At 47.7% G+C, this 71,005-nt stretch overlaps 2 protein-coding genes across 5 annotated transcripts; one reads left to right on the top strand and one right to left on the bottom strand.

Moving 5' to 3' along the window:
• Nucleotides 1–11,003: 11,003 nt before the first annotated feature.
• LOC120841785 (60S ribosomal protein L11) lies at nucleotides 11,004–32,908 on the bottom strand. Its single transcript, XM_042291671.1, has 6 exons — nucleotides 32,798–32,908; nucleotides 16,918–16,950; nucleotides 16,248–16,370; nucleotides 15,433–15,582; nucleotides 13,281–13,523; nucleotides 11,004–11,099 (listed from the first exon to the last, which is right to left on the bottom strand). Exons 1-6 carry the CDS (start codon nucleotides 32,798–32,800, stop codon nucleotides 11,064–11,066), a joined length of 588 nt encoding a protein of 195 aa, XP_042147605.1. The 5' UTR covers nucleotides 32,801–32,908; the 3' UTR covers nucleotides 11,004–11,063.
• On the top strand, nucleotides 32,903–69,494 carry LOC120841783 (organic cation transporter protein). Of its 4 annotated transcripts, none has more exons than XM_040212752.3 (11): nucleotides 32,903–32,985; nucleotides 49,266–49,641; nucleotides 53,364–53,467; nucleotides 55,517–55,671; nucleotides 55,739–55,907; nucleotides 55,962–56,109; nucleotides 56,163–56,257; nucleotides 59,671–59,885; nucleotides 60,981–61,162; nucleotides 61,783–61,922; nucleotides 69,270–69,494. In XM_040212752.3, the coding sequence occupies exons 1-11, from the start codon at nucleotides 32,975–32,977 to the stop codon at nucleotides 69,325–69,327; spliced, it is 1,653 nt and encodes a 550-aa protein (XP_040068686.1). In that variant the 5' UTR covers nucleotides 32,903–32,974; the 3' UTR covers nucleotides 69,328–69,494. The 4 variants fall into 4 exon arrangements, with proteins under 4 accessions (XP_040068686.1, XP_040068687.1, XP_040068688.1 ...); XM_040212753.3 differs by lacking the exon at nucleotides 32,903–32,985 and adding an exon at nucleotides 33,741–34,072; XM_040212754.2 differs by lacking the exon at nucleotides 32,903–32,985 and adding an exon at nucleotides 47,219–47,299.
• The last annotated feature ends 1,511 nt before the right edge of the window (nucleotides 69,495–71,005 follow it).

The following is a 71,005-nucleotide window of genomic DNA, read 5'->3' as shown; positions in this document are numbered from 1 at the left end:
GGCTAGCTGGTGGAAGTCAACCATTTCGTCGTTTACCCTGAGACTGGGGTTTTTTTTAGAAGAGCAGAATTAACAGAAAAAACAGACAGGTCTCAAAACCTGTCTGTTTTTTCTGTTACTTCTGCTCTTCTAAAAAAAAAACAGTCTCAGGGCAAACGACGAAATGGTTGGCTTAAAAGCCTTTTTTGGAGCGGAAAGAAAAAAAAATGCCCTCAACATCACCCGGCGCGTCGTCTGCTCCGTCGAGTGGGCTGTACCTAACATCCGGCTGGCGTTCAAACTCGGTTTAAAATCGCGTCATTTTGGAAATTTCAAGCGCGGATGCGCGGATTTCGATATGCAAGTTATCGTCTAATGCTATGCTCGATAAAAATTGGGAGCCATTCCACTCCGTGAAGGTAGATGACCAGCGAATCTGTTCAGCACACGACACAGACTTGACACAGACTTTTGAGCAAAGGTACGAACACATTTATTGTCTCGATCGGTTGTCATGGTGACGAAAGGTAGGCACACATACGTGCCGCCTGCCGCTGACATTCTCGTTGCCGTTCCCGCCGTTGCTCTTTAGGAGTCCGTACTATACGCGGCCTCCCCATAACGGCGATAGAAGAGAAGTGAAATTGAAAATGGAGAACGGCACCTTGTCTTTCTCTATATACATTCACGTGGACGACTATCAGCACCCCGAGGAGCCGGAGGAAACTAGACACGCGCGACGGGACCGCCACCCGGCGGGAAGTAGAGACGCGCGACGGGAGGGCGGAAGGAAACGAAACTAGGCACGCAAGCGCTTGAAACGACGACAAAAAGAGGGCGGAGCGAGCGTAGAGTTTTTGGTCACGCGCAAGAAAATTGCTAAATTACCCAAGCTTCAAGGGGAATGCAGGGAATGGGGTTCCACGTGCTCTTCCCCGTATAAAAGGCTCGAAGCAAATAACCAAAATAAATCGTTGACGAACGCGCGTGCAAGATACAATTTGTTTTAGACTTTTGCTTAGAGGCTGAACTCCATGGGATACCGCGAAATATCGACGAATTTCGCCCAGCGGCTTGTGCGCTGCGCGTGAAATCAGCCCAGTGGGTGCTACGTCGCGCGCAAAGCGAGCGCGCCGTCGGACGACATTCGTTACTTTTTCACCGTATAATTCGCTTCATGGAGAACAGTTACTGCTGCCATAGCCTCCTCTATTAGCCCCAAGAAGTTCGCGTGGCGCCCACCGGGGTGACGTCACGGCGAGGAGAGAATTTTTTCCCGACTCGCCCCGCTCGCCCTGTGGAGGCTGTGACGACGCTAGCTGTCGGCGCGCTCGTTTCTATTTAATTTTTTTGCATATTTTTTGTAGGAAGTGTAAAGTTTTATATGTGCCTTTATTGAGGTATGGCCCTGTAGCTACAGGGAAAACTTCAACCAACATTTCAAGCATAGTTGACAGGGCAGGCAACGCATGAATCGCAGCTGGTATATGAAAATAAAGAAATATGGCCACAATTGCAGGAGCATCACTATAGATTTACATCTCGCACAATAAATGCTGCTGATGGTCTGAATGAATTGGCAGGTTATGTATACTATTTTTTTTTTTGTATCTCCGTTTTTAAACAAGATCGCCGAAGCAGAAAAGCTGCATGCTGCTCGAGCAACATGCTAAATACAGTCTGAGCCATGGGGAGAGAATCACAAGTAAGACTGCCCAAGTGCAGGGGCAAAGTAAAGAAAAAAAGCAAGGAACATTTCTTATATACATTGCTCGCATTTGACCTTTGCTGGATTCGGATAGTATTTCAACTTGTTTATATCAACCCTCCGGTAATGTATAACAAACGTAAGCGAAGGTGTCTAGCTCGTTATTAGTCCCTAAAAATGAGATTTCACTTAAATCGAATTGTCCTGACGCTAAAATACCAGAAGTTTTTCTCACGCAGACTGTCGCCCTTCACGGGTTCCACATTTTCTGCTACTAGTGCTGCATCTACCACTGGATAGACGCTCGAATTCTTTCTTGTACTTCTGTTTTCCGCTGTTGTCAGGGTGTCCAGCTGTAGGGAGTTTGGAGGCTGAGGAAGCTTTTGGAGACCTGCAGCAGTGTCTCTTTTAATTGGAAATGACAATTCAGACTAAACGGTGTATTTTCCGAATACCCAAGGCTGGAATAAAAATGTCAGGAAAAAGTATAAACATTCCAAATTACGGCACTATTGCTGTGCATATTTTGGGCAATTTAAATACATATCATACAGGCAACTAAAGGCAATTCGGCCGTTTTTGCTGCTACCATACAAACTAATTTCCAGTAATTGTGCATCTTCTAAGAAATATGCCTGCATACGTGTATAAACTATATAATTAATTCACGAAAAAGCTACATTTATGTAAAACAACCCTGTTCCATGAGCACTTCAAAGATAATCAGACACAGGGCCTTTAAAACATCTGCGAACCAGCGCATGCATAGTGGCAGCGCAAAGTCGGGGTCGCGAGCTAATTTGCCGACCGCCCAAAGGCCCATGATATAAATGCCACTTCAAATGCTTTAAAAGCGGGATGTAATATCGTCCTAAATCATGAACATGCAAGGAACAGAATTCCAGCGTCTGAAACACTTGCGCCACCGCTTCACCGATCCTTGTGTCGTGTGGACGGACGGGGGGTTATTGCCTCCGCCGATAGCTTTCGGGATTCGTAACCCAATATTAAAGGTAAAAGGGACAAGCAGGCTTATAAAATGTACGGAAGCACGTCAATATCGGCCTAAATCAACGTCTTGTACACCGGGTAAACGAAGTTCAGCTCCTCAAAGAGCTTGCGGCACACAACGCCAAACCAGGAAACCGCTGCTGGAAAGCGAGCCGATGCGAGATCGCGGAGCGGAGTCCTCCCCCTGACGTCACGGTACACCTCACCCAATCAGGGCGCGGCGACCGCAGCAACGCTTGTGTTCGCTCTCGGGGCTAATACTGAGAAAGCCCGGCAGATCGCCACGAGAAGCGGCCGCCGAAATTGAAAAGGTAGTGGCAGACAATGGATGAGACGAGAGCCACGTGACGGGCGCCCCGCTACGGCGAGACGCCGAAACACACTTCTCCCGAGCCATGAATGCCCGCTCGTGCTCCTCGCGCCACCGATTCTTCTCTCGTCAAGTTTGAAAACCATGTTTTGGCTCCTCCGCGTTCTCGCGCGTGCGCAGGCGTGTGCCCAATCTTTGTCGAAGTTTCCTTCAAAAGTTTGGTATGTGCCAAATCTGAAGTACGGCAGATTCGGTTCATCATTAATTAAAAACTTTAAAAGTTAGATTGGGGCGAATATTCATTAAGCTTTGAATCATTCTGTATTTGCATAATAACTCGAGTGTGATCAGTTCCGATTACCTTCGCTGTCCGGAGGGGTCGGATGTGTGCATCCGATTTCAGAATTTGGCGATTCTAGTGCTGAGCCTACAATCGACGCGTGCGACTGTTCGCGCTCGACGGCAGCAGCTTGCTGCATCTTTTATTTTGCGGAGATCTGCCGCAGCAAAGTTGCCCAGTCAATTGCAAAGTATTACAGCACTTCAAGAAGAAAGTGAATGCGGTAAACACAAAAGACCGCTTTAATTGTGGAACACACGAAACAAAGCGGTGATATGATACTTCAAAAGCATGCGAACAAAACTTGAACCGAAAATGTTCTCGGCTCCGTCGAGGCGGCCGGAAGTGGCCCGAATACCACGTATTAGTGATGGGACGAATCTTTATGCGAATCGAGATTCGGAAAAGTAGCAGAATCTCAAGTGAATCGGAAAAGTCCGGAAAGATTCGCAGCGTTGCCATGGTCGCCAGATCATATTGACGAGTGTTTCAACTTTTCGTGATATTAAATTCACTAAATTCTACAAAGCGCACAAAATAATGTTGTAATATAAAATCATAGTAATAAATAAAAATGTCCGCTTTGTTTATATTATTTTGGATGTTTGTCGAGAACGGTATCGCGGGAAAATTGGTTTCGGTTCCGGATTACGATCAAAATAGGCATGCTTGGTGCACGTGGAAAATGGAAATACAAGCGCATGTTTTCATCGCTGCAAGAGATCGATGCCATACGTGCTGTTCGGTACAGACACATTTCGTGCCCATAATTAGGGTCATTGTGACACACACCATAAAAGTGAGTATGTTCGATTCGATTATCTCCAACGTGTGTCCACTGAGGTATTAGGGAGTTTTAACGAGTCGTTTTTCAAGCACACGGTTCCGAAATCACGAACGGTACAGCTGGTCCGTTCTGTGAAACCGTACGTCAAATTTGACATACTTTAGCGAATCGTGAAAGTGACGCGACCGTGTAAACGATGATGATGATCGTGTTTAACGGTGGCGCCATCGTCTAGTAAACATATGAAACATTCTGCAACGTGTAAATTAGTGATGGACCGAATCTGCCGAACTTTAGATTCGGCAAAGTTCGGAAAATGCCGAACTTTTGAAGGAAAGTTCGGCAAAGATTCGGCAAATGTCTGCGCACGCGACGGGGCCATGGATTGCAAATGGACGCCGTGCAGTCGTGCGGTTGCCATCGTGCATTGTAGTACAACCAGCGGTTACGGCGAACTATGGAGTAGGCAACACGGTAACTGTGCGTTTGTGAGCGAGTGTGGTTCTCTTCAATATTTTCTGCCTCAAGAATAGAAGATCGACCAGTAATTACGCAGTCCACTTCGCACGTGACAAATGATGCGGTACATTCTGGATAACGTGATTTTCATTTGACCTTCACAGTGATGAAACGAGGTAGTTGAAACATCGGCCGACACTCCTCGCAGTTATAACAATCCTGTTTTCGGCTCACAAGTAGTGTGTGCAACAACAAAATAATAATGCTTTTTCAGTTAGTTATTTCGCGATTTTCATGTATCTGCGTAAGCTAAACGCACGACTGTAATGCTGGACGTTGCGCATCCGACATTCCCCATCTTCCTAAACGTCCGTGTGTGTCTTAACATCCGAAACCGGCATTTTAAGGGTTAAAAACGAGATGTTGCTAATATGGGACGCACACTTCCATGCGAAGCTTTACCATAATAATTAAAGACTTGAGCGTGTTGCTGATCTCTTTAAAAAAAAAACAAAAAAAACACACACACACACACAAGAGGACGAAAGCTGTGTCGTCTGTTTCGTCCTCTTGTGTTTCTTTCGTTTTAAGTCAATTACAATAATATTGTTATCTCTTCTTGTAAAGGCTGAGCAACCGTTGCATTCGTTTTCGCGCACGAAATGGTGACTCCCAGAGAAAGCAAGAACGTAGTGGTATTGCCTTCATTTTAACAACGTACACACACTTGCAGGCCTCCACTGATGATGCATCAGAACCGAAACTCTATAACTGCACCACGCTCGCTACTATCCAACCTCGTTGTCACGCCACTTCTGCAAGAAGTCACTGTAAAATTGCTAGTAAACGCACAAAAACCACACTGATACAATTAGCTTGTAGAATATCACCTTATTTAGTAATAACTGTGCCAATATGCATTACATGTTGCATTTAAGTAAAAACAAAATCATAAAAACTTTTTTCGCCAGAAAAAAAACTAAATATCAACGGTAAGTCTGGTAACAATGCATTTTTGGCGGATCTTTGGCGAATCTGTAGAAAAGTTCAGCAAGAGGTCGGCCTTCTGGCCTTGCCGAATCCCAAGATTCGGCACCGAACTTTCGATTCGGCAGAAGTTCGGCCCATCACTAGTGTAAATCCGTGGCGGTTAGTGTTTCCGGCGTACGACTGATGTAAACGATGTAAACAAGACGGCCGACGTAACATTTGCCGGTCGGAATTTCAAGAACTGCGAAGCTAGATAGAGTAAAAAGTTTCCGAACGACCGTAAGGTATGTGGTGTGTCTCCGTCATCTTGAACTCGAACGATTGTTCACGTTGTGTGACGTCGAACGAAATCATTTCGTCTGCTCGCGCTCGCCACGGCAGCTAGTCTGCCCGCAGATCGCAAAAATTTACTAGAATGCGCACTTTACAGCATTCACGATCGCTTGCCATTGTGAGCAGTCCACGAAATGATTTGGTTCAACCTCTCAAATGAAAATAACAGGACGGCGTATCGCTTTCCGCTGTCCTAAGCCGTAGCCGAATCGACCGCCATCTTTTTTTTTTACCCGAGTCGTGAACGGTAGGAGAAATCAGCGGAGAAATGAACGACTCGCGCGCGCTTGCGCAGTGGCGTCGCCGGTGCGTTCGAGGGCGAACCGTTCGTGTGGAAACGACCTGCTAATACTCCCTATAGTTATCGGAACACGGGAAATGATCTGAAACTCCTTGCGCCGTACACCTTTCTGGTTAATGATATCCGATTTAGTTAGTGTTTTTTTTTTTTTTTTCCAAACAATAAAGTTACGTTACCCCTGTGTTGTGTATCTTTTTCATCACATGCAACGCGTAACGTTCCACGGCCGACTTGCTGCCGAGAACGGAGACACACCACCGGCGCCAGTACGCGGCCGAAGTTGGGACGAGCAGCATTCACCTCGCTCGCGCGCCTTACAGGTACAGACATACGCAGCTCTAGAGAAGGAGACGAATTTCTTGCCTGTATATATTTATTGTGCGTTGCGCCACATTATGTATAGTACACAGCATTTCGCTACATTTTATCGATCACCGCGAAAACGCACAGAAACAGAGACCGTGGATTGGTTAGGCCTACGTCAATCACACCGATCAGCTCGGCTGGACCCGGGCGCGTGCCAGGGTTTCGAATCACAGTACAGTGCATACCATACGTTGAACTAAACAAGACGAAATCTGGTTGTATGCAGTAACAGTACCTAAATAAACACAACTTACCCTACTTGCAAGGTTTCAGCACCAGCGACGAATCTCGCGAATATTCGTCGCAGGAAGTTTGGAAATTTCCGAATCTGTCCGAATCCGAATCTCCGGTGATTCACCTTTCGATGCACCCCAACAGACGCCAGGAGTTGCAGGAGCCAATTCATAGCTCGGCGGGCGTCACGTGTCCTTCTGGCTGGGCGGAGCCACGCGGGGAGCGCGAAGTCACGAGACAAACTAGGGATTCGCTCGTGTGGCTTGTAGCGTCCATGATGGTACATCGTAAGGTGAAACGGACGTTGCTTGGTGCCAGGAAAGTGAGGGAGAGGAGGAGACGTCAGGACGCGGAGCTCTGACTGGAATGATTAGTGGTAGACCTTATGGCCCGTTCACACCCTTGCAACCGAGTACGACCGAGAGAGACCTGGTTTTTAAGCCTCTTGCGACGTTTTAGGACCCGCTCCACTGCAGCGCATCCGACCCCAAGAAGTCGCAAGAGGCTTAAAAACTGGTCTGGTCTCTCTGTTGCATATATGTGAACGGCGCTTAAAGGGCCCATGAAACGATTTTTGGGTTGGGATAAATCATTTTAGATTGGGATTTTACTAATAGAACATCGTTCAGTGGGCCAAATGAAAAAAGGTAGAAAGTCAAAAGCCTGACATTCAGTGCGAAAATTTGAAAACACAGCGGACTATTTCGTTCCTTCTCCCCTTCGTAACCGCTCTGCCTTTTCACTGGGATACATCCGAGGTCCCAAAAGCGTGTCATCGGGTCCAAACTGACGTCACACAAAACCGGACCTCATTTAGTCCCTTCACCCCTAAGCTGACATTGTGGTGGAAGCTACACGTTTGCCGGACCAATCAGCCACCTCCGTTTCATCACCTGACTTCATTCTCTGCAGCCACATTTGCCACGCTTACGTGGCAAAAGTGTGGCTAGCCCAAGGAGCACGTAGCTTCCACAGCACTGTCAGCTTAGGGGTGAACAGGCTAGGGAAAGAAACTTTTGTCTGAGTTTTGAGCGACGGGCTAATCTTCTAGGGGGAGAATGGATGTGTCCGGGGATTACACAAACCAGGTTCCGAGCGAGAGGGGCCTCCCTTCTTTTCGTCTTCTTGACCTGTTTGGTGGAATGCGCGATTTATGAGTGGAGGAGGAAAGCGAAACAGGAAAAAGTTGGAAAAGCGTTTCATGACCCCTTTAAAGGGATACTTCAACGAAATTTGAAGTATTCCCGTCGTGTTCAAAAATAGGTTGAATATGGCTACGTTTACATGGATGCGACAGCAGCGCATCGGATCCAGTTAGCGAATCGGATTCACTTCAACCACTAAGTTTACATGGATTCGGATCGACCAGAAGCGGCACCTCGTGTCTAAGGATCACAACGCAAACCTCGTGACCTTCAGATTGGGCGCGTTCAGTAGCGCCTCCCTTGCCTCCGAACGGAGTGCGGGAGTGCCTCGAGTCGGAGTCATCGGAGCGCCTACTGAACGGCAAAAAAAACCGCGGCTCCAAACCTGCTTCTACGCAACTTCCGCTTCCTCCCTTGTGCCAGACGGTCTCCGAATAAACTGGAAGCAGACGATGGCGAGCACGATCGCTTTTATTTGACGCCGGTATTGAAGAAGTCTTTACAAGGTCATTGAAGAAAAAGCGGGTGATTGTACACATCAGCGCTGCTGTTCGAAGCGATGCAACGCGATCGAGCCCTTCGCTTGGCTGTGCAAAGGCAGCTACTGTTATAAAAGCCGACAAAAATCGTCGTCAGTACACGCAAAATACAGAGCTCGGCGAATCTACCCCGCCGGTTGCGATACTTTTATACGCCCATAAGTTTGTTCTGCCCTTCGTAACGAACTTCCTATAAAATGTATTTGTATACACACGGGAAGTTCGGCCGCGCTCGGCGATCAAGGTTTTGTCGGCCGAAGCGAGCCTCAGCCAACGTGCACCCCGATTTAGCTACGCAAACAAAACATTAATCGGTATCATGCTCTGCGTGAGTGTCCAACGGGCTTCCAAAGTCGCGTTCATACCCTGTTTTTCTCTGTTGCGCGCGGACAGGACTATCGTCAATATTACCGAGTTTCCGTGCAACGGCGATCAAGACACGGCGCGTCAAATGAACGTTTGCGTTGTTTATTAGCATATTAAAACCAAACAAAATACGGTCCAGTGCATTTTCCGAAAGAGCCTTACCTCAAAAAGATATTCGAACGCGTTATTCGTCTTACCTTGAGCACTTTTCATTAACAAAAGCGAGCAAACCGCGCACCCGCGACAGAACCGAAGCAGCTTATTCCGCCATATTGTTTGTTTTTTCCTCTTTTAGCGCCGGAAATCGTCACCAGTCAGGAAATGACGTCATTTTAGCTCCTTTGACTCTACGTGCACCGTCTCCGGACTCGGTGCTTCGGAGCTTGACTCCGAAGCCCCGGAGTTACGTGCACCGGAAGTGACTTTTGGCCGTCCAGTGGAAGGAGTCAGTGACTCCTTGACTCCGGGGCCGCTACTGAACGCGCCCATTGTTTTCAAGGTCTCCGGTTTGCCTGGCGGCAGGCGAACCAAAGCTCCCGTAATCCCTCGCTCGAGCACTCGATTTCCGCCTTTTCCACAAGGGCGCCGCCATCTTGAATTGACGTCACTTCCAGTATGGGCGAAAACGTAACTTTGCCGTTGCCACGCCAATAGAAGACATTTAGGATATAAGCCTAACCGTCACACATTCTCGTTTTGGCTCGCCTCTATTTTTTTACTAGTTACAGGTTGAAACGTTTTACTTTTTTTTCGTCGCCCATACTGGAAGTGACGACAATTCAAAATGGCGGCGCCCTTGTGGAAAAGGTCTATACATGGAGAATCTCGATTCGGATTGACCATCTCAAACCACCCCGTCCCAGCGGATCGGATCGGATCGGATCGGATAGGATCGGATCAGAGTTGTTTACATGGACCGATTCGTTAACTGGATCCGATGCGCTGCAGTCGCATCCATGTAAACGTAGCCTATGATCCACAATATCCGTAAATGACAATCGCACGTCTGTGTTTTGAGCCTGGTGGCCTTCTCCGAGCAAGCGCTCGGAGAAGGCCCAGCGGAGACCACGTGACACCCAACGCAATCGTGACGTAGGTCGTCTCAAGACGACCAAAGCTACGGCGAGGCTGACGTCGAGAGGATGGCCTAGTCGTTCCAGCCACGGAAGCGGCTGCTTTTGTACGAATTTTGAGGGACGGGTTAATCTTCTGTAATCTTGTAGAGGGACAATAGCGACTTCTGCGACACACAAAAGGCATTCTCGGGAAGAGGGGAGTTCCTCCTGCACCTCTTCTCTCGTCGTGGCCGGAGGCGAGACATGTGTCGTCACTAGCTGTCAAGGTTAGACGGGCATTACAAGCGAGGCGTTAGCGACATCCACCAGGGGCTCTTTGCTGATCGTTTTAAAATTCCTTTTCGCGACTTTTTTTAACAAGATATTGGTATGTTCGATGTGATGCTGCTCATTTGAACACATATAGACCAAAAAATTAGCGCCGAAATTTCGTTCTACAACGAAATTTTGCCGCTCATTTTTTGCAGAGCCGATTGGCACGCTACCAGAAATGGACGATGAAACTTTGGCATCTGGTTTGGACCGCTAGGGCAACATTCGGGTGGAGATTGAGCATTTCACGACGCAGTTTATTTTTGCAGCAAAGAACAAAAAAAGACATGTAACATCTTTGCGGGGCATGTTGTAGCCGAGAATGTAGTAAAAATGTACCCCTCGAAGAATGGAATAGCTCCCAGTTTCAGTGTGCTTTACAAACGGCCCCCTCGAACCTGTTGTTGCAACTCGAGGGGTCACAACTCGTGACGTCCCGGGTGGAAACAAGGAGGTTGCCACCGAAAAATCCCGCTGCTATGACACTGACAAGATGGAAATGGGAAAGTGCCTCCCTCCGATGCAACCAGCATGTGCTCATTGTCCTTCGTCGAGGCTCACGAGACGCCAGAGCGAAGGTAGGCAGCCTGAGCTGGACCTCCCTGCTGGAGACCAGTCTTGGAAATACCTGATGCGTGTCATGGTTTCCGGCGGCTCGCCAGAGTACCTGGTTGGGACACCCAGCAGGAGGCACACAGTGATACGGGAAAGTATTTCTGTCCGAATATGAAGAGATTTACGAGGCAGTGTGGGTGACGTTGGTTTAATCGGCTTCTCCTCGACAGTGTCCTAATGGTGCGTGTTGGCTCACTTGCTTTTGCCCGGGAGGATGATGCCGTCGTACTGGAAAACACAAGAAACTGCCGTGAGGACACGTCCCAACCCCCGTGGGTGCACGACGCAGACTGCCACAACCGACGCTAGACCCATACGAAGTTCGGCCGTTCCTTGCGCGGAGGGTACAGTGTCATCGGGGTACTCAACTATGACCGGAGAATATAGTATGGAGGCGCCGAGGCGGAGGTTCGTCCGCTCCATGTGCAGACGACCAAGTAACATCGCAGCACCGAGCTTTGGCACCGCCGGCTCGTCAAGCAACGGCTGCAATGCCTTTCCTACGACAGTTGTTGGTGTTTTAGAGACAAGAATTCCACCTTCGAGGAAGGGGACAGGAACCGCTACGAAAGGTACGTCGTTCTTGCAGACTAAACACTACCGGACATGCAACAGTGAACAAAGATAGCAAACCGTGCTCCCAACGTCCGTGGAGCTCCGTTGAGGTCAGTCCCCCTTACCCCATTTCGCCTCCTCTCTCTCGCGCACAAAGAGACGAGCCTTGGTCGATTTGCCCGCTGTGCAGTGACCTTGCCGAGGTGGCAAGTGTTAGAATAGCCCCCGGGAATTTAATATTTAGATCCTCTTACGACGGCTAAATATTCGTGGGCCTCAAGCCCCAGCAGCCTTTTATTTGGGATAATGAAAACGGAGCTTCCCAGAAAAGACTGGGTACTTGAGCACAAAAAAGTGTAATGGGGAGCAGAAGCTGTACACCCTCCCCGTCAGGGAAAGGGCTCGGCAGACCGCCATCTGAGCGACAAGAGTGTACCCCACACAGAAGTGCACCCGCAATGCAAGATGGTGAGGAGACGAAGGCGAGATGGGATCATTTCTCTCCTTGTCCCTCTATTACGTCCCTAAACTTCCCAGACTAAATCTGGGGCAGATTATTTGTGAACCTGTCGATATCGCGGAAGACAAACATTCGACTAAAGATAAGCTGTCGTCAATCCATCTGTCTCGCAATACCTAGAGCCAGGAAATAAGCTACACTTGAAGCACTGGCTCTCCATTCCAGCAACATCCTCTAGAAGCTGCCGTTCGGGTGATTAGTGCGCAGGAGACAAATCTCGCCAGCCAGTTTTGTCGCACGGCCGCCGTTGTCGGCGGAACTGTAGTCTTTCTGCATGCACCACAACTCTGGAGCAGGTCTGCGCAAGGAGAGCCCAGAGCCGCCTTCTGTGGACTGGTTATGGCACGCACGACTGGTCTGTTGGTGATACAGCCCCCCAGATACGGTGTCAGCAACCTGAGGCAATATCCTCTGTTGGGGACTGTTCACCAGAATGTTTGAACAGTCCCCAACAGAGGATATTGCCTCCGGTTGCTGACACCGTATCTGGGGGGCTGTATCACCAACAGACCAGTAGCTCGTGTGTCATCACTCTCAAGATTGCCCGTGGTCATGACTCATGTTTATTTTGTGGCTTTAGATACCCAAGCGGCATTACCAGCGATTGAGAAATGCTTGTTTAACTGCTCGGTTCACGAGCTCGGCTCATTGGGGGATTGTTGGGCACGTTGCAGTCGAGCATTAGCTTTTCTCATCCCTCGAGTGTTTTACTTCCCCATGCACTTTGAATACAGTACCCTAGAATAATATTAAATGACTACCCAAACTCTGGGAATATTCCAGCCCCGTTTTAATGACCAATTTTCCGCCACCCGGTCAGATTCGATGTGAGGGAGTGTCCACTCTCACAAACGAGCAGTTGCCTTCTGCACTTATGCAGGGGGCCCCAACCAAGTTTTTATCAGCCACGACCAGGGCAAGGTTGACGGTGATTTCTGCCCCAGTAGTCCAGGCTCTCGCAGCCTCAATGTCCCACCCTTCGGGTGCAACCAAGCGACAGTAACGGTATAAAAAAAAAGCAGAAAAAGACCCCCCCAACAGCAAAAGAAAGCACGATGCAACTGACAATCCTGTGTAGGCACTACTTTTCCATCTTATGTTACAAAAGAAGCAGGCTTTTGCTCCCGGCTATAGACCTTTGAAACTCAAGAAAATAGGGCGAGGGTAAGACGGGCTGAGGAGAAGGAAGCAGAGAGGACAGGGGGAAACCTCCGCCTCTCTTTATCCTTCCGTATGCTTCCTCCTCCACGGCCTACCTTCCTCAGCTTCGAAGGACTACAGGGACAAACCTAAAACCTGGAAATGCTCCCAAACAAGTGTGAGATCAGAACTACCTTCTGCTGGAACCACTTGATGGCCTCCTCCTTGCAAAGCCGGTGCTTGCAGCCAATGGTGCCCTTCTTGTGGCGCCTGTGGGCCACGTTGAAGCCCGGCCGGCCCAGCACCACGTAGAAGTCCAGGCCGTAGATCCCAATGGTCGGGTCGTACTTGATGCCCAGGTCAATGTGCTCCTGGATGCCGAAGCCAAAGTTGCCCGTGTCCGAGAAGTTGTCCTTGCGGAGCTCGTACTCCCGCACCTGCGCTCGTCAAACAGCGAGACCTTCCGAGTCACTTACCGTACTTACTCCATTCTACCAAGGTTTGCACCATGCTCCGTGGAAAAAAAAAAATCACCATTGTAATGCGAGACTGACAAAGGAATAAAAATGAGCTGGTGTATCCCTCGTTATAATGAAGTCAATGGTATGGCAAGAAAATTCAATAGAAGCGGCACTTTGATAAAAGTGATAAAGCCAAAAAACAGTGCCAGCACCCTTGAAAAAGGACGGGAACACTGCGGAACACTCTGACCGTATATTTAATCCAACAAACCTCCGTTATGAACATCCCGCGGCAGCTTTAAAGAGATCATCAAGTGGAGTTTGCCCACAAACGCAAAACGATCGGGACAGCGGCATGCCTCAGGTGACGGAGGTGTTGACGTTGTTAGGAAAACGAGCATGTTCATTTTTAAAAGGCGCAGAAACCTCAGTTTCACTTTAAATTTTAAAAGTTGCAACACACTTTTTCGGTGTCAGCCACATTTCGGTCTGTGGCAAAACACTCTCGAGTGTGATGAACCTATCGTGGTGTTTGTGCCCCCAGCAACCTGAAAATTTTCAGATGTCCACATCTAAAAATTTGCTGGGGAGAACCCTGCAGGGGTACCAGCCAGTTGTACCGGGAGTTACAATTCAAGCAAATTAGGTTTATACTACAGGTGTTGAAAAGTATTGACTAGAAGTTTACCGCAAAATATCTGAAATTGCACACATAATGACATTTTATTTTAGGAACAAATTTAGATTAAAACCGAAGGGGCACAACTGGAAACATTAATGCTACAAGCCGTATTGCATTAAAGACGCTGAGCACATGTGGCAGATTACAGTCACCGTCGCTGACCTTCTCTCTGAGATACCGAGCCACTGAAGCGGGCTTTGACGAGCCTTCACAAAGGTAAATGCTGGAGAGTAGGCCACAGTCGGGTCTAAAATGGCAATAACCTTTCCTGTTTTGGCAATGATGAAGCGAAGTGATAAAAATAATAGTAGACAAAAATTGAAGGTCGATGATGGCGGCACTTATGCACAGCTGCTGCAAAGCGTCTATACAAAACAGCACGTACGATGTAGGGTGCAATGGTGTAATGGCTAGGATGTGTGGATGCATACATCAAATCTATTGGGTGAATCCATGAATGGACAGCGCCAGCTAAACCAAGGAATCGGATAGGACGGCGGCTTGCGCCACCTGGCAATGAAATGTTGTCGACCGAGCTTACACTTTCTGCTAAATCCAGCGTCAGTGATCTTTGGCAAAGCGTGGCGCAATTTTGGTCAAGTTAACGCTTCTTCGGTGGCAAAGAAAATTGTGAATGTAAGCGCATTTGCAAGTATGGCCTCTGGGCGCCGCCACACTGCTTGCTTGGTGGCAGTCATAATCGGATTATGGCCGTACCCATACTTGCAAACCTGTATAAAAATGGCGCAATTGGTGCAGCTGTCCCACCTCTATTCACTTTTGCTCATGAGAGTTGAAACATGGTAGTGCCAGTGTGCAGTTTCGCAGCATTTGCAAAGTCAAATATGTACGCTATATTTAGGGTTGTTCGTTTTCGGGTAAAACCGGAAGCTGGAGGTGGGATAAGGAAGGTTTTTTTGGAGAAGGAAATAGAATGCGCCACCTTTCCCAGATACAAGGGCTCTACGTGGCATTACGGAGTATGTTGCCAAACAATAAAGGGGGAATATCGGCATTAAAAATTGTGGTTCAATGCTAAACTGCACGAGTGAAATGCTAAAATGGGGGCACGTCGTGTTTACGTCGACACTGTCTAAAACGCGGAAACTCCCTAATTTATTAGAGCCGAATAGGGCAGGCACATTGCGTTACGTGACGCAGTCAGCGTCGTGCAAAGTGAGCCTTGCTAAAGAGAGCGGTCACCTTGAGCCCTTTCTCGAGGATCTCCTCAGCCTTGGGGCCACGGACAGTGCAGTGGACGGCAATCTTCTCGTTCCTGCGGATGCCAAATGACCGGACCGTGTAGCGGGCCTTGGAGAACACTGGCTGCTGCCCCGTCAGCTGTTCCAGCACCTGGGAGGCAATGCGCACTGTTTGCGGACAGCCAGACAAGACAGCCTCCAGCTCTACCACGAAGCAAGCCACCCAGCTGCCCAGAGCCACCACAGCCGCACTATTAGAGATGCTTCATAGAACACTATTCATGCTTTTTAAATATATCAGTCACCTAACTCTTTCCCGCAACCTATAACTCCATATCACACTAGATTTCCAAAAAACCTTGGTTTTCTTTACCGCCAGTGGCTCTTCTGGACACTCGCAGCTAACGAAAAGCTGGCTGACCAGTGATGAAAGCTCTCCTACACTTCACTGGCTTCAAAGGCCCCTACGCATGGTTACAGTTTGTGCACAACTCACAACACATTCTATTAAATTTTTTTTTTTGCCCGTTTTGGGTTTTAGTATATAGACTAAGAGCCGCAAGTCGAAACATTATTAGGTGTCCTGATTTTGGCCGAGGTTCGGAAATCTTTTGAACTCGTGTTTCAGCCGTAATAGCTAACTTGAAGGACATGGCATGTCCTAGTAGCATCCATTTTCTTCTGCCTCTAGGCGTTTTACTTCAAAAATGTGCAATCAACTAGCTCAACTTGTTGTCCTGGAAATAGCTAAACTGGAACAGAAAGGGTTTCTCGGGAGCCAGTCGAGTGGTTCGGCACGCCATTGTGATCCCTTACCTTGGCCGCCCGCGTCAGTCTGTCGCCCGACTCCCCGACACAGATGTTGAGGCAGAGTTTGCGGATCCGAACCTCGCGCATCGGGTTCTTCTCCTTGTCCTTCCTGCCGTCCTTGGGAAGCTTCTGCAACGAGGTCCGCGGACAATGACAGAGCGTCACCTACGAGCGGGGACGTCCCCATCGTCGCTGTACCTCTCGTTTAGTACCGCGCTTCAATCCAGAAGCACGAGTTGCAAAGAGAGGATTTGATCTGGCACTTGTTGAAAACTCAACACAGGACTTGGCGCAGAACCGGCGTCAAGAACCCGACGATGAGTGCGACATGTCTGATCATGCAGTGACAACAAACAAGCAGCGACGCGACAATAAGCGGCAACGTTTTTTGTTTTTTTTTCTTTCTTTTTATAAGCGTTTCAGCACTTTGTAAGTAGAGATGCGTTCACACGGGTGTAGTTTCAGGCAAAAGATGCGCTTGCAGAGCTGTGCACCGAACACTTCGCTGCGATTCCATACCAACCAGAAGTAACTCACTATATCTAAGGTAAAAATAAGTACAACATCAAACAGAGTTCACAGTAGAGAGTATACACACTGAATATTAGTTTGCTGTTATAAAAGTCACATACGGATGAAATTAGATTTAAAAGCACAGCGAAAATTGAGAGCATACCTTCGCCGTCATGGTGCCAACCGGAAAGGGGCTCTGAAAAGACCGGAAGCGTTAGAGAATCATGGGATGGAAAGCTTACAAATCAAGCAGATGTGCAGCACTACTAGGCCTTGGGATTGGACGGCAACTAGCGCTACCTACAGAGAAGTCTCAGAAGGTCACCGTGATAAAGGGACGTCGCGATTCGCAAAGCGGTCGTAGCCATTAGGGATGCCGCGAACTTTTTTCCGAACCGAGGTTTCGATGACCAATTCAAGCGGTTCGAAAGATTTCGAATTTTCGAACTTTCTATTTCAAGAAATTTGACGGAAGTCGAATTTTCGAACTTACTAAACAAAAGAAGTTCGACACTTTTCGAAATTTCAAACTTATAACGCTGCAAAATTAGATGCTTGTTGAACTTGGTAAATTAAAAAATTCTATGATTTCCAAATTTTCGAACTTCCTACGTTAAGAAATTCAAGAGTTTTGGAACTTTCAAATAGAGGTGTCGCGAACCGGCCGAGGTTCGAGTTCGACCAGGTTCAACTTTTTCGAACTTCTAGTGAAAAATTCGACGAACCTTGTATTGAGGTTCGACTCGTGTGCGCATGCGCGACAGGCTGGCCAAATGGCTTCGGATTGGATGGTAATGGCTAAGGAATAAATTAAGGGCAGCGCTGATTGGTTATTTCTAGGGGTGTCGCGAACCGGCCGCGGTTCGAGTTCGACCAGGTTCGACTTTTTCGAACTTTTAGTGGAAAGTTCGTCGAACCTTGTATTGAGGTTCGACTTGTGTGCGCATGTGCGACAGGCTAGCCAGTTGGCTTCGGATTAGATGGTAATGGCTAAAAGATGAATTAAGTGCAGCGCTGATCCGCTATTTTAGTCAATACAGTACTGAAATTTAAGTTATTAGCTTCTTCAGTGAATAGAATTAGTTTCTTTCAATTGCAGCTGTTCACAAAATAAAATAACCCTTTGCATAAAAAAAAATTCTCCAAACCTAGACATGCTTGTATTAAGGTCTGGCCACACTGTCCACAAAGTCGAACCGGTCGAATCTGGTGAAAAGTTTCGAAGGTTTGTCGAACCGATTCGACCCAGTTGAACCCCGAAAGTTCGACCAAAAAATCTGGTTCGACAAAAGTTCGCGACACCCCTAGTTATTTCACTTAAAACAGTACAAAAAAATTAAGCTATTAACCTCTTCAGTGATTAGAATTAGTTTATTTTAATTGCAACTGTTTATAAAATAAAAAAAACCTTTCCTTAAAAAAACCTTTTCCAAACCTAGACATGCTTGTATCAAGGTCTGGCCACACTGTCCACAAAGTCGAACCGGTCGAATCTGGGGAAAAGTTCGAAGGTTCGTCGAACCGGTTCGACCCAGTCGAACCCCGAAAGTTCGACTTAAAAATCTGGTTCGACAAAAGTTCGCGACACCCCTACTTTCGACCTTATTAAATTAAAGAATTCGAAAATTGTCGAACTTTGAATTCCTGAGAAGTCAAAAGTTCGACAAACTTCGAACTTTTACGATAAAAGTTCGAAGTTCGTCGAACTTCGCAAGTCCGGCGGGCGGTTTCATTTGGATTCAAACAGTGAAGTACATTCGTAATTTTTTTTTTTTCACATTTTTACATGCGGTGCCGCATTCCTTGTGAAAGGCAATGCCGTTTATTTCAATCATCTGGCATGCTTGGTTTTAAAGAAATAGATTCCCCAAGGAGCGAGGAAGGACGACGGGTTTTTGATGATTATCGTTTGGGCCAGATTTGAAGCGCGCTGTAGCCCAAGCTATTTATGGTAGAGATGTTAAACATTTTAAGAATGATCTATGTATAGCCTAGGTAAGTGTTGTCTTAAGATAAGATTATTGTTATTTAAGACGAGTTTCGAAGAAATATTTAAAGATGTATCTACGGGCAATTATGCCCTAAACTTGGTAATTTTTTTCGCCTAAACTGTTTGAGGTATCGCATTTAAATTAACACCACAGACAGTACATATCATTGCCATCTGCAGAATACAAAATAATGTACAGTACACATCATTACCATCTGCAGAATACAAAATAATTGTTCAAATTCAGCACGTTATAAAAAAAAATATATATGCTTAATTTTTTAATTTTTTTTATTTTACGTTTCTCGGACGTGTTTCTTTTGGCCTGTACACATTTTGGTAGGAGGAACTTGTTTCATAGTTCTGGGGCTCTGAATACGCAAGAATACAACACTTCCGGCCGGTTCTTGATAGTTTTTGTTTTTCTCTCCAGCTTTTTATTTTTGCATTTATTGTTATGTTTATTTATTTATTATTTTTTACCAATGGCACAGTTATTTAGGTCGAAAAGACATAGCTTTGAGCTTCCGAACCACCGAGCATGTGACGAGTAGTGCCTTCTGACAACGAGTTTCTAACAATGACCGTCTACGCAATCTTTTATGCAGTGAAGAGCGACAGTAGCTATACATATGCATGAATAATTTCAGATTAAAATAGGCTCGACCATGCCCTCTTTCCCCTTATTGTTTTCTTTAACAGTCAGAAATATCTGGGGTGGGGGGGAGGAAGACTAGCTGGAGCCCGCACCCCCTTCCCCCTCATTTTTCCTCTTCCGATGCCCTGGTGTGGTAGAATGCTCCTCGACCTCAAGTTGCGTCAGCTTCTGTACTTTTTGCTCGGCGTTTCTTCCGTTCCAGAAAATTAACCTCCAAAGCAATTACAAACAAAAAAATTGTCAAGGTGCAGGCGAGCTGGTGTATGTTGATCATGATGCAAAATCCCGAGACTGGGAATGACATATTTGAAAGAAAAAGTGTAAGAGAACAGAAAAAAGGGGACAGGACAACGTCTCAAACTCAGCGGAGTTGAGCTAAAGACGTTGTCCTGAGCTGAGTTTTCAGCTGAGCAAAGTTTGAAACGTTGTCCTGTCCCCTTTTTTCTGTTCTCTTACACTTTTTCTTTCAAATATGTCATTCCCAGTCTCAGGATTTTGCATCATGTACAAACTAAACTTACTATATGCCAGCGTCACTCGGGCGGCGTTCAATCGGATTACTACCAGCCTGCAAGGGGGTAGGGAGGCAGTTTGCCAGATCGCTTCAGGGCGTTTCTGAGCCTCAACCACCTGCCTGCCCCTGGCCGTTTCGAACTGGAAGAGTATCGTTAAACAGTGCGTTCGTGTGATAACTATTTCGTAATGCACAATAATGACCCCCCTGGGCTGGTGGTCACAATTACTGATCTATGGTCACACGTCACTCTGCACTGGCAAATATTCCAGCACATCCGCGACACTAGTCGTCTCATTTAATTGCTTGACCAGCTTCGCGCAGTCTAAATATCACACCCGAACTTTTCTAAACCCGATTTCGTGAAAACCAGTGAGGCATGAAAACGTTATTTGAAACTGAAACTGGTGGCAGAACATGAAAACCGGACATCAAACTTTCCGCACTTGGACTTGAAATAAATACGAAACCTTTTTTTTTTAGCCGTCAAAAAGAATCGAAACCTTCAAACTTTTCGAACTTTATGTAGAAAGAAATTCGAAATCTTCGAATTTATCGCACTTTATGTTTATAAGAATTCGAAACGTTCGAATTTTCCGATCTTCAGATCCAAATAAATTCGAAACATTCGAATCTCTTGAATTTCAAGTTAGGAAAGTTCGAAACCTTTAATTTCTCGAACCTCAAGTAAAAAAAAATATTCGAAATAATCAAACCCAAACTGTTAGAAACCGTGAAAGCTTCGAACTTTTCGCATTCGAAACTCCATGATTTTTGAAAGTTGCTAATTTTTCGAATTGGAACCTCCGTACGGTCGAAAATATTGAAACCTTTCTAATTCGAAGATTTCGAAACCTTTCGAATTCGAACCTAGGGTGGTTCGCGGCATCGTTAATAGCCATAGTTCGAGGTCGAATGGTTTGAAGTTTTCGAACCTCGCTTAGGTTCGAACCTGAAAAGTTTGCAACTTTAGAACCCCGCTGAGGCTCTAATTAAAAAATATTAAGGTTTCTACAAGTTCGAGTTCGAAGATTTAGATTTTTCTGACAGCTCTTCAATAGCTCGTTTGGAAAATTCGAACATTTTGAATTTATTTCAAAATCAAGTTTGAGGGAAATCTAAGATTTAAATTTTTTTTACAGTGGAGCTGTTAAGGGCTACTTTCTCCAGGATCGTGTCCGGTACCTAACAAATGTCGACACCGTGGTCGACACAACACTCTGGTTGCCGCTGTCACTCATAGATGGCAGGAGCTGTCCAGAGTGTTGTGTTCGCCGGTTGTCTGCTTGCTGCCGTCGCTCATAGATCGCGGCAACCTTTCCAGCCCCGGCAACCAGACAACTGGTTGCTGCCATCGCTCATAAATGGCAGCCATATTTCTTCGGAGGAAGAAGAGAGGGAACGGAACAAGCGGCGATGCGCGCAGCAGCGCGAATGGTTCCGCAATCACCGTGAGGCCGCTATCGCCTAAAGTTCCACTGCGTCGAGCACTTCAGATTTCCTTGCGAAAGAAGAGCAGATCGCTCGCCTGGAAAGCCACCAACGAGAACAGAAGCTACCGCTCCGCTGCTCTTCCTTCTTCGCCAGAGCGGAAAAGCTGAACGTTTTTCGAGGTACAAGGTCGAAAAGTTAGAAATTTCTAATTATAAGTTTGAAGTTTTATTATTTTTACGGAGGGATATGAAATTCAGCATTTTCAAACTGTTTCCATGAAATCATAAAAGAATAGCGCAATGAGCTACAAATTTCACTACAAACGTCGCCCATTTCTCTTATGCTGTGAATATAATCCTTCCTTGCTGTGGTTACTGACGGATACGTGAAACAAGCGTTGAACTAGTACTAAAGAGTTCATCAAAAAGCCCTAAGGTGGCCAGGTGAACACACTTCTTCCTTATTTGCAAACTAGTAGCAATCTGATTAAACGTCTGGCGTAGCCAGGAATTTTTTCGGGGGGGGGGGGCGGGGGGGGACGTTGCTGGGGATGTCTATGACTTGGGGTGCGGAGCCAGAGAGGGGGAGGGGGGTGAAAATATGTGTGTATATATTATGTATAGGGTCAGCTAGATTTCAGGTTGGGGGGGGGGGACAGAAGCCCCATAAGCCACACCCCTGGCTACGCCCGATCGTCATATAATGCTGGCATATTAGACAACTAATGGGACAATCAGTGGAATAGACTTTCCATTTTCTCGGTGGGGGGGGGGGAGGCAGGCTGAGAAGTTCTCCAAAGGGGGCGGGGGTGCTTTTCCGCACCCCCGCCCCCTTGGCCAAGGGATGGGCAGCACACCTCGCCCATCCCTTGGAAGCATGCTGGGATTCCATTTTTCATGTATTTTGTCAATAAAGGCAATGTGGGCATTATTTTGTTTACATGCCACTGCTACAAACTCGTTACATGGCACGTAAACAGCGTCTCGATAAGGATTATGGCCCGGGCCCAGGGGGGGGCACGAGCCCCCCCGTAGTGTACGCCTATGGGGACAACGCATACACATACAGGCATCCAGGCTTCCCAAAACTATTTAGTTGCTCTGGGTGTTCCTTTTCACCAGGATGATTTGGAGAAAACACTGAACACAAGCACCAAGCCCAGCACAAGTTAATTAAGGTTGAGGAGAATGCAAATATTAAGGGACCATGCACCGGGCCTAATAGATCAGGTCACGACCGGTTGTCATCGGGCTAATCATAATTATTTGCTGCTGCCTGGAACTTTTCTTCTTCCATCAATGGAGATACTGGCTGCTCTAAAATGCAGCCGGTTACTAATGATAATGAAGTAAGCGCCGATTCAGCATTTGCTGTAGCGCATCGGCAAGAGGACAGAGGCGTAGCCAGGGGGGGGGGGGGGCCTTATTAAGCTTCAGCCCCCCCCCTTCTCCCCCCCCCCTCCCCCCATATCCAGCCGGCTCTATAATATACACATGCACTTTAACCCCCGCTCCCCCTATCTGCACCCCAAGTCATGGACATCCCAGCCACCACCACCTCACTCCCCCCCCCCCCCCCTACAAAAAAAAAAAAAAAAATTCTTGGCATGCCACTGTAGTTGAGGAAGTGTTTTCAGGGGTGGGTAGGGGGATTTCCATGACTGGAAGTCTTTGTCCCCTCTTCGCGTGTAGTAGATGCACTGTACAATTCACGGGTATATCCCTCGGCTGGCTGGAACAATTTGGTAGTCGTTCAATATTTGTCTTCTTTGAGAAAAAAAAAAGAAAATGATGATTTCGGGAGGAGGTTTGATTCCCCAAACCACCCCACCCCCAGCCTACGCCACTGCGCAAAGAAATCGGGGGACTTGTGTTCGAAAACAACTAGTATGCTACGAAAGATTCTCTCAGCCACCTTGGTTGAATTTCAAGCCTGCAAATCAGGGATCTGTTGGCCCAGAGCCAGTGGCGTCACAAGGGGGGGGCGGACCGCCTAGAGTTCCTGTATAGGCTCCCTACGGGAGCCAGAGTTGCGCATTTGTTTTCCCCGCGCCGCCACGCCGCTATTCGCCGAGATCCATCACGTGAGGAGAAAAGCATCCGGTGGCGTGCAAGAAAGCCACCTTTACGGTCGCTCCGCCGACGTTTCTCTTTCCCCGGCGTATGTTTCCCTGCTTTCCGCCTCCTTTTCCTCCTCTCCTGTTTTCCATGCGCGGCGGCGCGCGCGGCGCCGCTACTCGCCAAGTTTAGTCACGTGAGGAGCAAAGCATCCATCTCGTGCGGCAAAGCCGGCGCTACAGCCACGCGCCGAGGCTGAATGCGCAACTCTGCTACCGTAGGTAGCATATACAGGAACTCTAGGACCGCCTTGGGTGCAGCGCTCCGGGGGGCTGCGGCGGGCAACGAGCAGAGGGGGTGGGGGGGTGTTGCGGCGGGCGACGAGCCGGGGGGGGGGGGGGGGGGGGGGGTGTCATTGTGGGCCACCGCCCCGGGTGTCGCCGACCCTAGTGACGCCACTGCCCAGAGGTTACCGGGGCAACCTGCGGAGTTGTGCGCGGGAGAGGCTCTAGCTGTGCGGAAGTCGAAAGAAAAAGGTGTGAGGTACGAGGAGGCCACCCCAAGGCGATCATTCAGCGTGCTTTACAAGCGAGTCGTTCGTGGCACAGCTGTCTCTAAATGCAATTTCAAGTCCCCTTCACACATCTCAAGTTATTTATATTTGTTTCCTCGAACCTACGAAGCGAACTTTGTTCGAACTTTTCAATGTCATCAAACGTTTGAACTCAACGGGGTCAAAAGTTTGAAATCGTCGAATTTCTCAGTGTAATAAGAGATAAAGCTTGAAAATGTTGAATTTCATAGCGCAAAAAAATCTGAAGTTCGAAAACAATCGAATTTCTCAGCACCAAAAATGCAAAAGTTCAAAAATCTTCGATTTTTTATGTAATAAGTTCGATGTTACGAAACGTTGAGAACCTTTCGACCCCCCAAGTTGATCTTAGAACCTCAGGTTCGCAAAAGGTGGTAATTTGACGAGCGACGAGACAAGTGACGAAAGAGCGGGCCGTGTCCTGGAGGGCGTGCGAGGCGAAACAGAAAGGCGAAAGCCCGCATGCGAGAGCGTCTGCTGGCCAACCCCCAGGAAAGAAAACAAGCAAATACCAGAGAACAAACAATCAAACAACCGGGAAACAAGCATCACCAAAGAATTCAAATGATTCTCAATCTCAAAGGGGGGGTGCAACAATTTTATGATTAAAAGAATTTACATCTCGTAATTTTTACGTTGTTTATCGTGTCCCGGAGAATAGAGAAAACACCTCCTTCATTAAGGCCACGGTCCCACTGAATGTGGCAGTTTAGGTATTTTTTGGTAGGTCTCTGCCGTTTTTTGACTCATCTTTTTTTTAATACTGTTTTGTGGGATTGATGCCGCTCGAAAGGCAATGCAATCCTCTTTCATTTGATATTATGTATGTATTGGTTTATACTGTTCATGCGCATTTGTAGCGTTGCGAATATGATGGCGCGGACCCTCACTTGCTCCGCTGGTTCATATTTCATGAACGATCTATTAAAGATAATGTAATGTTCGGCGAGTTCGCGGGACAGCGGGGCATTGACGAGTGCACGCAAGCTTGCCCGGTGTTCAACTGTTAATCTCGTGCGACATGCTCTTTATATACCAGGTGTGCAGGGGGCGCCACCTGGCTGTCTATCACATTCCTCCCCCCCCTAACAAAAATGAGCCAAGGTCCCACCGATTTTCACGGTGAAAAGCGCACAGGAGGCTTTCGTGCTCGATTACTTCTCCTCGGTAGTGGAGTACCAGGACTCCTTGGTAGCGGAATGCCAGGAACAGGCTGAGTGTCGTCATGCTGGTATTCAGCTGTTACGGTTTGAGGTACCGCTTGGGCAGAATCCTCTAGTGGTACAGGCACATTCCCATTAGGAGGAGCGGCCTGATCCACCGGCTCTGGTCGCGGACCCGATGATGCCCTAGCTTGGGATAGGTCAGGACGCAGATGTCCTTCATGACGTCTCCAACACCGACCATCTGGGAGTGCGATATCTGTGATGTGGTCACTTGGAGCGTCGATCACAGTTGCCGGTACCCATGGTGGACCTTGTCGAAAATTTCTCGCATACACAGCATCACCCGGTTGGACAGTTGGTATCAGTCGAGCACCCCTGTCGTGCGCCATCTTCTGGATGAGTTGTTTTTTCGATACGCTTGACCTCAGGTCCGGGTGAAGTAGAGCCAAAGCAGTCTTCAACTTGCGGCCCATCAGTAACTCCGCCGGAGTGCACCCTGTGGTTTCATGAGGTGTAGTTCTGTAGTTGAGCAGGATTCGGGCCAGCTGACATTGGAAACTTCCATCAGCTGCCTTCTTCAGCTTCAACTTTATGGTTTGAACCGCTCGCTCAGCGGCTCCATTTGACGCTGGGTGATACGGTGGTGTTAGAATCTGCCTTATTCCATTTTGTTGAAGGAAGTTCTTAAAGCTACCGCTTACAAATGCCGGCCCGTTATCGGATACGACGAGGTCTGGTAGTCCGTGACAGGCAAACATCACACGCAGGCAAGGGATCGTGGCTTCTGCCGACGGCGTGGACACAGGAACGACCTCAATCCATTTTGAGTAGGCGTCGACCACGATGAGTAGATATCGGTTCTTCATTGGTCCAGCAAAGTCGATATGAAGACGAGACCATGGCTTTTCTGGGAATGGCCATGGCATCATTGGTGCTGGTCGTGCGAGTCGCTGGTTTTCTTGACACACACGACATCCCCGCACTGTAGCCGCAATGTCTTCATCTAATGATGTCCACCATACATGACTCCTAGCCACGGCCTTCATTTTGGCGATCCCTGGATGACCTTCATGCAAGAGTCGTAGAACCTCTGGTTGTAAGGATCCTGGGATGACGACTCTTGACCCCAACAGGATACAGTTCTCTTGTACGCACAGCTGAGTTGTTCGAGGAGCGTACGGTTTTAAGTCTGGGTCATGCAGCTCAGCTCCAGACCACAAATGATCTCGAAGCTTCGACAAAATCAAGTCTTTTGAAGTGGCGTCAGCCACGACAGACGCAAGTAGTACGCGAGGATAGGCCCCCTCGAGCATAAATACCTCGGCTGGCCGCTCGATGGAACATGGAGGAACTGGCAGCGGCAGCCTACTCAAGGCATCCGCATTTGCTATGTGTGAACCAGGTCTGTACTTCAGTTTGTAGCTGTAAGCCGACAGCATCAGTGCCCAACGCAGCACCCGTGGCGAACAGGTCTCAGGTACAGGCTTGTCCGCAGCAAGCAGCCCCAGCAAGGGCTTGTGGTCTGTGACCGCTTCGAAGTCACGGCCCCACAGGTATTGCCGGAACTTAGTCACACCAAATATCAGAGCCAGGGCTTCCTTGTCAAGCTGACTGTAGTTGCGCTCAGCCGGCAGAAGACCTCTAGATGCAAACGCAATTGGTTTCTCAGCACCTGAATCTTCTCGGTGAGCAAGGACAGCCCCAATTCCGTACGGCGACGCATCGCAGATAAGCACCACTGCTTTCTTCGGGTCATAATGCGCCAATACCGCGGCAGACAGCAGTAACTCCTTGCTCTGACGAAAAGCCTGTTCCTGGTCCGCACCCCAAGTCCAAGGCGTCTTTGCCCCCAGAAGATGGTTTAACGGATGTAGAACGCTGGACAAGTTAGGCAGGAACCGACGATAGAAATTGACCAGTCCCAGGTAGCTCTGCAGCGTTTTTACATCGGTAGGCCTTGGAGCTTTCAGTACTGCGTCAGTCTTTTCTGGGTTTGGTTGGAATCCCGCAGAGCTAACGACATGACCCAAGTATTTAACCTGGGGAACCAAGAAATCGCACTTGCACAGCTTCAGCTTCAGCCCAGCTTGCTGCAGCCGACTCAGCACTTGGTTCAGGTTTTCCAGGTGGTCTTGATCGTTTCGCCCTGTCACGAGAATGTCGTCGAAATATACAACGACATGCTTAAGTCCTTGCAATAGGTTCTCCATCTCTCGTTGAAAGATCGATGGTGCAGAGGTCACACCGAACGGCAGGCGAGTGTACTGGTACAGACCTCGTGGAGTGTTGATGGTAACCAGTTGTGACGACTTCTCATCAAGTTTAACTTGTAGGTATGCATCTTTTAAGTCCAACTTGCTGAATTTCTCGCCTCCGCTCAGCTTAGCAAACAGGTCCTCCACTCGCGGGATGGGGTACTTTTCAGGTACAGTCACAGGATTCACAGTGACTTTGAAGTCTCCACAGATGCGAATTTGTCCATTTTGTTTCAGGACCGGTACAATAGGGGCAGCCCATTCCGAAGTCTTCACTGGACGTAGGACTCCCTCCCATTCCATGCGTTGCAACTCCTCGTTGACTTTGTCAAGCATCGCAAATGGAACTGAACGAGGCTTGAAAAACCTTGGTTTGGCGTTGTCCTGAAGATTTATCTTTGCGGCCACCCCCTTGAAAGTTCCCAGACCTTCATCAAAGATACTGGAGTATTCAGCAACGAGGTTCGCAACAGAAGTCACGAAGTTGACATCCTTCGCGTTGGAAAGCTTGATGCCAAGGCCTTTCATCCAGCCACGTCCTAGCAGAGATGGGCAGGAGCCAGGGACAACATACAGGATGTCCTGACATTCGAGGTTTCCAAGTCTCACCGTTGCAGTAAGGCTTCCCTGAACTGGGGAAAGTTCACCTGAATAGCTTTTCAGCATGATGCGCGACGGGTCCAGCTGCCTTGATGGAAATTCGCGTCGAAATGTCTCCTCAGACACAACAGACACGCTAGCTCCCGTGTCAAGTTCCATCAGCAATGGAGTCCCGTTAACCGTAACTTCCACTCGGAAAGGTTGGCCGTCGACTGCAGAAGATGTCATTTCCCACATCTCGTAGACTTCTGGCAGTGAGACATCTTGCGACTGGCCCGCTCCGTCCAAGGTGTGGACCGATCTCGGTATTCTAGTGGACGTCGTCGGGCCGCCGGCGGTTGCATCCGCTGTCTTCCCCTTGCACACTCGTGCCAGATGCCCCTTTCCCCGACACTTGTGACAAGTGGTACTTGCATGACGGCACTGTGTGGCGTAATGCTCGCCTAATACCTCAAAAATGGTTTCTAGGCTGGCCTACAAATCCCATCCTCGTCGCCACTGTAATGTTCGGTGAGTTCGCGGGACAGCGGGGCATTGACGAGTGCACGCAAGCTTGCCCGGTGTTCAACTGTTTTAATCTCGTGCGACATGCTCTTTATATACCAGGTGTGCAGGGGGCGCCACCTGGCTGTCTATCACAGATAACACGGTTCCAATAGAGCAGTTTTGTTAAGATGATGTCGGAGCAGAATGCAACGATACACTTTTTTGGTATTTGCGCCACTTTGTTATATTCATCTCTCCAAATACTGCATTAAAATTGTAATTTCTTGGCACAAATATGTTTTTAATGAGATGCGCTAGGGCAATCAAATTAGCTACAGATGTAGTGCTCATAATTGGTAATATGCAGAAAAAAGATTTACTGTTGTGTAAAATTTTTTTGTTTATATATTTTATATCAAACGTAGCACTTTTTTCTGGTTCGAGTCACGGTGCTTCAAATGCTGCTGAGGAAACAATTAAACTATGATAAAATCTTTTTTAACATTTAGAGCTACAATGGTTGCCCAAGAGGTGGACGATGGCTTTTTTTCATTTTCAAAGTCACAACGCTCCAGGAGCCCTTCAAACTCACCTATTTTTGATGCATTTCTTTTATGAACATAAAACAGATTTATTGGCATCTAATAATATTTATTGTATGGAATAGATAAACATTGCGATGTATTAGACTTTCACAATGATCTTATTGCTTTAGTTTCTTGATAGGCATAAAGCTTTGTTAATTTTAAAAACAATTAAAAACTGTTTCGGTGTTTTGATGCGCTACCTGCCGGATGGCAGACAAAACTGCTGATTTCTAATGTTCAAGAAATTTTCGAGGGCGGCATTGGCGTTTGCATCATATCATCAGTGTCCGTGTCTTTTTACCTTCACATTTAGAAAATATATTGGAAGAATTACTATCGACAAATAAATGGTTCAAATGCTGGGTCAGGTTAACAAATCTAAGATAAATAATTACACAAGCGTAGTGTGATATATTGTACTCATTATTTGATATGATTGAAATCAATAAACAATAAAGATGAAAAGGAAAATACACCCCAATTCACTTCATGCCTAGAGCCACTAAATCCGCTGCTCTTACAGTATCTTACAGTAAATATGAATAATACACCATTATTATAGCTTATTTAGTTATACCTAACCAACTACACATAACGAGAGGAGGAAGTGGCCGGGTAGGAGAAACGCGGGTTTTATGTGCGACCGTTCTAACCGTCTCAGAAGACAGAACACGCAAGCTTGCGCTGATTTCAAAAAGAAGATCCAAAGAAAAGAGGTGGCACGCTGTGTTCTTTGTGATTGGGCGTCTAATTCATACACAGGTATATTTGAAAATCGACGATGGCTGTCAATCGTCTCGAGGGTATGTAAAGTAGTAATATTATATAAATAATAAACTTAATGAAGGACTGAACGACTCCATTTTTTTTTTTTCAAATCTTGGATTGTAATATGGAGGTATCCTATTGTACTTACTGTTGATGAAGAGCAATATAAGGTGACGAGGTAATGATTACTTGATGTGGCTGTATAAGGACGATGGCATTAGTGGGTGTCAAACCACAACGTACAGTGCCACACTTGTTTCAAGTACATGTACCCCAAAGACTTTTCTTCACCCGCAACAGTATGTGGTAGAATCAATGAGGATGCTGCTTTACAACGGTACGTGGAACATGAAAACTGCACTGTGCGAAAGTGTGGCTTATTCGTTAGTATGGACGGATTTCTAGCAGCATTCCCTGATAGACTACTTGGAACAAATGGTCTCGTTGAGATAGAGTGTCCCCGTTCCAAAAGATTCTTGAAGCATACTGAAACTGCAAAAGAGTATGAGGCGAAAAATAAGAAAAAAGGAGCCTGGTGTGAAAGGTCCAAATCACTACCATAGCTTCTACTACCACATACAAGGGCAGTTACACAATGCACAAAGAGAGTCTTGTGATTTCGTTATATTTACACTCAAGGGAATTGATATCCAACGTATTCAGAGAGATGACACCTTCTGCTGAACCAACATAGAGCCTTTTCTATTCAAGTTTTACATGGAAGGCCAAACTTCCGTTGAAATTCCTCACGTAGACGAGTTGTCCGACCGAATAAACTGCCATTACTCCCGATCTGGGAATCTCTCGATCTTCGTTCGTAGCCCATAGTGTCACGAGATCGAGGGGTGTGGTTCTTCGTCCGCCAAATATTGCTTCGGCGGGCGTTTTCCCCGTGGAAGACGAGACTGTCGTGTGCTGCCGGAACAAGAGCCCGGCGATTCTTCACTAAACTGCTTCTTCCGTAAGCTTCAAGAGGGCTTTCTTCGTTTCGCACACTATCTGTTCTGCTTGCCTGTTAGTTGCAGTATGGTATGGTATACTAATGTGATGCCTGATGCCGTTTTTATTTATTTTTTCAAGAACTTGTTTATTTTATTTGAAACAAGATTCAGCGCGTTATCAGAGAAAAGTATTTTCGGTAGGGCAAAAGCAGGGAAAAGAGAGCGTAGAACGTCAATGACGTGTTTGGACGTCGTGGCAGGCATCGTGTGAACATCCAATCACTTAGAGTATGCATCGACCATGACTCCACAGATGCGGATACGCTTTGCCAGCCACCAAATGAATAGTGGATTGTTTTCAGATACTATTCATGATGGCGCTGGACTCGAGGAATACACCATTATTATATGCGGAAAGACTTCAAGTTTTTCCGCAAAGTTAGCCGAGTTGCCAAAACTTTTGTCGAAAGTGGCAAGTGTTCAAAACGTCAGTAGGGACGTGCTGCGCTTGACACTGAACGCCTACCATTCGCTGAGAAGAAACTTGCTTGTTCGTCTGCCACGAGTCGTCCAATATAAGGTCATCACCGCAACTCCATCTCCCGGCAAAACAGGTCTTCACTGTCCGCATGTCCATAGTTAGCAATCACATGAACTTATAAATTCCCGAACGCCCATCGCTTGCCGTCGCTAAACGCCGCTCATTCATAGCGTCTTCATTTCAAATAAGTGTCTTCCTATTTATTCTGATGCTTTTCATTATATTCCTCCTAAGCTGTACTTACAACATTATAGGTGTCGGTACTTCCAAAAATATTGCATCGGCGTTTGTTTTCTGGGTACCCCATAATGTAACAACCTTTACAACATCTTCCGGATCCCGTGAAACACAATATTTTGAGACGCCACTTTTTAGTGGTCATTATAATGGTGAGGTAAGTACCGTAAATCGCTAAGCAGTTTACTAGACGTCCGCTTTAACTGGTGTCTTGGAAGATTGAGTCTACTGGGCATGCGTTCCTGCAGAAGAATGTTTATTGACAGAATATTGACACGTCAATGAACAATTGATTTCTTCTTGGCAAGATTTATTCAGAAAGCCCGTGGCAACGCCAAACCGTATGTTCCTATATCAGAAAACAATTACTACCCAGCCTGACATTCTCGCATACATGAGTTTGCTGGGCCACGCTTTTGAGCCAGCTGAGCACAGGTGGCAGCGGTGCGAGCAAGGCCACGATGGGAACGTGATGGTGCTCGAGCCATCCCGCTGTGAACCAATATTTCGGCAAACCCACGGGTGCGTGTCGCCATCTATTGGTTGAACTAACTCCTTGTTCAAGATGGCTGCAGTGGGACCGCAGCCTCAAAAATTTCGCGATTCCGCTGCATAACTGCAAAGCAAAAGTCAAGCTTCTTCTCCCACCTGCAGCCGCAAGTGGCAGCCGAAGGAACTACGGCGAGAAGCTTACATGACCTTGCTTGTCTCTAAGCTGTTGCCTAACGCCCGCTAATGTCAGCACAGAGAGGGAGAGGAAGCGTCCTCCGAGAGAGCACACGGGAAGCTACATGGCACCTTGAATGACGTCAATCGGTTTTTTTGTTTGCTTCAGAAGTGCCCTCTGGCAACTCCCACGACACCCCCCCCCCCCCCGGTTGAAGGGAGGTGGGAGGAGGGGCGGCGGAGGGTTAGCGCCCCTGGGTGCCGCTGACCCTAGTGACGCCACTACACAACACTGAACGTCTATTCACAAGACGCATCTTGTTGGCGAATCATGTGTCGCACAACTAGGTTTCGGGAAACAGATTCCCCGTGTGAACGTGACCGAAAAAGTGGCGCGTGCTCCTTGTTTCTGAGAGAGAGAGAGAGAGGGTGTTCGGAAACTCTACGTGTAAACAGGCCAATTTCGCTAAACTGTAACGCGCTAAGAAAATGAAAAAAAAGAAAAAACACGGTTTATTGCGATGGTTTGTGCAGGGTACGTTCCTACTTACCATGGTGGGACCACGGAAGGAAGGAGCCGCGCGCGAGCCCCTCCGAAGGAAACTTGGGCGTGCATTGTTTGCGCTGCTCGAAGGTCGCCTACCCACGCCGTGCGAGGAGCAAACTGGTTCTGAGAACTTTGTACCCAGGGCAGCTGCAGCTGGTGCAGCTGTTGCGCGACCAACACCATGGAAAAAAGGCAAGCACGTCGAAAAGGTTCATTCATTCGAGGGGAAGAACGGAATATTTTACCCACACTCTGGAGCGCACTTATCGGCGCGTTTTTCTGGCGCCGGCTTGTCTTCGCAGGAAAGCAATCTCGCGCGCAAGGAACCAAACTTTACTATACTTCGTTTCACCTGATGTTGTACCGCAGCGAAGGCTAGAAGCGCGAGCTCATAACGCTTGCGCCACCGGGATGTGGCCCAGAGCAAGGAGCTCGCGCTTGTAGCCTTTCCTGCGGTACATCATAAGGTGAAACAGAGTATAGAAAGAGAGAGAGAAAAAAAAAAAAAGAAAAATCTTGTCACTCGCGAAAATCGGTTTTCGCAAGTAGCTTTGCTTTCTCATCCCTTATTTCACACAGGCGATTGAACTGGTTAAACCACAGTAGTAAAACCACTAAAACCGTGTTCGCGAAGCGGTTGAAGCGGTTGCGAACGCGGTCACGCGCAGTCACGCGGTTGCTGAAAACGAGAGGATCCACTTAGCGGCTGCGGAAAGTTTGCCACTTCTTGACATCGCCGACGATGTGAAAAATGTAGCCTGCGTCTTTTTTCAGCCGTGAAACGGTGAAACTGGTGAAACTAGCTCCCTGGGTGAAACTAAGTGAAGCCGAGCATAAAACGGCCATGAAACCGGCAGCGTCAGGACGGTCAGGTTAGATTAGAACTTAGTCCATCTGGCCTATTGATGTCTGGCCAGTCTGGCAACTATTGTGGAGGAGGACGAGAAAGAAGGAGAAGGGGCGGGAGGGGTGTTGTCGCTGGTGTCGCGCGCCGGCATGTGTTCGTGGTGTGGTGGTGCGTGGTCGCGGCCAGTTTAGCGGTTTAGCCAACGAAGTCACGGATCCTTGGCATGCGTGCGCGCCTGTTGAGCGGTCCCTCATTGGCGCCGCCAACTTGACGAGGCTTGTGCAACATCCGGAGTTTAACCCTTTCGCTTTCGGTCAGTTTTCCTCGAGCTGTTTTCCTCGACGGCCTGCCCCGCTCGCACGCACCTTGCCGCTCTGCGCTTGGGCGACTCTTCTTGCCGTCGGGCCCCGTCCAACGCTGTTCCGAGTCCAGGTAAAGGAGCCAGCCCGAAACAATTAGAAACTTAGCTGCCTCCCCGCCAAACAGTCAACCAGTCTCTGGGAACGCGTGCAACTCGACAGGCTCTTTCGTTCAGAAAATACTAACTAAAAAAAGAAAAAGTAAAGATCACTTTTCTTTTAAGCATTAAACGGGTTGAAATAGAAGATTATTTTTTTCGTAGGGTTCTCACATCTGTTTAAACAACCCTATTTCGCTCCAAGTTTGCCGGCTCTAGGAACGTGGGAGTCGTGATTCGGACTTCCTCGCACGCATCGCTCTGCCGCGTCGTTCGCGTAATTTAAAGAGTAAAATAAAGCGTGTTTCACGTGCAGCGGTTTTGGCCCTAGAGCGGCGCGCTTTCTGCCGTCGCGGCGCTCTAGCCAGCACCAGCAATTCAGCGGCACGAGCGCCGCGACGGCAGAAATCGCGCCGCTCTAGGGCCAAAACCGCTGCATGTGAAACCCGCTTAAAGCTGTACGCACTACGTTGTGCATGTCGACCGTAAATGGCTATACGCACGACGAGTTGAGTTTGTGCCATTTGGGTCACCCTTTTTGGACGGCGCGTATCACAGGGGAGCATGCAACCCCCCGCCTGCGTTCACAGTCTGCGGAATTACAAATCCATTAACCCGCGTGGCCCTCCGTAAACGCCGCTTCGCGGCGTCCAGCCGGCAACCCAAGCCCGCTGTCCCCCATTGCACCTCCGGAAAGGAAGTCCTATACTATTCAGTTCAGCGAAGTTTCATCGACAACATGTGTTTTTCTTTTTTTTTAACAGTGATAATTGTAAAAAAATAAATGTAAATATCGCCAAATGAAAATGTTTGAGGAAAAACAAAACAAGTAAGCTTATGCTGCAGATTGAACTTGGGATCTCTGCGTATAAAGCGGACGCCTTGTACGGTTGGCGCTGTGACATCGATAAACCTGCAAGTGTGTATTGTGATTGCGATATATGCGCAGGTGGGAAACAGGTTCACTATCTCAATGAATCGAACGAGAAATGTAACCCACGTGGCAAATTTGCAGTTCAGTAAAAAATGTGCAATGAGTTTCTTTCATCGCCGTGCAAAAGGCACCGACAGAAATTTGTGGAAGAAAGTGTGACCTAACTATGCTCCAGAAAGTTTGACAAAATGCTTCTATTACATTACATAATTTAGTACTACTGGAAGTTGAGCGCCGCTTAAATTTGCGCGGTAAAGAAATGCTCGTGACAGACTGCCGAGATGGATCAAATTGCACCGGGGCAGCTTGTCTCTTGTATGTCGGTGTGTCTTGGCGGCTCACCAGGCCAGGAAGAGAGTAGCTCAGAAACTTGGGCAATTGCCCAGTCTCCCACACGGTGCTCAACTCCCATCTATTTTCTGCTCTGGGAGCAGAAATCCCCCGTTGATCTGTGGCATACATTGTCCTGGCGTCGCAGTGTGCGTGCCACAGAAAACTGCCTGCTCTCGGGCTTGCAGGCATCCAATGTTAATGGGAACATCCGACTGCAGATGCAATAGACACCAGTGAAGATGCTATGTAGCGTACATACCTACGTCTGAACAGTTGATTTGTTCCGGTATTGATTTCAAGATGATACGCTCTCTTGCAAAAACGGGACATGGCGCCTCATTGAGATCAAATGACTGGACACCGGGAATGAACCTTTAGATCGGGACTTTCCCAATATAGAGCTGGAATCGATAGTACGAAAATTAAAGTGCCGGAGAATGGGACAAGGAAGGCGAGACAAAGTGCTACTATTGACTGAACTTTAATGCGGAAAAAAGCGGAAATATATACTTTGAAACCCTTTATTTTTGCGGCCCCTATTTTTCGCGAATCGGTCCAAGAGGATTAATCGCGGCCACTAAATTTCGTGAATTCCACGAGCCTGCATTGAAACCCTTAAGGACCGAAATATTTGCATGCCCTTAAGTTTCGCGAATTTTTAAATTTGCGAACATTAAGGGTTTTACAGTATGCCCTCTACTCGCAGTGATGATTCACTCTACTTAAATTCTTTTTGTGTTAGGTGTAATCACGATGCACCGATGCATTTTCGTAGCAATGCACCACCTTTCCATTCTAATTAGGATTCATCTTAAAGCTTTCTTTGTAAAGTGCTCATTTCAAATATTGAGGCCTTACTGTGTGACATCAGAATATTTGTTTTCTCTTCTGGAGCAACTTACTAGAAAAGGAGCAAAAATCTCTCTTGCTGACTGAGGTAGCAGCCGTGACTTCAAACTCGTAAATTATGCCGCGGCATGCAGCTAATGCGGAGCGCAAGTATCGTCGGCTACTTTTGCAGCTGTTGTAGCGATGTTGGAATGCCCAGCTCTGATTGGCTGTGGTTGAAGGATAGTGTGTAGACCTCTATGGTAGCTATTCCACGACATTCCGGCGGCTTCAGGTTCCTAACCGGAGGTACTTTATAGGACTTCTCCATCGGATGACGAGCTCTCATCCTCTAAATTTAATTCCGAAAAGCGTCGAAAGTCTGCGTCAGAAGAGCCAGTGCTCCCGTTGGCATTACTGTCAGAGCGGCTGGTATGTAAAGTGAGCATCACTTGCACGGAGCGTCTAATTTGAAAACTATAAATAGCCCTGCAATGCGAAACAATGTTCGAATAGAATGTTTACAATTCACCAAATAGCAAATGGCAACACCTCGTGCAGTTTCCCATTTAGGCGGGCACTTTCAAACGTGTAATCAGTCGTACATGCACTGCGACGACTGTCAAAGGGTTAAAGGCGTCATTTTTGTAACATTAACGCGCAATTGCCCCAACGTTGCGTCTCCTCCGAAAATGTGAAGTTGAAGTGTGCAGGTACGATGATTGCAACCATCGCTAAAAGAAAACATTTATTTTAATCTAGATATTTGTCTTTGCTTCGTCAGTGAGTCCAGCTCAAAGTAGAAGGAATAAAAACACTGAGTACTTTCACGGAAAATCACTCTTTCATTTTGTGACCGGAAATAAACATTCGTTGTTGCTAAATGAAAGAGTGTGGTTGTCTGTGAAAGTACAGTGTTTTTATTCCCTCTATTTTAAGTATTCTTAATTGCAACACGCTCGCCTTAAAGGGCAACTCTGCTTAATTCCGAAAAATTTAGGCTTACATGTGATTCCATTTCACAAAGCACTACTAAACAACTCTACGTCTTCGGATTCGCGAAATGTGAAATATTATTTGTGTAATCGTAATTTAAACACCAGCTGATACTGAAACCGAAACTTCGGTTGCGTCAGGCAACATTGGTCTCGTGTGGTCAGAGTCATGGGCACGTCACATCAAACCACATGGTCTTGTGACGTTCAGGAGGGGGGCGAGAGACAGGATACGCGACGCGCGCAGGTCTCTTCGCGTGGCGTGGACGGTGACGGCCCGGGCGAGAGGGGGAAGGGGAGAAGACGAAAGAGAAAGGGAGCGGAGAAACAGACCGATAAGCACGCAGGCCAGCGCAAACGAGCGCATCCGCGTTACGGTGACCACGTGAACGCCCGGTCAGCCAACACCGGAAGGAGAAACTCATGACGTCATGGTTCAATTTCGCTCTGAGAAGTAAAAACAAACAAAACGTGAGAATGACGTACACATGCCTCTGACGTAGTGGCTCAACATTTGCCGCTCAAACTCCGTCGCATTGACTGCGCTGACGATTGCGCTTCGCGTCGCACGCTAGAGTTGGCAGATTTCGGCGACTTGGCTCACTTGAAGGTTTGCTGGCCAGTTTATTAAATATATAGACGGAATTAGATCGTAATATTTGACATGGGGTCTTCCTATATGATACTGAAGAGGGCTACATAGTTTTCTAAATAACAAAAATGAAGCGGAGTTGCCCTTTAACGAGTCCAGCTCTGCCTCACATCTCATTGGAGAAACAGATTCTGCGTGCTTGTATTTGGAAAAGATAAATCGAAGGGCCTAATTTTCTATTCTTTCACTTTGAGAAACTCCACATTTTCTTTATGAATCCCATAGAGCGCACAAATATTCTAATAGTGGATGTACGTGGCACTCGTAAGCAGTTAAACGAATGTTACTATGAGCATGCCGAGATGCCTTCTTAAAAACGGTAAATTTTTCTTAGCTTTTGCACAAACATAGTCCACAATTACTTAAACTCTTTTACTTTAGTTAATCGCACTCTACAAATTCTATACGGATAACATCTACAGCGACCTTGGAAGTGTAGTTTACATGGGAGGGAGGAAAAACAGGGTGTGATAAAAATGAAAAAAAAACAAAAAAAACATTATTAATATTTTACTTTTGATAGAAGGGTTATTATCACTACCTATACCATGTGCCCATACATTCAGACTAGGACGAGTACGCCTCTTCAAAGTCATCAGCATTCCAACCCGATATCGTCTCATGACCCCCTTAATTACTGACTTTTTTTTTTTTTTTTTCATTTATTTAGTCATATCTTACACATGGGGACTTGAACGATAAAGCGAAACATACAACAAAGTAATCTTAGTGGTTAAAGTATTTAGGGCTCAAACCGCCTCGTCCACCCTGTCCTAATAACTGAACTCTAGAGTCCTGAACTAACAGACTTCTGCACACGAATATTACGAGAAATAATTCAGACTAAATCTGATTGTAATATAGCAAACTCTATCATTTTGGGCACATTCACGGGCGTCTCTTATCACGATCAAGGAGGTATATTTTCAGACTCCTCTCCTACATGCTCTGTTTTAAAGGTAAAATGTTTCCATTAGTCTTGGTAATCGTCTTGTTTCTTCTAAGTTCAGTAGTTCAGAACTTCGCAGCCATTTAGACGTGTACTCTAAGTGGTTCTCAAACGGGAGTCCGCGGACCTTCTGGGGTCCGCGAAGCACTGCCTCATCGGTCAAGCTCGGCAATAAAGGTCGTGTTATTTTTAGATTGTGTAGAAGCATTCCAGTTTTCGGATGTGTCATGGCAGAAAAGGTGTCTCGCACTGGCGGATCAGACACTGGCTCCAGAGCAGTTGCTTGCAGTCACTGCCTCAAAAACTTTTTGGGGACATCTCAAGAGGTTCACCAATATTTCTTTTTGCTTGTTTTAAACTTGTCGTTTCGGAAGGAACTTTCCACGTGGAACAACGTTGAACCACCAAAAATATACAAAAAATAATGTGTAGCATGTATGTTGCTCGTGTAGCCTTTGGCAAAACTTGCTTGCCTTCCAACCCCCCCTTGTCCCTAAAACGCGTTGAGGGTGTCCCAGTACAATAGAAAACTCCGTGGCCGTCCTTCTGTCTGGTTTCAATTAGAAGAGACCTCAAAGGGACGGCCAACATGGACAGCTTCGCTCCCTCCGACAAGGAGGGCGGGAGGCAACGCTTACATTTTGTTGCTCTGGCACAGTTTTTTTACAACGAGCTCACAAATACCAGCTCGTCTAGAAAAACCGCGTCCTCGTCGAAGAAAAAAAAAAAAAAGTTGGGGGTGTGGGGATTGGCACGACGTCAGAAAGCCAGGGCCCAGAGGCTCCTCTTAGTTTTGTTCCACCTTTAGGTCTGAGCTGTTCTAAACTAAAGCCGACTAGCATTTTTTTTATTTTTCAAATTTTCGGTGATTAACAGTGCAGCCCCCTTAGCCCGTACCTTAATTCGGTCCTGGGTAGGGAGGTCTTGAGCCAAATGCACGGGGCTCAGCAGATTGCCCAGCACCCCTGGAAAATGACAGCGGGTTCCGGAGTCCCTGAATATCTACAAGGTTATTCAAGGAGACGCCAGGCTCTTTAAATCGACCGCAAAATTCGGTTTGTTAACCTATCGCGCTACGACTTTGTGCAGCGTTGCCCACAGATGGTGCATTTCTTTTTTGTGAAATTTGCAAAGAGCGAATTTACCCGAGGAAAAAGTAAAGAAATAAGAAGGCTTAGCTTCTATGGAAACGCAGCGATGCCACCGGTCTTCAAACAACATGGCACCGTTTCGCACGGGAGACAAGAGATGGCGCAAGCGGTCGCGACGCCAACTGCCGCCAACGAACGAGCAGACGACGCCGAGAGCCGACGTCTTTAGCAGACAAGAAACTGCAGTTCCTTGTCATTACCGCGCCTGTTTTTGTTTCTGCTACTTTCGCCGCCTGCGGAACGCGCGCCGCTTTTTAGTCAAAAAGATTGTCCGCTAAAGACGCCGGCTCTCGGTGCCATATGCTCGTTCGTTGGCGGCAGTTGGCGTCGCGACCGCTTGCGCCATCTCTTGTCTCCCGTGCGAAACGGTGCCGTGTTGTTTGAAGACCGGTGGCATCGCTGCGTTTCCATAGGAGCTAAGCCTTCTTATTTCTTTACTTTTTCCTTGGGTAAATTCGCTCTTTGCAAATTTCACAAAAAAAAAAATGCACGATCTCTTGGTAATGCTGCACAAAGTTGTAGCACGATAGGTTAAGAAACCGAATTTTGCGGTCGGTTTAAAGAGCCTGGCTTCTCCTTGAATCACCCTGTAAGACATTTTTCTTGTCGATAATGGTACGGAACACCGTTTTATCGAAATGGACTATCGTATCTCTTCCGTTGCACCACAAGTGGAGTTTTTTTTTTTTTTCAAAGCAGCATCGAGCAATTGTTGGTCTTCGATCGTACGCACTTTGTTTTTCTACTTGTATTTTTATCGAGCGTGTGCATTGCTTCCTATGCGCATTCTTTCTCCGCTCCCTGCGGATCATTGGAGAAGCTCGAGGACTCGTCCAGCTGTATGCTACAACCGTTTTCTTCGAGTCCCTCGTCATAATGGATGGAAATGAAGCGATTACTGGGTGCCCCGCTCCGCCTTGTCAGCCGCTCTGCGTCGTGTCGGCCGAACGTCCGCACCTTCCCGTAGCTTTGTTTCTCAGTCTCTTTCTGGAGTGAAGGTTTGGCTTCTTGACGTTGGAAAGCCTCCCTTCTGCTTGCAAGAGTTGCTCGGAGCTCGGGTCGAGTCCTGCGCAGTTGTAAGCGGCAACGATGCCAACACGCCGCCACGTTTGTTAATGCGGAAGCACTAACTGTCCCATGGAACGGAGGCAGCGTTGTTTGTAACCGCAAAACACGGCGAAAAAACTCCCTATGTAGAATGGCTCTTAAACTGGCTGCGACGTGGCTGGTGCGCCGGATAGTTCCAAGGAACGCCACCCCACAGAGTGGCACTGCCGCAGCAGCGCACGCCCGCTGCTTCCCAGAGGCTGGCCGGCCTCTGCAGAGGAGAGCAGGGTGCGCAGCTTGTAGGAATACGCTACGTATATGAATGCTTTTGCATTTCTACACGTAAGCAGTCTTAAGTGTCCTCCTGTAATTTTTGTTTATCTGCGCCGGGATGTGCCTTTATGAAGTGCTCGCTCGTTAATTGGTTAGGAAATGACTACGGGACAAGATTCTCCAGTGCCCCGAGGAATTGAGAAAAATCTTTGAGGATTTTTGGCTCCTCATATTATCAAATTGCTCTTTGCCAATGGATAGAGAAGATGTACCGAAATCGAGATGAATGTGACCGTTTTTGCCGCGCGTGGAGGGGATCTGCTTTTATAAATTTACGGGTCTGGCACCAAAACAGTTGGCGTCGACAGAGGCCTCGAACGTTTTGTGGGTGGGCTGCTACGCGGGATGCTTGTGTGCACTTCCAATTTGATCCTTGCGTCGTGTCGGCTGCCAAGCGCATACCTTTCGCGGCGAACATTTTCCGCCGCGTGGCTTTTCTCGTCGAGAAGGAACGTATGCCAACTCACCACAACGATGCCACGTGCGAGCTACTTGCGAGAATTACACTTTTTAAATCAAATCGTTAGAGAGCCTCGCCACTGCCGATGAGCTAGTTAAAATATACCGCGCTTCAAAACGAGTTTCTCCTACAGAGCGACGCACCACCATCGACGAGATGGGAGGGGAGTAATTCCTCGTGGGCTCTGCAACCCCGACGGCAGCTGCAAAGTACTAAACACAGGCGGTTAAACATTCATGCCGGAAAACTCTGAGGTCAAGGACCTCCGTAAATCGGTTCAGACGTTACCGGCGTGCGTAAAAGCGTATTGCTCCATCTCTTTGCCGTCTAGGAAAAAGTTTGGCGTCCGACTCGGGCAAAATCGATTGAAACTGGCTCTTCTCTGAGCCTTGTAAGGCGTCGTTCCTAAAATCTGTGTCTCGCCGTCTTCTCGATACCTCACGACAATCCGGTCTACGTCGCTCTAAACGACGACTATAAAAAAAAGTGAGCAGTCCGACATTAAACCAAGGTAGTTGGCCAAATTGGGTCTGTTCTCGCGAGCGTGCACCTCTCCCTGCGAAAAATGGCGAGATGCACCACCGACAGCGCGTCTTTGGGCATCTTGCAACCAGTGAGACGCCGAGACGTCTGCCGCTTTGCGCCACACTCTCGTCGAGTTACATTTGTCGCTTGGGGCTGCTCGGCGATCGACGACAGAATCCGTGGGCCAGTCTTTTAGTCGTTGAATCAATCGATACGGCCAAATCAGTTGGACTGCGTCACCTGGCCAAAGATTTTTAATTTTACCAATTAACTCCGATTAAATTTAAAATTAATTATGCGTGACGTAGACTTTTCTATCTATTTATTTTATTATTTATTACGCGTTACCCCGCTGCACCGAGAGGCATTATTGGGGGGGGGGGGGGGGTGCATTTGTACGAGAAATATGCTCAATCAAAACTACGCGGAAGAAAGAGATTTTGTGCATCAAAATAGTGCTGCAAAATCGTAATGCTTTGACAAAGGGAACCCACATTGGTATCAAAATAACGCGACCAAGAAAGGTGAATTTCGGTACGGGCACGCATATCAAGACACGCATATTGCTCAGTTTCATGTTTGAAAAATAAAAAAAAGTAATCTTATTATATGCCGACCTTAGCAATCATCACATTTACGGGGATCTTGAAAAACGGTCAACCCAGACACAATGTTGTGGAGCAAGCCTTCTGAAAACGCACATTCACAGAAAGAAAATGTACTTTTCTTGCACCCAACTATCCCGTGATAGTTTATTTCAAAAAAGGGCAGTATATTACATTGGAATAGTGTCATCGGGCAACTCGTTTCATCATTTGATAGTAGAGAGAAAAAAATGAAAATTTGAATACATTGGTCCTGGCTGTAAACTCTCAAATTTTCTTAGAATGGTCTAGTTTTCTTGATACAAAGTGTGGTGGCGCTATTAGTTTAGATCTACCCAGTCCAGCTTGATCATGGTATATCTGATGTAAAAGTCTCGTGCAAAAACGGCATCTTCTAGCGTTTAATGGTTCCGAGTCTAATTAACGTATAAGGGCACTAACACTTTGCTTGTGACTAATTTTTTGTAACGAGTCTAGCTGCTGCTTTTCTTTGTATTTGCTCAATTGTCTGTTCTGAATAGTATTCTTTAGGGCCCCAGAGTATGCAGGCATGTTCCAGAAGGTGTTCCAAGTAGCGGCCAGGCTCTTTAAATCGACCGCAAAATTCGTTTTTTTAACCTATCGCGCTACAATTTTGTGGACCATTGCCCACAGGTGGTGCATTTTTTCTGTGAAATTTGCAAAGAGCAAACTTGCCTGAGAAAAAAGTAAAAAATATAAAATGGCTTAACTCCCATGGAAATGGAGTGAAGCCACCGGTCTGCAAACAATAGGGCACCTTCTTGTTTGAAGACCGGTGGCTTCACTGCGTTTCCATGGGAGTTGAGCCATTTTATTTTTTTTTACTTTTTTCTCAGGTAAGTTTGCTCTTTGCGAATTTCATAGAAAAATGCACCACCTGTGGGCAATGCTCCACAAAATTGTAGCGCGATAGGTTAAGAAAACGAATTTTGCGGTCGATTTAAAGGGACACTGACAGGGTATTTATGCTCGCCGAGGTTTTTAGTTGTACGTGACATATGAGAGCTCAACTACCCAGAACAGAATTTGCGGCTCGAAATTCGGTTTCTTTCCGCCCGAAAACTGCCGATCAAGAACTGGCCGGTTCGAGTCTCGCTCACTCTCTTTTCCGCGGTCACGGGCCGTTTTCTAAGGTATCGATGCGACCACCAAATTTAATCAAAGTCGTAGGTCACTGAAGGCACACACTCAATATTAAAAATATAAAACCCATTTTTTGTGGCTTCTAAAAAGCTGCAAATACGTTGATTGAAAAAAAAGTTCCACAGACAACCGGAAGCATTCTGTGCGTGCGTGCGTCGTTTCGCGTATCGTGGGACTCGCAGGGACGGCGATGGCAGCGGACGACGGGCGTGGGACCTCTATTTCAGAACTGTCGTTCGCGGTACCGGCGAATTTTGTCTGCCTTTAAAAGAGAAATTTGGGACTGGTCAAAAGAATTGGTATTCATCCCGTACGACACGCCCGACCACCAAGCCGATTTGCACGAAGACGTCGCCGAGCCGTCGCTCCCTTCTCGTGGCTGAAGACATCGCTCGCGCAAACGTCAAGCGCGACGTGTCTACTTCGAGTGGAATATGCACGCGTGCGATTTCTTTACTAGGTGAGAATGTCGCGAATGCGTGGTGCATCCCGACTTCGACCCGGGAGTGCTTTTGCTAGAGGAAAATCGGCAGCAAACTTTTCAACTTACAGTTTATCGGCTAAATTATTACTAAGGAAAGAGATACCCCATTTTCGATATGCCCCAGTAGCTCAGTGGGAAAGACGTCCCCTTCACACGCGGTAGAGCCTGGTTCGATCCCCCGTGAAACCCTTTTTTTTTTTTTTTTCTAAATACTTTTGATGTCTACATTTCTTTTTTTTACAATTATTACTGAAGAAACAAAAACAAAAAATAAGAAACAAATTTTGTGGACGACACGTCGCTGAATTAAATGGTATGGGATTTCCTTTTTGACACCTGCGAACTCAATGTAATCACTTTCCACAAAATGCAAGGAGCATATAAATCAGGTACCGTCCGCTTCCCGAGGTGCCCGTAAATGGTCTACAGGAATTGCAGCCAGCCATTGGTCCCGATCCCGTTGATCTTTCGGAAACTCTGTCGCACAATGCCACTTCTGTTTCGGACGCGGGACATGTGAGCCAGCTCTTCACGCAACATCTTGGTTGTATTCTTTTCGGAGCCGATCAAAATTCACCACGGGCACTCACTACTCATCTCCAACTCCTCAATGTACAAAACAACTCATCTTGGAGTACAGAACAACGAGCGGAACAAACATAACTGCAAAAGAATCCCACGGCGAGCAGTTCCCATACGCCGCATGTCGTCTGCTACCAAAAAGGAGAAAAAAAAAAAGAAAAAAAAAAACACACGGTCGGGTGCAGCCACGTGACTTCCGCCACTCCACTCTCTTCTCTCCACTTCTCCGACCTCCGTCAGGTTTCGGTTTCGGTTTCGAGCAGTTGCGTCTTTTGGCTTTATTAAAAAAATACGGTACTCTGTTGCAAAATATTAATTGGGTAGTCCTCCGACACCATAATGAAGCGCCTGGCAAAAAATTAAAAATAAATTTTGGGGGGTGTCAGTGTCCCTTTAAAGAGCCTGGCCGCTACTTGAAACACCCGATAGAATAGGCCTCGTATTAGGGAAGAAACGGTGCTTTCTAGACTAGGACAGTCTCGAAAGTTTCTCCTTAAAATTTTTTACACGCGGTTTGCTTTAAAGGGAAGCTGAAGCGGTTTTGTATTTCAGTAAACACACTTAAAGGGGCACAGAAACGAAATTCCAGCGCTCATTTTTTAGCATTCAAGTGTTGCTTGCGGTTTTTTAAATTTTCTCATAGTTTGGCATGGAGGCCAAGGTCATACTTTGTGCAACTCTGTTGTCAACTTGAGTTAACACGAATGCCCGTTTCCTCGCTGTTGGAGGCGAGAAAGGCGGGCGCAAGCGTACCCGATTGCGGGCCGCACTCCTCGCTGCCCGCCGGTCACGTCACGTTTGGATGGCGGGCAAAACTGGGGAGGACAATGTTTCGGTTTCGGCAACGAACAAAGTATCACTTTTCTTAATTAACTAGTGTGAATCTGGGGGGATGAGATAGCGTTTTGGAATCGGGAAGCCATCAGCATTCAGCGATGCCTTTGGACTAGGTCACTCAAAAAATCGGCGGAGTTCCCCTTTAAATTGTCTTCATTTGACCTCCAAGATCTCGAATATCAAAATTATTTCTCGGGGAGATAATTTTCGAAGTAGTGCCGAAGGCCCTCCTCCTTGGAGCGTGACGTCACAAAAGGAGTTTCCGCTCTCCCGCATCTTCAGCGTCTGTCAGAGCTATGCACGTGCACTCTCGCTATTTTTTTAAAAAGGACGTCGCGACTGGTATTGGTGCGGGGGAATATACCTGGCAAGTTTGCAATTGCATGCACGGCGGCCGAAAGATTCTTTTATGACATCACGACTGGTCGGAGATTTTTAATGTTTTCTCGTGTTTAGTTACATCTTCGGGGAAAACAAACATAATACTGTAATCGACTTAATTTTTGCGTGCTCAATGTTTCGCGAATCGGGCCAAAGCTGAAAATTTGAAATTATTCGCAGGTTCTAATTTTCGCAAATAGTGTAGCTTCCGTAGCGTTCACATATTGCCCGAGTTGTTTGCGGGACGTATTCTTGCGAATTGCAGGCGATTTGCGAAATTCGCGAAAATTAGGTCCTTGCAAAAATTAAGTCGTTTACAGTATTCAGATTCATGGGAGAAAACTACGCTAGAATCAACTTCTATCATTTTTTGAAAGAAGTGTTTCAGCTTCCCTCTAAGCATCTTGAAATCTGCATGCGCGCTCCTAGATAAATTTTGCGAAAAATGTAAAGTTGAACTGGTTGCTACATTATTTTTTCTTGTATGCTCTGGTCAGTGTGGTTGTAGGAAAATGCTTTGTTGCCAATAATTAGTTTGTTGTAGCGTAATTTAAATTGAATATTTTGTGTCTTGGCAAATTTCAGAGGCTTGTTTCTTTCATGTCGCACGTTTTCAGAAAAGTCCTCTCTGACATTCCAGAATCTTTGAGCTTAGTTGTCAGGGATAGTATACTCTGTTTTGTTTTAAACGAGAAAATATTTACAATGATTAGCCCACATTTTTCTGCTCTGAATCCACCCAGACGATAGGTGCATTCCACATGTGAACTGTCAAGTTTGATATCGAACACAGTATCGCGCAGCTGCAGAACCTTCATTTCTGACATTGCCCACGTTTCATTCCCAACCTCGACAATGCCGTAGAAGATAAGATTATTTCTATGGGAGTGATTTCTGAGGTCATTGTGACTGTCTGTGTCTGCCAGCTCGTTCAACTGCTCAGTAAGTGCCGTCGAGGCAATTTGTATTTGCTGCCCTTTGATTTTGAGGGATTTTAGTGAAGTAACATATTTTTCAAGCGATTTTTGCGTTGTAAACACTGACGTAATTTTTTCATCGACTGATGTTTATTTTTTGCTCAGTTGCCTCTAACTCGGTTAAAAGTACATCGTGTGTTTTGCGTATATTCGGCAGTAGCTCCAAAATTTTTAACATTCTGTTTTTTTGCTTTTTAGCTGAAGGGCCTGGGTTCATTTCTACGTTGCCAGAAAGTAGCAGCATCGATTTGATTGTGGTAGATGCTGTCACGTAAACATCGTTCGCCTCAAACTAGCAAATCAGAAGGCAAAGGGGTGTGGCATTGAAAAAAAAGGTGTAGCGGTGAGCAACAGGTTTGTAAACTAGACCAGCCTGAATGAAAATTTGGTGCGAGCAACTTGCTTGAGACTTGTCGGCACCGAGCCAGTACCGACATGTCGCCGACATCGCAGCAAATGTGACCATATTGCGGGCACTATCCGAGACGCATATTCACGCTTGTTCCACAATAACTGTATAAAAAAGCAAATCGCCAATGCTGTGGCGTAGCTGTGTGGTAACTCGCCCGTTTCACCCGCAGCGGACACACGTTCGATTCCCGAGAGCGGAGGGCAACATTTTTTTGAGCAGTTGGCAGTATCGCGACGGACGCCATAAGCCCTGTTGTGCCAGCTGCATCAACAACTGCTACACCTACTACTACTTGTACTACAACTACGACAACGGACGTCATTGGCAGTGGGGGGAAGAGCCCACGACGGCTGTCGCTGTAAAAGAAGCTAACGTTGGTTTTACATTTTGTGATTTCAGAATCTAAAGAGGGCAGGACGACAAGAGAACAGTGCATATAGAATTTGTTTCGTGTTTGTTCTATTTCTTTTCTATTCTGAAGTCGGGAGGATAACGGCCCCTTCACGCAGTACCTCTTCCAGGATACACGAAGCGTCGGCCCAAGCGTACGTCGGACCCTGCAATTTCTCGCATTGTGCCACGCCACCTGGGATAGCTGCGAGACCTTTTGTAATTTTACGGAAGGTATATTACCTTTTGCAGGTGACGAATCTGTAACCTGTGTCACAGCGTGACCGCATTGTCTGGGAATTTTCTTAAAGCGAATATTTTACTCGCGAATTGCTCAGAATTGTAAGATACTGTTAATGAGTTCTTTTGTTAGCCCAAGACCGTCTAGCATTCTTAGTTTTTTGTAGATAGGAAACGGACGGGGTTGTTATCCCACTATTTTTTCTGATTAGCTACATCAAGTTTAGGTTATTTTCTAGGCTTCGAGGATAAGAAATTTTTGGTCACTGCGGAAATCAAATGGCGCCTATCTAACCCGTATCTCTGTTCTGGCAGTTCGGCACTTCTTAGCGATTGGGTGCATCCTTAGCCAGGGCATAGCCTTCTTGGTGGCTTCGGGGCAGAGCACCAAGCGGACTACAAAGTCCGCTTGCCGCGACTGTCGGGATGGCACCTCAAGTTACGAGCATCGCTAACCCGATTTTCCGCAAACGCATCCGCTGTCGACCACATCAAGTTAGTTTCTTCCATTTCTTGCCGGTAGAGAGCTTCGCCTCAAAATTTAGCTAGGGAAAACATTCCACCTAAATACACTTCGGAAGAATGTCTGAGCTTTCTACGTGCAGGCCCCGATTTTTTTTTGCTTTTCTATTTTATTCATTTTTGCTACCCTATTATTTCGGTCTGATTAGAGGACGGTGCGTTTGCTTCGGAGCACGGTTGAACGTGTGGGGCCGACGGGGCGTAACAGCTGGACCAGGTACGGGCAGAGCGTGGCAGCTGGCATCTGTGAGCTGACTTCCACGCTCCCAGACCCCACTGGCAGCTTTTTGTCTGGGTGCTCCGTCCTCTTCGAGACCGTAAATAAAACGGTAGATGGATCGACTGATGCGCTTGCTTGGTCCGGCAGGGGAGAGGACGAGGCTGCGGAGAAGATGCTGAAGCAGGAGAAGTTGGAGCTGACGGACCTGTTCGGGCACTACGGGCCCTTCCAGCGGGTGGTGTTCCTCTTTGCGGTGACCATCAGCATGTTCGGGGCCTACCACAACCTCATCATCACGGCCGTGGCGCCCGACATTGACCACTGGTGCGGCCGGCCGCCGGGGTACGAGAACCTGACGGCGGACGAGTGGAAGACCCTGGCGGTGCCCCGGGAGACGCGGCGGGGCGAGGAACGCTTCAGCCGCTGCCTGGTGCGCAACCTGACCGGTGCCAACGAGACCGGGCCCTGCCAGTTGGGCTGGGAGTACGACCACACCTTCTACAAGAGCACCATCGTCGACGAGGTGGGGCTCCCCTCCAATGTCGCCTCTGACGGCTAATTGTGCCACGGACGTTTGTTTGGGTGCCGGGAGCTCTTGATTTGCTTCATTGAAAAGTAATGAGAACAGTAAATAATGGGGCAGGCTTGCCTCGCATCTAGGTAATGTGCCCGAAGGTTGTATAAAAATTCGAAAGCACAAACACCAAGGAAAAGAAGAGGGGACAGGACAGTTTTTATACAATGTGTAGCCAACTAGCCCAACAGTTAATTTTGCCCGAAGGTTCCATGCGCGCGAGTCAGCACTACCGTAAGCTTCTGAGCATCTGCCCATATACATTGAGTGCCCACCCCTCAATTTTGTAAAATTCAGAAAATACAAAAAGGAGATATCTTTACACATCTTTGACCTAAGGAGCACCTGTCCCCCATTTTTATGCGATTATCTTCAAATATTGAGTGAGTGCACGCTCGGTTTGTTACGGTATATCCCTGCCAATGCTTCTTTAGCTGCAGATAGCGTGTTGAAACTGCGATGTATCTGCCAACAACCGGTCTGCTCAGCAGACTACGAGCACCGCTATTGTGTGTGTTGTCACGAGAGCTGGGCGCAAGTCTCGTGATATAAAAACCGACCGAGCCACAAGCTCGAAAACGCTGTCTGGTTATTTGCTTATCTTAGGCTACATAACAATGGCGACGAGGTAGTGAACAGACAACGCAGGCATCTCTCGACGTCTGTGTGATGCCAACGACCAAGTACAAGCTAGAGTTTCGCGGCACCGAGCGGGCATCGGGACGGAACGGCTAAGCTTATACTTTTAAGCGAATGATGTAACGGTTGACATCAAGAAGAGGGCACTGCTGCCCAGCTTGTGCGGCCCGAAGACCTACGAAACAGCGAGAGCCTTGGTTGCACCTAAGGTACCCGGTGAAGTGGCTTGTGGCAAAATAATGGACATGCTGCACATCCACTTTGACCCGTGATTGTTCAAGCTCTTCAACAGGAGCAAGTTTTGGCGGAGAGACCGGGAGTCGGGCGAATCCATCGGCGATTATGAGGCAGCCCCAGGGACGCTCGCTGTCAATTGCAACTTGGGATTTTTGACAAGCCTCTGCGAGTGCTAGCAGCAGCGAGTCTGCCAACACATCGCATGCACTGCCTCTAGAAATAATGCTTCGGGATAAGTTTGTTTGCTGTATCGTAGAACACCTTCAGCGCCGAATATTTGCTGAACCAAGTCTGACATTCCAAACGGCGTACAACTTTGCAGTTGGGGTAGACAGAGCTGCGAGACATTAAAAAGACATAGAAGCGCAGACGAAAACTGTGAATGCCATGACCGAAGATCGAAAGCCAACGTCGGCGGTCAACGGGAATTCACGAGACAAGTAGGGTCGATCGTCAAGTAAACGACGCCACCGCTGCCACGAAAAAGACTCTACAGCCACATGCAGGTTCTGCACGTCACGCTGCAACTTTTGTTGGAGGATTGGAGACAACGAAAAGGTGCGTCACAAGAAGTCACGAGCGAGTCAACGATGATGTACTCGCGCAGTGAGTCGTGATGAGTCGACATCTTCGACCGATAGCGAAGATACGTAGACCTCCGCAAGCTGAACAACGTACTGTGCAATGCACCGGTTAAGAAATACCTAATCTCCCTCAAAGTTGAAGGAAGACTCGTGAAGTTTGAAGTGGATTCAGGAGCCGCATGTTCCATCATCAGTGAGGAGACGTTTCAAAAGATCTGGCCAAAGAATGACCCTTCACCGTACGAGGAAAATCCGACGCTTTGGCCATGATCTGAAAAAGAACTCCAAGTGCTCGGATTGAGAGAAGCGTGAGTTCGGCTCTAAACGAAAGACTGTCTGCTTCCGCTAATTCTTGGCCTCGGGTTTGGGTTGCAGTTTTGCTTGGAAGAAATTGGTTTCCGGCACTAAATGTTTGAGTGACCGGGATTTACCATCTAGATGAAGGCAAGACTCTACAAGATATGTTGTTGGCACACGAGAAAGTTTTCGACACGGACCTCGACGGGCACAAGGGGCACTCCCGGTGCATCTGGGAGCTGAAGCAGAATGTAGCAGCACGTTTCTTGAAGACAGTGCCGGTTCCCTTCGCACACCACAGTGGAGGCAGAACTCTGGGGGCTTCAAAGCCAAGGCATAATCGAGCCGACACAACACTCCAACTGGGACACAACAGTAGTGGTCGTAAGAAAAAGAGGGGGCACTATCCGGACGTACGGAGACCCGAGGAGCACAGTGAGGGCGATGCCAGTGGCACGTCCGACAGTAGCAGAGCTGCATGCAGGGGGCACCACCTTTTTGATGCTGGACCTCACCCGAGCTTACCAACAGCTGCATATGGCATCGGAGACAGCAGATGTGCTCACCATGAATGCCATCAAGGGGCTATGCATAGTTAGGAATTTCGGCCACCTCGGCGGTTTTCAAGTGCTACATGGGGCCAGCCCTAGCAGGCCTTCTTGGTGTGAGAGTTTACCTGGATGATGTCATCATCAGTGGAACCACGGAAAGAAAGCACCTAGAACGCCTTAAAGCAGTTCTCAGCAAGCTGGTCAACGCTGGACTTGGTTTAAAAAGGTCACGAGTGCCATTTTGGGCTGGAAAAAGTTGTGTTTTGTTGGGAAAAATGCACCTGGAAGACACACCACAGAAGAAAAACTCGAGGCAATCGGAGAGATGCCAGAACCAACCTGTCATCAAGCCATGCTCCAGTCATTTCTAAAGCTCTTGGCATTCTACGACTGTTTCATCCAGAATCGAGCCTCGATAGCCGAGATTCTGTACACGTTACTGGAAAAAGATGCACCATGGGATGCCCGGCGTCACCAGGGGTTCATGAAACTCAAACAAGCCATCGCGGAATGCACAGTTCTGATGCATTATGATGATAACGAGCCGCTGATATTATTGTGCAATCCGTCACCATACGGCGTTGGTGCTGTGCGTTTGGGCAAGGAGGGAAACAAAGCTCCTGTGGCGGTAATTTCTGGAATGCTGGGGAAAGTCAGAAAAAAACTACTCTCGGTTGAACAAAGAAGGATTAGCAGCAGTACATGCCGCAAGTCAATTTCACAACTGCATTTCCGGTCGACACGCGACCATCACGACGAATCACCAACCACTGTTGGTCATCTCCACCAACAGATGACCTTGAGTTTGAGACTATATAAGGAAGTGGACTAAATAAACCAGTTAGCTGAGTTTGAGACGTCGTCCTGTCTATTTTCTGTCCCTTCTACGTTTTGATGTTTCTTCTCTACCCCAGTCTCAGGTTAATTCAACAAGGTTAATATTCGCCAGCTCGCCTGCACCCTCACGACTTTTTCTCTGTATCTCTGTATGTTCTTCTCTTTATGCTTTAAACCTGCAAAGAGGTTCTCGAGGTAACTTGAGAACGCTTCGCACCTGCATTGCTTTTGCGTAGGTGTTCCATTCTAGTTGACAAAACCGACTCCCTTTTGGGGCATTGTTTACAAGTAATCGCGGCCCCTGGCTTTTGAAGGTGACACTGTGTCGGTGGGAAGGAGGAGGGCAGTTTCTGGTGGCTGGCAGATAAGGAAATGGCGGGAAAAACTGCCCAAGCTCCCAGCCTTGGGGCCTCCCCACTGCCCACCTTCGCTCATTTAGGGCCAGTTGGTTGAGTTTGTTCTATGGGAAGTGGGCTGGGAGCATTTGGGGAGGGCAGCCCCTCGAGCCGTGGCCCTTGTCCTGCAGTGGGACCTGGTGTGCTCTCGGAGCTGGCTGGTGTCCCTGAGCCAGTCGGTGTACATGGCGGGCTACATGACCTCCATGATCGTCTTCGGACAGCTGTCGGATAGGTGGGTCCCCTTGCTTCTCTGCGAGTGTTGTCTCCTGCGACCGAGCGGCGTGTGCACCGTCGGGCCGGGAATTTTATACAATCCCAGCATCACGGAGGCCGGTGATCTGTTCATAAATTGGGGAATGTTGTAAAAACTCTCTGGGTAGAAATTGAGCAAATTTGGTTGTGTTGTCCGAATGCCAAGAAAAACGTAAAACTGCCTTGGCTCGTTCGCACGCTTGATTTGGGTCGGTCCCTTTCTGGGAGAAAGTGGAAAGGCACGCTCACTGGGCTGGTAGAGGGGAACTCCGCCGGTTTTCTGAGCCGTCAAGGGTAAGTCGTGAAAGTTGGTCGTCTTTAGAGTGCTGTTTGCTTTCTCTAAATCTTCTGAATAAAAAAGAGCTTTACATAAACGTGACTCCAAAGCCGAACTTGCGTCTTCCATGGAACTGTTGAAAACCCCGAGACACAAAAGAGAGCAGACAACGCAATGTCTCAGAGACTGCCCTTTCTTTCTTTCAAATTTCCCCGCTAAATTTGGCGGGAAAATTTCCACGCTAAATTTAGCATTAAAATTTCCCGTCCTAATTTAGTGTAACAAATTCCCTGTTAAATTTAGTGGAAAAATTTTCCCGCTAAATCTAGCAGAAAAAATTGCCTGCAAAATTTAGCGGAAAAACTTCCCCGCTAAATCTGGCGGGAAATATCTCCCGCCAAATGGAGCGGAACAATTTCCCTGCCAAGTTTAATGGAAAAATATTTGCGCTAAATTTAGCGGAATAATTTCCCTGATAAAGTTAGCGGAAAAATTTCCCCGCTAAATTTGGCGGAAAAATTTCCCCACTAGATTTTGCAAAACAAAAATTTCCCGCCAAATCTAGCGGAAAAATTTCCCCCCTTGATTTAGCGGGAGATTTAGTGAAAATTTCCGGCTAAATGGGAGGGGAGCAGAAAAGGAGGAGGGGCATAACCTCCCCTCCTCCTCGAGAGCTGCGCTCTAATTTCGCATTACAGAGGATGGTAAACATATTTCATCTTTCTAATGTACCTTTTCTCAGCCACAAAACATAAGATGCCCATTTCATTTGGTACATACCTTCCACATATTACTGGCTTTAGACTGTACCTAAAGAAAATAAGTTTGAGCATAGTGCGAGGAAAAAAAAAAGATTGTTTTTGTCATGAGTCAACTTTTTATTTTATTTTGTTTTAAATGTAATAGTGTAGTGAATCCTGGAAGCTTGTAGGTTCAAGTTGTTGGAGAGGTATTTAAGCTGTAAAAGCATTATTGTAATCGGTTAGGTAGTTTCTTAGCAAAGGCACATCAAAGTTTAGAAAGTTGCAAAAATGTCACTGCCAAAAACGCAAATGTATTTTTTCATATTTGTCACAAAGGTTCAAAAAAACTTTGGCAGAATACATGTCCCTTCTTACTGTTTTTTTACCCTCCCCAAAGCCTTTTTTCGTGTTCCTCTTCCTTCTGCGTCATTCCTTACTTTCCCTATAAAAAGTAAGAAATTAATATTGCGAAAGCGTTAGGCCTTTGAGGTATTAATAAATAAATATAAGCAGACACGCGCATCTACCAGTTGTAGGTACCTGGGTGTGCATATTTCGGCGTCATATTTAAATGGCTCGGAGCGTTTGTTTGTGCTCGCCGCTTCCTGGTTTTGTTCCTCAAATTCCATACAAGTATTTTGCATTAAAAAAATGGATTTTTTGGTCGGTTTACCCTATTTTCCCCCCTTCAGTTTTTCAGGCAGTCAAGAGGTGAGCATTGCGTGGCTTTCTTGGGGTGCGATCCGTGTGGGGTGCCGTCGGCTCCGACTTGACTCCTGGGACATGGACGGCTGGGAATATGGAGGGATTTACCGGCGGTTTGAAATTGTGCGCCGTAGTCGTAAAAAAACCCCGCAAACCATTTTATTTTCACGCTCGAGTCGGCACTTGATTGGCGGATGAAAAGCGGGCGGAGTTCCCCTCAGAGCCGGCGGAAGGAGGCAGCACTGGCTGGGTGCAGTGCGTTTGTTGTCCGTGCGATTGACTGTGCAACTTTGTTTCCTTGCAGAGTGGGCAGAAGGACAGTCATTTGTGTGGCCTTGTCCGTCCTTCTCGTTGCAGGCTTCTCGACGCTCCTCTCGCAGAGCTTCGTTGCATTCATAAGCCTCCGCTACTTTGTCTCCCTCGGGGTTTCCGGCGTTGGCTCCACCTCCTTTGTGCTGCGTAGGCATTTCTCTTTTTTGGCAATGTCGGGGCGGGGAGGCGGTCTCTGGAGCCTGGGCTCTTGCAGTCATGGAGGTGGTGGGGCCCGACCTGAGGTCCTTCTTTGGCCTGGCCTACGAGTTTGGCTGGGCCACGGGCTACCTGGTGCTGGCCCTGGTGGCCTACCTCATCAAGAGCTGGTTCTACGTCCAGCTGGTGGCCATGGTCTCTGCGCTGGTCCTCGTCGTCGGCTTCTGGTGAGCCTCTCTTGGACGCCCCTCGGAGCTCGCCCAACGGAGAGCCCCGTGCAGGATCCTCCCAGAGTCCCCTCGCTGGCTCATGGCCAACAAGAAGTTTGAGCAAGCCCGGTCGCTCATCATGGAGGCCGTGGAGAGGAACGAGAAGGACAAGGAGGAGGCGGAGCAGAAGTTTGAGCTCCTCAAGGTGGAGTTTGAGAAGGTGGGTGGCCTGCCTCCCGTCGGGGGAACTGGTGCCAGCGTGTCCCTCCCCAGGAGCAGCCCAAGAACGTCTTCGGCAAGGTGACAGTCTTCGACCTGCTCAAGTCGCCCGTGCTGCGCAAGCGGACGCTCATACTCTTCTGCTGCTGGTGAGTGCAGCCTGCAGACTCGGAGGGTAGTTGCCACCAGGCGTGACGTTACCTGGTAGCTACTGGGTGTGGGCTTTCGGCTAGGTTTGAGAACAAAAAGCGATTGAATGCTCGAGGGAGTGAATACCGGAGATTGGAATAGACCCGTTGCAATACATATAGTGCCAAGATGGCAGGGGATTTTGGGGAACCTCGGAAAAATCGCACACTTTCTCTTTGCGTCTCTGCGACTGTGCCTGAGTCGCGGCAACTGCCGCCAGCAACCATGGTTGCGATCATGAACCTAACCCAAAACGATAGCTGTGGCAGCGTAAACGCATCGCGGCGGGTGAAGCTACTGACTTATTTGAATGCGTAATGCGTCGCGACTTACCTCCACGTCTTGCAGTGTCACTGGGTCTACTTATTTTGCACCGCGATCGGGGCAGGGTTGGACTAGGTTCGACAAAGCGTTAATGTAGCCGACGATGTAGTCAGTACAAGGGAGAGGGACGAGAAATGGGCAGCCTCGCAAGCTAGCCAACGCGATATCCTTTCCCCATTTCAATGCGCTCGTTCAGCTCGGCTGTCAGAGCGTTGTTGCCTCGGTAACCTGCGCCTGCTCGCATATGTCACGTGGTAGCGGGAGAAAAGACCAAGAGACGTAAAATTTTTAAAATCTGAGATAAGCCCACCAACCTGACTTGCACTTTGCGTTTCTTATCTTTCCTTCTTCCCCCTTCCTCCTCCTGGGTATAGTCGGCTGCTCGCTGTTGAAAGTTTACTCGTCTGTTGCTAGTTGAAAGATGTGGTTGTGTTGTCCCTGTTTTAATTGTTTTATTCTTTCTTCATCCATGACGTAAAATCCCAAAAGGCCGTGTGTGCCGCGTGACGAATAATGGGATTCCTCAGTATGCCCCGTACCAAGGACTCCCATTATTTGTCGTGCGGCGCACATGGCCTTTTGGGATTTTTGCAAAGGCTCTCTTAAATGAGGCATCATTCCCCGCCATTTACGATGTATATGCACTGGCGACCAAACTCTGCTCGAGAGTGGATGAGATTGGCAGCCAGTTGAAATCCTGTTTGGAATCGCACTTTAAAGCCCAACGAACACAAAGAAGGCAGGAAACCAACCCCGCAATTCCTCCGTTCTGCAGGGCTCAGAAACTGCTCGTTTTGTTAGAGGGAGGCGGGGACACTGGAGAAACGGCCTGGCAGAATCTGGAGGTTGGAACACGAGCGCCACAATAGGTTCCCGTTATTCTGCAGCGGAATGCGACATTTCTTGTTGTCCAGGCACCACACGACCGCACTCTCTGCTGGCACGCCGAGTTTCAAGTGCAATTCCGTCGCACAGAAGTCGACGACTCCGTTCATGACTCGACTTTCACTCAATTGTGAGATGGATTGGAGCGTTTTTAAGGCAACCAACCGAGACTCAGTCGGCAGTGTTCTCATCAAGCTTCACCATCTTGCCTGCACTTGAGGAATTTTTGTTTTTCTCAAAAAGCTTGCGCGGTGAAATAAAAATAAAAAGGCAGATTTCTCGCTGCTTAAATATTAGCCCCCAGAAGAGGGAATGCTGCCACCTGGTGGCTTCTTGTCATGACGTAGTACCAAGTATCATGTGACCGCGTTTGCGCTTTGTTGGTAGCGTGAAGGTTGAGGTGTATCGCTCACAATTCATGTTGGATTGGTTAATTTGAACCAGAGTTGGGGGTCACATGTGACCTAATCCTTTCGCCGTACTTCTCGTCAAAATTAAGATCGAGCAGCGCGACAACAGTGACCCAGTTTCATGTTATCGTACTCACCGTGACAAAATCTGTCGTCGTTGTGGCTTCGGAGGCTTGTCATGCAACCAAACGGGTAGATTCTGGGTCAGCATAATTTCCGGAATGAGTTTTTTTTTTGGCCTGTCGGAAATGGGCAGGCAAAGAAAAAAAAAGACGACCAATCACAACGAGGGCCGAGCAGGCGTTGAATTTGTTACCGATCGCCGATTTTTTCGCAGTTTGCTCGTGGGGTTTTAGAGAGAGGCACGAAAAATAAAGTGTACCTACTACAGGGTACAAAGGTAATCCATAATGCGTTTATTTGAGCTTTGCATCGAAGAAACCAGCAAATAGAATTGACGAGCGTATCAGTGCGACGAGAGCATCCACCACTTCCGCACAACACTCCAAAAATGACAAAAGGACGACGAAGAGAGAAGGCTCGGCCTCTAACCGGATGTAGGTCAAGGTTCAGACCACTCCTACAAAATAACTTCACTTAAAAAAAAAAAAAAGGGTTGCACGTGGTAGGCAGCAACCCTTTTTGTGCTTGGCCTTCCCACCGACTTGAGGTGCTGCTGAAGTCCTTAGGATTGTTGTCGTTGCTTCCGGAACCCGTGAATCGAGCGTTTCTTTTTGTTTGCTGCTTGAGTTTGGAAGCGCGCAAAAGAGCGCGTAGAAGGATGCTCGTCGGTTTCCACGGCAAAGTACCCGGGCGGTGTTGGTGGCCACTAAGGTACGGTAGGATTCCATCATAACTTGCGCGCAGCTTACGATTGCTTTGCTTCGTGTATTCGAGTTTGTTTTTAGGTTTTGTCCTACGCACATTTTGCGCGACTGCAAAAGCAAAATTAGCTCGGTGAACAGTTTCTGCTGCTGCATGCGAAAGTGCACAACCAAAGCGAAGCAAAGAACTGGCCTCATCACACGATACTTTTCACTGCATCACCACCGAGCTATCGCGGCGCTCCAGTCAGTCTCGCTCGGGGCTAATAGTGCTTTAAAAAATGAAGAAGCCAGTTTTACACATACGTTTGTCGGTATGATTGGGATAGTTCAGTGGCAGGTCAGTCGAGCGGATACCAGAGATTACTACGGTACCGACGTGGACGGGCTTGGATTCATCCGAACAAATCCGCTCGGTCCATTTCGTCCTCGCCGGTCCATCCAAAGTAAATCCGACCCTTTCCAGCTCACCAATAGCCGCCTCTCGCGCTTCTGACGGCGTCCGCACATTTCGTACGACGTCCGCTCCCTCGCCACCAAAGTGTCCCCCAAAAATATTACGGAGATTTTTAGCCACTCAAATAAACGATGCATTGCCGTACGTTGGGCCTCCACGCAAATGTAGCTCTAGCAGTCTGTACCAAATGGTTTCGGAACTAACCGTTATGCCAGTCGAGAGTTCCGAGTAATTTTCTAAAAATTATATGAGAAAATGGCTCTCGGTGACTGGCACTATTTCGGCTCGATGCGTTCGAGGGCTCCATCGACCACTATTTTGGGCGTCCGGTTTGGTTTGGTGGCGCTACATTTTGGCGGAAAATGAGCGTTGGGTGATGCATAGTTTGTTTCCGGTAAACTTTTTTGGGGGGCTGCCCCGCGGCAGTTTTGGTGGCACCGACCAGCACGTACGAGGTTGTCGCTCTCCGGCAGGTTTGTCAACTCGTTCACGTACTACGCCATGTCGCTGAACACCAACGACCTCGGGGGCAACCCCTACCTCAACTTCGCCATTGCCGGGGCCGTGGAGTTCCCGGCCTACGCCATCTCGATCGTGATCATCAAGCGCATTGGGCGCCGCATCTCCCAGTGCGGCTGCATGGTCCTGGCGGGCTGCTCCTGCCTCCTCACCATCTTCTTCTCGGGGCGTGAGTGACTCCCTCTTCTGCCGCACTCCTTTCTCGCTGGTAACTTGGCCGCTTTCCGCCCTAATGAGTATCGTCCCCACGAGTGGCGCTGGTTTGTGTAGAAGTAAAAATTAAAGAAATTACGAGTTTTAAGATCAGGAAACTCCTCACAATCTTTTGAAAGCAGATGTATGTGGCACCCTTTACGTTGAGTATCAATTATTACGAAATAATGCGGCCCTTTAGTACGAATGCGGTTTTTGATCGGTAATCTTTTCGAAGGGTCCGTAGGCCTCTGTGAGAGAACAGATGCGTGTGGCAACCACGGTGTCTTCTTGGAGCCCACCGTGCATCTCTTGGGTTGTTTGAGCGATCCGATCGGTTGACTTCTAATGTCGGCGGTGCACTTCTGGTACTATCCCCGGGGAAAGCTTTTTCATAGCGCGACTCGAAGGTACCCGATCAGGTAATCTAAGGACCGCGGATGCACCTGCTGGCAGTTGTCTGGCATAGCTTGCTGCGTTTGTTTGCTCGGTTTGTGACCCTCTTTGAGCAGGGTTGAAAATGCCCAGAATGTGCCCCTAGAAAAACCAGTCTAGGATTTCAGATTTTTGTGTGCCGCCAAGCGCACCTTCCTCTCCTCCACCTCGCACATTTACTGCGCTGCTCGGTATCTCCTTCGTTCCATCCTCCCAAATTGCAGATATTTCCTTGACTCTCTGTAACATGAAAAAAGAATGCCGCGATAGTTTCTTTCTTTAGTGGATGGCAAACAATAACAGTTCGCATGCAAGTTTGATTTCTTTGGCTCTTATTCCGCAGTCTATCCACACAGTGTCTAAAATACGTAACTTCCGGTGCCAATTGTGGCAAACGCTCGTGCACGTTTTTGCTGGTTTTCTGAGTGCGAAGACTACCACTTTAGTTTTTTCTGACGAGGGTAGAAAGTTGGGCAAGTTGGTGATTCATAATGATTAAAAAGCGCAACAAGACTACGGACAAACAAGGAGGAGATGCAGACAGAGCGTTTTTTCTTCCTTACCATCCAAGAAGTGTACAGCAGGCCCAGAGTGTTCGAGGGTTGGGAGGATGCTGGACGGAGGCCTTTCTATGCAGAGACCCTGTGGCTGAAGATTGCCTTTGCCATGCTGGGCAAGTTCCTGATCACGGCCTCGTACGGCATCCTGTACGTCTATTCGGCCGAGATCTACCCCACGGTGGTGCGCAACGTGGGCATGGGCTCAAGCTCCACCATTGCCCGGCTGGGGGCCATCATCGCCCCCTTCGTCAAGGAGCTGGTGAGAGCTCTGCCTTTCCCCCGACCCGAGGTTTGTGCGGACATTGCGTGCAGCTGCCAGCGGTGCCACCAAGCGACTCTTGGATAAGCGGCTGGTTTCCCATCTTAGGAGAATGCTTGTTTTTGAGGTTGTGCAGAACTTGGCGCTATGCGTGTTGCTTAGACACACCTCTGTCTCTGTCATTGACCCTGGTTTGGTGCCTCTAAGGCAGCTTTTATGAGCTCATTGAACCAGATAGATATCTGGCACTACATTCGCGTCCGTGGAGGACAGAGCACACGTGTCGAGCGGAGAGCGCACGTGCAGAGGTGCCGTGGGAATGAGAACACTGTTTATTTCCTCACTTGAGAGTGCACCTATTCAACTTTATCTGGTTGATTCTGTCGCGGCGTTCAGCGTGCCGTGCGCCCACACCCATATATGTGTTACACCGGCAACCAATGACGTTGCAGCGGCAGCCAATGATGTTGCAGAAGCCGCCCTCACGATGCCGTCGGAATTGTGGCCGGCGGCGATGCGATGCTCGGCCACAAACTGAGCCTTTAGGACGCGGTCGACGTAGGAAACGCGTTGCCGTCGGGTTTCCAAGCCCGGCCGGTGCAACGAAGCTTTCTTTGCAGGGGCACGCGACCCACGAGAATGTGCCGTTCGGGGTGTACGGCACCATCTGCATCCTGAGCGGCCTGTCGGTGCTGCTGCTGCCGGAGACCCGGGACGCCCAGCTGCCGGACACCCTGCTCGAGGGCGAGGCCTTCCAGATGTACGGCACGCTCTATGGGCCAGCGGAGGGTCGGAGGGGGACGCAGTCGGTCGTAGAGCGCTCGTTGGCGCGACTGCCGACGATCGAGTGGGTTACGACCTCTCGGCGGTCGCAATGCACTGGCGCCGTCTGTAGGGAAACGCCCTGTATTTCCTTCTTTTGCTCGCGCATCTCTTCCTTTGGCTCGGAAAACTTGACGTTAAAATGACCATTTACGTTTGATCTACCGCAAATCCTCTGCTCCAGTGAAATTCAGGTGGCACCGGTGTGCCAGCGTTATGAGATATCGCGAGAGGTCCTAAGGCGCTTGGTGGTAAGCGGTCGCGAGTGTGTAAATCAGCCTTTGGAAGAGTGAACTGTTGCGCTGCCACTGGCCTCTAGGGGTGACTGCAGATGCGCCCCGAGTTCAGCCATGCTGCTGGCTGCAGTCGGTAGACATCCCGAGAGAAACGGAGAGGATGGGAGAATGACGAGCAAGGCAACTTGAGCTGGGGCGAAGCTACCATAGAGAGTTCTATATGACGATTAAATTAAGCACCGTGCACGTCCTGGGCACCCCTCGTACGCATTCGTACGGCGCTTGGACGCCTTAGAAATGGCCCTGCTAAAAATCTTACTCGCATTGACGCCCCAAGTCCGTATCACTAAGACGTAAAAGAGGAATTTGTAAGGCGCACGCAAGTCCTTATGCATTCCCTCTCTGCGTCCTCGTGCATTATTTGTCTCGTTATATCTACCGTCTACCGGTTTGCCCGTCTTACCGACCTGCTCGACGTACAAGCTACGGGTGGATGGATGCCAACAGCTGTACCCTTTATAACGGGTGATAGCTTGCACCACCTAGCCGAGAAATTGAGAACCAAAAGTACAGTAGACGCATTAATTCCAGCTCTATTAATTCAAACTTGCAGATAATTCAAACTAACATGCGGGTCCCATCCTATGCATTTGTGGGAGGAAACTCCCAGTAATTCAGACTTTGCTTTATTCAAACAAATTTTCTGGAGTTTGATTTAACGAGATTTGGCTGTATGATTTTTTTCCTTCGCTAATTTGCTTGCTTTCTTCAATTTCGTAACTATCACCAGGCGGTGTGGGATATCACCAGGATGACCTCTGTAGGATTGCACAAAAAAAACAAAGAAACTTCCCCGCCTCTTCTTATTAGCGAGGGAGTCGCCAATTTTTCTGTTAGTCGGCGTTACCCGAACCCGCTGGGAGACAGGGAGGATGCTTCGGGCCAGACCCACGCGGGAGGGAGTTGCGATTTTCCTCTACCCCACCTGTTCCCAGCTGTGTCAGTTCTGCGGCATTCAATTCTCCATAGTTTCCACCAGTTTTCTAATCTTCTCTCGGTTATTAAAATGCACTTATCATTCACTGTCGCCTGCAAACCCCAGCGCTGCGGCCAAATCCGTCTCCCCCTTCCCGTGCACCTCGACCCCACGTGTCCTCTCTTGTCTTCCACTTGGCATACAGCACACTGCGTGTCCATTTTCTCAAACGGTCCCCAGTCCTCAATACAGTGAACTTTCATTAATTCGATCTCTATGGGAACTTGAAGTTTGGTCAAATTATCCGAATGATCGAATTAAAAAAAAAAGGAAAAAAACAAATTAAACTTCTTTTTAATGTCCAAAGTACTCACGGATGGTCTGATGCCGTTGGTGCTTAAAACGCGTGTCCAAAAGCGGGCTTTAGAGAGCAGCGTAACTAAACGTCACAGCCCCGGAAAATCGCACAATAAAAAAAAAAATAAAACGAAAAAAGTAAGTTTTACGAGCCGACTTAGGCGCCGAGCCAAAGTCTGCTCTTCCGTAATTATCGTACCAATGTTCCTTCTGTACTTTCTGTTTCCGTCCCCTGTACATAGTTAAAAAGCTGATTTTCCCTGCATTCTTTCTCTTGGCTTCTTTTACTTTCTCTTCTACTGAGGTAGTCTGCTCTGCCCCAGCTTTTGACTTTGAATATTTGAATTTCAGTTCTCGGGTTTGGTTTGTCCATTTAGTGTTCGCACCTTTCATGTATGCATGCTTATACAGCTTTCTCGTCCACCGTGTATCCTCAATTGTGTCTAGCCTTTGTTCAAATTCCAACTTACTGGTCGCCTGTCCAGCCTCGATAGATGCCCAGCCCAAGTCTCCCTGCACTTCTTCATTCGGTCTATTCCCACGTGCCCTAGAGTACCAGTCTGCCCACGCGCCTCTGCCAAGTCTCTAAACTCGACTGGCCCTCAGATTTCACGCATAATACCGCATTGCCAAAAGACAACTTCGGCACCACGACTCCCTTCCATATTCCACTGAGAACTTTATTATAATTCCCATAGTGTCCTAAGCTATCATAACTGCTGCATTCCTTTTTCCTTTCTTTAGCATAATTTCTTTCTGTTCTTCTAAGTATTGTTTTCCCTCATTCAGCCATACTCCCAGGTATTTATGCTTCTCTGCGTGTTCTATTGAGGCATATTGAATGTCCCAGTAGGTCCCCCTTCTCATCGTTATAAGCCATTATTCCCGACTCGTTGCTACTGAATTTCAGGCCCAGAGAGTCTCCTTCCTTTCCACAGAATCAGCTTCTGTAGCCTATCCCGGCTATCTGCTGACAGTACGTCGTCTGCATGGAACATTTCTGGTATAACGTTGTTTACTTTTTTCTCCTCTCTCTTCATATGTCACAAATCCAAACCTAAATTGCACTCTTCTCCTTTATTTCCGATTTTACTCAGGTATATCTCTAGTTGTGCCAATATTCAAAGATGGGTCGGCACTAACTGTCACTAATTATCGTCCAATTTCACTGATCTGTTCGTTTGCCAAGGTGTTCGAAAAGGCCATGCATTGTCATATCATGCATTTTTTTTCCAGACGTATAAACGTGCAACAACATGGTTTTATGCCAAATCGTTCTGTGGAAACAAACTTAATAGCGTTTACGGAATTTGTGGGTGCCAAACTAGGGTCGAAGCAGCAGGTCGACGCAATTTACTTTGATTTTAAAAAAGCATTTGACCTAGTGAGCCATTCACTGCTAGTTAAGCAACTTGCGTCCTATGGTATCTCCTTACCACTTTGCGAATGGATTCAGAGCTATCTGCATGACAGATGGAATTCTGTTTCATACGGTGGTGCACAATCAACCGCGTACCTCTCCAAATCGGGAGTCCCGCAGGGTTCTAGCCTATCGCCTCTGCTTTTCAACATCTTCGTGAACGATATTTGCTCATGCATAAATCACTCGGAAATGTTACAATTTGCCGATGACGTTAAGCTTTTCCGAGCTATTGTGGACATTTCTGAGTGCAATAAACTACAGCAAGATATTACAGCATTGGCAGACTGGTGCAAGGACAACAAGTTGGTTCTCAACCCTGCTAAAACAAAAGTCATATCTTTTTCAAGAAAACATTTCTTTAACACCTTTGACTACACTTTGAACAAGTGCTCGATTGAGCGCGTCTCAGTTGTACGTGATCTAGGAGTTTTCTTGGACAGTGAATTTAAATTCTCTGATCATGTGGCATACTTGAGCAATACATGTTACCGTACTTTGGGCGCAATTACCAGAATGACTCGAAACTTTAGAGGATATTCTTGCTTTTTGCATTTGTACCGATCCCTCATCCTGTCTAAACTGGATTTCTCTAGCGTTGTTTGGAATCGTTTAAACCAGACAAACTCGAATGAACTTGAAAATGTACAGAAGAAGTTTGTTCGACTACTTTACGATCGTTATTTTAACAGGCGAATTTATTTAGGCCATGAGCGATTGTTGAAGATTTTAAACCTGCATTGCCTCTCCGAAAGGAGGCAGGCACGAGACTTTTTATTTTTACACAAATGTCTTCACGGTTTCATAGATTGCCCCAAGCTAACCTCATCCGTACTCATTGCTGTACCTGGCAGGTCTCTTCGCTCCCATCGTGTTTTCGGTTCCTCTGATCCAAAAAGCTTAAGACCCATGGAGCGTATCCAGTATAATTTTAACATGTCAAATGTCGCAAACACGCTCGAAGTAGACATCTTTTTGCGGGAAAGTTTTAGTTTGCGGTCTCTGCTAGTGCTTTTATAATGTGACGCCCTCTTGTATCAGTCTTTTTAATTAAAATAAGTACACCGACTTGACATAACAGAAAAAACAACTTCATTAGACGTTTCGCCTCCCATGCGGGAGGCATCATCAGTAGTTACACAGCAAATGCAGGGTTCAACCTAAACACAACGCTATTTATCACGAATGTCCGTGTAAGCTTCGTGGAGAGGGCCGCGGTTTTTGTTGCACACGGATGTGTCCCTGCGAAGAAACCACGATTCTAGAAGCTTTCGGGGCCCCCATCTGTCCTCTCTCGCCAAGGTCGTCGCGGCCGGAAAGTCGAAAGAATGCCCCATTGTCCACGCATGGTCCACCAGTTCAGTCTTCAGTCGCGTCGCGTGGGATGCGTACGTGACGTCACGCTTGTGTTCTTTGAGTCTGGTATCTCTCCTCCGTCCGGTTTCACCAATGTAGGACGCTGGGCAGTCACTGCAGGGGATCTTGTAGATAACGCCTCTTTGGACGTTCGCCGGGGTTGGGTCCTTTGGTTTGGAAACGGAATTTCCAATAGTTCTGTATGGCTTGAAAACAGTTCGGATGCCAAGGGGCCTCAAAGCGCGACTAAGAGGTTCGGAGACTCCTTTGACATACAGTCATACAGAACTATTGGAAATTCCGTTTCCAAACCAAAGGACCCAACCCCGGCGAACGTCCAAAGAGGCGTTATCTACAAGATCCCCTGCAGTGACTGCCCAGCGTCCTACATTGGTGAAACCGGACGGAGGAGAGATACCAGACTCAAAGAACACAAGCGTGACGTCACGTACGCATCCCACGCGACGCGACTGAAGACTGAACTGGTGGACCATGCGTGGACAATGGGGCATTCTTTCGACTTTCCGGCCGCGACGACCTTGGCGAGAGAGGACAGATGGGGGCCCCGAAAGCTTCTAGAATCGTGGTTTCTTCGCAGGGACACATCCGTGTGCAACAAAAACCGCGGCCCTCTCCACGAAGCTTACACGGACATTCGTGATAAATAGCGTTGTGTTTAGGTTGAACCCTGCATTTGCTGTGTAACTACTGATGATGCCTCCCGCATGGGAGGCGAAACGTCTAATGAAGTTGTTTTTTCTGTTATGTCAAGTCGGTGTACTTATTTTAATTATGACGTCTCCCGGCTTTTGGAGTATTTTTGCATCAGTCTTTTTGGCAAACAGTGTTGTTTTCAACTTTATCCACTTTTCTCATTTACATTTATATTTCACGTTTTTGTTTGTTCAAATTATGTATGCGTTTGCGTGCATCTTTTTTATGCAAAACTGCATGTAGGTGTCAACGGTGCACCCTTATGTAGGCCTATGGGCTGTTTAGGGGCACCGGAAAAGTACAATAAATAAATAAATAAATATCATAAAAAGTAGAGGTATCAAGGACAGTCGTGACCGAGTCCTCTTTTTATTTCTGCCGGTTCTGTTATATCTGCTTCCCACATTATAAAACCTTATTATTTGCGTATACCCTACCAAATTCAAATTTAGATGCAAATTCGATTAGGCGGAAAAGCCTAATCGAATTTGCATCTAAATCATACTCTCTCAGCTGTACCCAGTTTTTCCTGACTCACATTGTCGTACGCCCCTTTAATGTCCAGAAATGCAATCGATGATGGTTTTTTACTCATCCGTGCCACCTCCATACATAGAGTGATGATCACACTTTGAACAGAGCTCACACTTTCGAGTACCCCTAGCCGGCCCAGAACGACCTTTCTGGCCAAGCCCATCGAACGAGAAAACCTCTGAGAACAAAAGACACGTTACTCTCCACGCTATTTCGCACCTTCACATTGAAACCTAACTTTCCAAAAATTTTTGCATACTCAAAAAAAGAACAAAAAAATAAAACATGCACACACATGAATAAGTTATCATCTAATCTTTTATCTCTTCGGAAGCCGTTGTCTAGCTCACCTAATGTTTTCTGCCCATTCTTCTTACTGACTGCATTGTTAGTCTGTAGGGGACCAAAGTTACTGTTATTAAACGGTATGATGTTATGCTATCCTTATTTTCCTTGCCTTTATATGCAATCTCATTCCGCTTAGTTTTGAATCATTGGGTACCTCTCCCCCATTATTATTTGACCAGTTGCCTGTCTTAACTTTAGTTTGTTCTTTGTTCCTACTGTCTTGACTAGTCTCATTCTAATGCCATGTAAGCCTGTCGTTGTTCTAGCAGGTACTTTCTGCTCTGTTCCATTCCCCCCTGGTTGTCTCAGTGTCTCGTTAGTGTTCTTGTCTTGCGCCGCATTGCTGTTTGTGTTCCGTCCAATCTCATTCGGTTCAAGTTCTGCGAGCGTTGCCTCGGTTGTTCGTCTAATATAAATTCCCTCGCTACCTTGCCCAAGTTCTAAGTTAAGCGTGGTGCAAACCGATGACGGCTGTCGGATCAGACATCCGATTTCGGCAAGAAAACCGCTCCGGAGAGTAGGAAGCATCACGTTTCGTTCCGATGCCTTCCCATTTTGGACGAATGCCATGCTTGGCTGGCCTTGTCTGATGGGAGTCACGAAACCACTGGAGACTGCCAATTGCACACCTGTGGGAAGAGAGTGGACAGGGTGAAAGGAATTCTGACCCGGAACAAGGCAGGCAGAGAGGCGCACTACAAGGCCAGTTTCATTGGGTGACCGCAGCTCGACGTCCTTTGTCGACCTCGCCCAATCAGCCTCGTGGATCCAGTTCAGCCGTGCTCCAACAAGGTCCGGCTAGTGGATGCGTACAAACCAAAATCGGCTCTCGACGTGCCCGGATCACATTTCTTTTTGCCAAAACCGGATGTCGTGTCCGACTGCAGATTTCAGTTTGGACAGGCCTTACGAAGGGAATTGTCGAGCGCAAAGAACCGGGACATTGTCGCCTGCTGCAATTAGCCAGCTCCACTGACCAATGGCGGCAGGCGGCAATGTCCCTCAATCCCGCCATGCAGATTAGGGCCTCAGGTGGAAACGAAAGCCGGCGTTTGACGCTGTCGTGGCGGTTGGCCGTAGAAATTGTGAATGAAAAGGGTGAGCAGACGCAAGGGCTGTCGCGGCGTCCCATCACGTCTTCGGTTTGCATGGACTGTCGCGCTGCAGGGTGACCTAGGGCAGAACAGGCGTGTCTACTGTCTCTGGCCCGTGCACTGCCAGGATGTTGGGAGGCAACATTTCTAGATGTCGTCTTGCGCAAGGTTTAGGGACCGCTTTTGAATACCTGCATTTGAGACTAGAAGTGGGCAGTCGCTCAGTGCTTCCCTGGGCCGCTTTGTGCAGGACACTGGAGCCTCTAAAGGGCGTCGCCAAGCACCCAGAGGACCCCGGACACCAGTGACGCACCACCGGCACTCCTGGGCCTTCCAACTCATCTTACTGCCTCTCAACAGATTGTTTTATACCTGCCTGCTTTTTTACGTGGCCAGTGAGGCCGCCTACCATGCACTACTCTTTGTACATAGTCTACTAACTTCCCTTTGTAGGAAATATATACATGCTGATGAATTCTGCTTCTTGTGTTTGGCTTTGGAACCATCGTAGGGGCAAACACCGGAAGCTGGTTGCTTCAACGAAATAATGGGGGCTTAATTTTTTTTAGATTGGGAAATGTTGGGTAACTCGGGTTCCATTTTGGCATGTCATATGATACCCAATTTTGGACTGCAAAATGCCGTGCATCTGCGTCACAAGATGACGTCGGACACCGGTAAGCGCCATGCTGGTGGTTGAGTCGGCGGCCATTTGCAGCGAGAGCCATGGTAAACTGGGGAACGCTTGGCTCTAACAGTGACTATCCCAACCATCTTTTCGTCGGCATGCCCCGCTGCAGAGCAGCAGTCAAGTTTGAGAAAGTATGTGTGGAAGGGACGCGGCCGTGCATTACTGAGCGGGACGCATTTCGTAGTGGCGAGCAACGCCACTTTTCTACCGTTGTTTACGTTTGTGCACGTCAGTGCATGAGCTTTGCCCGTTCGTGATGCAGATGCCCTTTGCCTTTCTCTTTATTACGCCCTCTCCACGCTTGGAGCGCACCTTCGGGACTCCCTGCCGAGTACGGGCGAGAGTCGCGCCGCGAGCCCGGGGAGACGGCGGTCGGTCGGCGGCGGCGGCCCCCGTGTGCACGCTCGCCGAGGCGCCGCTGTTGAGACATCGGCTTGTGCCGTCCGCGACGCGGTAACCTTTGCAAGGAGCGAAAGTGTGCAGGCGAGCTGGTTAGGGAACATCGTAATCTAAACCCGGAGACAAGGAAAGTCGTCTTGTCATTCATTTAATTTCTTGTCTCAGGATGACGGCAGCATTGCGTTTTTTACCGATAATTCGCAAAATCGTAACAATTTTACTACAAGCGGCTCTTGGAGCCACTCATCAAATTTTAAAGCGCGCAATGAAGCTTTTTTTTTTTTTTTTTGTTGACACAACGGTTAAAATTTTGTCGGCGACTTGTTGAAACTTTCTGCTCGTAGCACAATCGCACCCACGCTCGTACCGCTCGTACTGGCTGAACGTCATCGCAAGCTCTGCATGTTTTTCCAAATTCACGTTTGTTGAAAATATGTTGCATTGCAGCACATGTCCGGGCAGTCGGCGGCATCCTACGCCTTTTTAGGCGCATCCGCGCGATGTGAAGTCAACCACCAGTCTGGTGCGGGGCCGGGGCCCCGTTTTTCCCCAGCGTGACGTCACATTTGCAAGACGTATGTGTTCAGATCAAATTCTCCATGGTTCAGATAGGGACGTGTCGTGTCTATTTTTAGAGCGCAGCAGCTCAAGGGGTGTCCAAACAGGACACTAGAAAACGCACGACTCCGACAAATCGTGAAAATCGAAGCCGACGCTTTTATTTTTACGATTTGTCGGAGTCGTAAAATTTTTTAGAGGAGTCGTGAAAATTTTCACGATCACGACTGCTCTCCTCGCCTCCTCCACTTTTCTCTGACGTCACACGCCACCTGTATCTGGCTCACCTCGCCAACGACCTCGCGTACCGTTGTCGCCTCGGCTCGAAGGCCAAGGGG

The sequence above is a fragment of the Ixodes scapularis genome, unplaced genomic scaffold, assembly GCF_016920785.2.
Source record: "Ixodes scapularis isolate PalLabHiFi unplaced genomic scaffold, ASM1692078v2 PGA_scaffold2__306_contigs__length_199485367, whole genome shotgun sequence".
Lineage (NCBI taxonomy): Eukaryota > Metazoa > Arthropoda > Arachnida > Ixodida > Ixodidae > Ixodes > Ixodes scapularis.
This window is presented reverse-complemented; position numbering and strand designations above follow the sequence as displayed.

Excerpts from the sequence above, each read along its gene's own strand:
- LOC120841783 (XM_040212752.3), top strand. Across the intron at positions 49,642-53,363 it reads AGAGCACCATCGTCGACGAG|TGGGACCTGGTGTGCTCTCG; the intron begins GTGGGGCTCCCC and ends CTTGTCCTGCAG. Across the intron at positions 55,672-55,738 it reads CTCCACCTCCTTTGTGCTGC|TCATGGAGGTGGTGGGGCCC; the intron begins GTAGGCATTTCT and ends GGGCTCTTGCAG.
- LOC120841785 (XM_042291671.1), bottom strand. Across the intron at positions 16,371-16,917 it reads TTGGCACCATGACGGCGAAG|AAGCTTCCCAAGGACGGCAG; the intron begins GTATGCTCTCAA and ends ACCTCGTTGCAG. Across the intron at positions 13,524-15,432 it reads TCCTCGAGAAAGGGCTCAAG|GTGCGGGAGTACGAGCTCCG; the intron begins GTGACCGCTCTC and ends TGACGAGCGCAG.